This window comes from Dromaius novaehollandiae, chromosome 24 (assembly GCF_036370855.1).
Source record: "Dromaius novaehollandiae isolate bDroNov1 chromosome 24, bDroNov1.hap1, whole genome shotgun sequence".
NCBI lineage: Eukaryota > Metazoa > Chordata > Aves > Casuariiformes > Dromaiidae > Dromaius > Dromaius novaehollandiae.
The window spans coordinates 8,556,493-8,626,701 of record NC_088121.1 but is presented as its reverse complement, the minus strand read 5'-3'; the positions used below and the strand labels follow the sequence as shown (position 1 = coordinate 8,626,701).

The window sequence follows — 70,209 nt, the reverse complement described above, 5'->3', positions numbered from 1 at the left end:
CATGACCTTCCAGTGTTTCAGACACCTTTCTGTTGAGGGATGGATTGCCTCTATCAACTCCATGACACCCCTCCCCCAGTACAAACTTGGGACTGCTTTTTAAAATGTTCTTGTTTCAGAAATACCTGGCTTAATGCTACAGAAATCAACCGGAATGCAGTTCATGACAGGTCTCAGAAGATTATTTCTTCCGTGATTTCTCACAGCCCACGGGAGATCCGAATTTTTGCTATGGATCATCTGCTCCGCGCTGTGCAAAGCCATGGCAAAGCTTTTTTTCTCCCAGCTTGAAACAACTGGTATGTTGCAAGCACAAGAACTTCTTCATGGGAAAAGCTTGTTTATGGGATTAATGACAGCACAGAGTGGTTGCCTGGGATGGGATAAAATCTTATCTCTTATCTGAAGAAAAACACACTCGGACAGTTGGTGGCACAGGAAGAAGTCAAGCTGGAGGGATGAGGAGCGCGCAGGCACGGAAATACAGAAGAATGGGGACACTCGAGTCAACTTTTAGTGATTTCTTAGTATCAGATGTTCAGGTCTCTTGCAGGATGAAAGACCAGTGAAAACAATAGCTCCAGAAAGGGTTTAGTGCCTCAGCCGAAACCCGGAGATCAGAAACTCCCACTGGAAGGCTGTTGCTACAAGGCCAAATATTATCTTGATACTCACAAGCAGGGAATAGCAAGGAGGTGGCATTACTCCTACATGTGATTTTAGTGACATCACCACCAAAATGGCACCTCCAGGTCTAGTGCTTATGCCTCAGAGTGACACTGAAAACTTGGAAAGGACTCAGGAAAGAACTGGAAAATTATCCCAGGGCTAGAAATCATTCTCAGTGAGAGATTAATGGAACATGATCTGTTTAGTTTATCTAGTTTTTAAGAGGTGATTTAATCATGGTCTGTGAGAACTGATGTGGGGGGATAACGTGAGTGCAAAGGGCTCTTTAAGAGGGCAGACAAAGACAGAAAAAGATCCAGGGATTGGAAAGTGAAGCTGGTGGTTGTCGGACTAGAGATAAAGTGACTATTTTTAACAGTGGGAATGACTGACCATTAGAACAACGAGCCTGGAGACCCGGTAAATTCTCCGTCCCATTCAGCCTTGAGATCCAGACCGGCCACCCTTCTGTGAACAGATGAACTGAAACACAAAATATTGGTCTCAGGGAAGAATTCACAGGGTGGAAATTCTGACCTGTCTAAGGCATCAAAGTAGCTAAACTGCATGATCCCTAATTTTCCTGATTGGAGCCGTGGGCCAAAGTATTTCTGTGGTCATGCTTTATGCCGTGATTATCATTTCTCATGCACAGGGAAATGACAGTCTGCCTGGTGGTGTATTTTCTTCCCTGAACCGCAATTTCAGGAGATCTCCTAAGCTTTTGTGGCAGGATCCCGGGTTGCCCATAATGAGGAGGATGTGCTGATGCCATCGCTTTTGATGAGCTTCCCAGAGAGGCTGAAAGGCTTTTAATTTCAGAAAGGCCATGTCTGACTGGAATAAAAGTTAGAAACATAAATTTTCAGCTGAGACGATAGCCTGACGTGACCAGTGGTGGCAAGAGAGAGATATTCCATCTTCAGCATTAGGAAGAGTGTTGCCAACAGGTTGAGGGAGGTGATTCTGTAATTTGTCTAAAAGGCAGACTGAAAACAACAACAGAAACAAATTTTATTCTAGGAAAGCAAAGGGCTAAGTTCTTGAGGACAAAACCGTAAGCAGATTTTCTAGGAGAAAACATAAAACTAGGAAAACACAAGCTTGAACTTTTGGCGGTGTCTGCTCAGGGGTCAGCAAAAGGGATGGTGGGCACCACAGTGGCAAGGGGCAGCTTGGATGTGTCTCACTTCCCAAATGCACCTTGCTTGGAAGCTGCCTCATCCCATTTATACTGGAGGATTAGCAGATAAGCAAATGGACAGACTAATTTTGGGAGTCACACCCTCCCTCCTCTAGGAAGGCTCAATATCATGTCACGTTTTTGATGGCCGTGACGATGAAAACAATGCTGGAGCAGGACAAGAGTCTTTCATGGGCTGCTTTTACACTGGAGAAGTTAAAGGACTTCTCCAGGCACCTTTTGTGGCTCACAAAAACATATGGATTCTGTATCAGGGAGAAGGTCATTTGCGTGACAGGCTGCAGGGGCTCCCCGTGCACTATTAGAGGCCACTTCTAACATACAAATAATCTAGCTGTGCCTGCAGATGTGGGGCCCTCCTCCATGTCTCATCAGCCCAAGAAGGTCACAGCACTGCCAGGGGAAAATGCCTTCTGGTTGGTGAGATGGAGCTTTCTGCCTGTAGCTCTTTGCACCTTAAACTCCCTTGCTCTGATGTAAAAAGGTTCAGGCAAGCGTTGGGGCAGGAGTGTTGCATTCGGCATCGACGTGACTTACACCGCAGGCTCCCCACGTGGCAGCCGAGCTGGCCACCTCTCTGGTCGACTGCCCAGCAGCAAGACTGATGCAAACAGCACTGTGGATGCTGGCATTCACTGGAGCACAGCACAAACATGCATCTGTGCCATTTGCTGGTTGCCGTTCAGCATCCATTTTCCTTCTGTTTATAAAACTTCAGGTCCACCCAATCCATGAGCAGAAGCCGTTGCACGTGGCTGAGCAGTCCAGTCAGACATCATCGTTACGAACGAATGAAAAACAAGTGAAGAACTCTAAAAATAGTTTGAGGCTAAATATTATTTGTCCAAGTTCCTTGACCAAGACTCCTGAATAAGAAAGTCATTGGCAGGAGCTGAGATCAGCCTGGGAAAGATTCAGAAGAGAGCGAAATTCATCAGCTCCTTTGTCTCATGGAACAATCACAGCTTTCATCCTCTATCGCTTGTGTTTCAAAACGCATCTCATGCTTGAAGCCAAAGTGGATGCTTCGGTCAAATGATTTAGCATTCTGAAATCCTGTGCATAAATTGTGTTGTCCAGCTCATTGCTATGGACAAGTGAGAATGGGTTTATCAAAGCATGTTACCACGGCTATGAGGAGTCCTGGATCCTGACACAGGTGTGATTCTAGTACAGCTGCATCCTTATGCATCACTTTTCTGGATCGTAGAAAGGACAGAGACCTTCTAAATGATGTCTGTGAAACTGAGAATATGCTGGGGACAGAGAGAGAGAGCCTTTTTCTTCCTTCCTAACCCAATCCAATCCATTTTAACCATCCTTAGTTTCCTCAGATTAAGCTGCTTCCTATATATCTTTAATGAGCACTTCTCTTGTAATGAGGCACTTGCAGTAAGCTCCGTATTAGTTGGTGAGGAAGTTGGTTAATTATCACGGTGTCCCAGGATATGCCTGAACCTCACACCATGCCTCTCATTTCGGTGGGATTCATTTGTAAAGCAATCTCAAAAATTTAGGGGAAAGATCTTGGAAGAAGCAGCTGGGTTGTTTGTCTCTGCAAAGAGCTTCGGGAGAAAGAGCTAAAATCAAATAAGGGCCTGAAATCTTGGAGGCTGAATGAAGGGAGCACCGTCTGCACTCAACACAGCCCTGAGCCTGCCAGGGTGGGTAGCTGGTACACCACACTCCCTGCACAACAAGTGCGTCCAGGTGCTGTGCGAGGCTGTCTGAGGTGTGAGGCCATGGTAGGTGTTACTTATGGTAGGTCATTGGCTCTGCACACCCCCAGCTGCCTTCTCCTGGGGGCAACCCAGCTGTGGTGGGGCGAAATACCCCACATGCAGGAGGCCCGCATGGGTCTCTGCATGGTACATGGCATCTTCAGAGCCTTCCCTGAGGGATTTATAGGAGTTGTGCAACACAGGCGAGTCCCCCTGGGACCCATGTTGCGACAAGATGTGTCGTCTTGCCAGAAGATCAGGACAGATGTACCCATTGCTAACTCCGCCTGAATTTCCCTTTTGAGGAATTGCTTGGAGAACTGGGTAAAACGCTCTGCAGAAGGAACTTGACGGCGTTCCTCACTCCTGCCTATGGCAGCTCTTGGCCTGCTAATACTCTGCTCTGCCGCCATCTGAGAGCTGGAGCTGTGGCCCATCCCCAGGAGTCACATCCAACACACAGGGGCACAGCAAGACTGAGAGCTCTGGCACAAGCCACACGCACATCAGGGCCTTGCTTGTGTCTTGCGGGTGAGGATCTAGCTGCCAATGCTGTTACACATCTGTAGCCGAGTTTGGACGGTCTCATGGACTTGATGTGGACATGTCTCATGCTTCCCCAGGTACTTCTTATCTGTAAGAGCCTTCCCTTGCCTTGGGGAGACCTTTGCTGAGACTCCCAATTAGCTGAGTGAATCCTGAAGAATGCAAAGGGACAAAATGGGAATGGGAGAGGATTTAGTAATGTGAGAGATGCTTTACTGGGTCACAGCCACAGTCCATCTAGCCTGTGTCTGACAGTGACAGCAGGAGATGCTGTTTAGGGTGAAGCTTTCTGTGGTCTATACACCTCATTCCTTAGCATCCATGGTCACTGGACTAGGAAAAGTAGAGGGCATATCCCTGCCTGTTCCCTCTGATATTCCTTTATAGACCTGCTATCCATGAACTGATCTGAATCCTTTTTGGCCCTGCTGATAGTGTCTGCCTCCAAAGCCTCCTGTGGGAGTAAATTCCTGATATTTTACTCACTGTGCAAGGAAGCTCTTCCTTTTCTCTGTTTTGAAATGATGTACTTCCACTGAGTGCCCCCTAGTTCTTGTCCTTGGGATTTGGTTTCACGTTCACCTTATTCACTGTCTTCGGGATATTGCAAACTTCAGTCGCATCCCTCCTCCTCTCCAAAACAAAGGGGCTTTTTAGTCCCTCTTCACAAGACAGCCGCTCTAGCCCCTTGCTCATTTAAATTGCCCTTCTTGGGACCATCTCAAACCCCACTGTGACCCTAGTGAGAAGTGGAGACCTGAAGTGCACACAGTACAAGAGGACAGAAAGAGGATTAAATCCCTTCCAATGGTGTTTTTTGAAAGAAATCTTCTTACTTCTTGCAGGAAAGACTTCCCACTGAAGTCCTATAAGAAGGTTAAAGCCTCCAGGTTTGTTCTCATCTTCTGGTTCTGGAAGATTGTGTGAGTGATCACTCAGCTGCTAAGAAATGCATTGAATCCCTCCCAGATTCTCCCTTTCTTCCACACTGGTTTCACATGCATTGTTGTTCCTGATGTTGTCTGTGGTCCCTCAGGAATTTCAGTGGCTGAGGAAGGTTTCTTTACAGGGTATTACTGTTATTTCAGAAACCTGTACTGTTAGTGGAAGACACAAGTGCCTTACAGCTAAAGAAAATCCTAGGAACTATCTCAGCTCTGCAGAAAAGGCTGCTGTGGTTTTAACCTCGGGCTGAGGAGCAGCAAAATTGTGAAGACAACCTTAGACTGAGGTCAAAAATCTCACAGGCTGATGTCCCTGGTGGCTTACCATAAACATGCATTTATTTAACTCCGGACAGCATGTGGTCCTAGAGTGCTGCTGGGAGAATGGTCAATCTGTCTCACTCTGCTTCCAGAGCTGTCTGGAGACCCCAAATCTTCACTGTGCAGAAGCACAGATGTGCTTAAGAGTATCTTCTCAAGGCTCACTGCAAAGGGCAAGACATGTCAAAGGAAGTTGTTTTTCCAGAGTTCGGGTTGAAGGACAGAGCTTCAGTATGTCAGCATGCGGTTTGTGTGGTTGCGAAAGTAACACATCAGGTCGTGTCTCTGCCATTAGAAGGACTTTGGGGCAGTGAACACAGCTGATGTGTTTGTAAATTTGCTGTGCTCCTGAAATGCTCACTGGTGAATGAATAAAAACTAACTCTCCACCATGTTTCATCTGCTTCACCTTCTGCAAAAGCACAAATCTAACGCACAACGGAAGGGGTAAGCTCATCTTGAGCAGAGCATCAAGCTGAGCGTCTTCCCACATCATGTACACCTCCTGCTTCTTCCCAGCTGTGTTTGTACGTTGCCATCCCTGGAAGGACCAGGTGGAGGTAGCACTTGGCTACTGAGCTTGGTGCCCACAGTGGCAGCTCTCCCGTGAGGCCCCGGTGGCAGGAGGACAGTCAGCCAGGCATGAGGCTCCTGTCCACTGCAAGCAGCACCGTGGGTGCATGAAGCTGTGGGACAGAAAGGGTCAGCGCCAGCATTCATGCACCCACTCAATCCTTCACAAAAAGCAGAGGAGAGGAGCTACTCCGGAGTGCAGGGCCCATGGCACAGGGCCTTCAGTGAAGGGGCTCAGCTCAGGTGAGCTTCTTCTGCACAGTGAACCACTGCAGGCAAACATGGACACAGGGGAAGGAGGTGTCTTGCTGGCCAGGTCCACGACTCATGCAAAGAAATAGGAAAAGGCCTCCCCTCCCTCTGCCATGGCCACAGCTGCTTGGGAACAGGAGGAGGTGGTAGAGGAGATATCCTTCTGCCCAGAGCTGCTCTGAGCCCTCTGCACCTACATGGGCAGCAGCAGGCATGCCCTTGGCTCCGCAGCTTAGCTGTCTCCTTGCTCATCCTGCAAAGTGTGAGCGGGGCGCTGACCTCTCCCTGCACACATGGCTCACGAAGGCTGGATGCCGCGGTCTGTGCTTTGGGACCTGCTGACTCACGCTTCTGACTCACTTGAAGGCTAAATTTCCACTGCCCCAAGTCACTTGGCTTTGCTAACCTTTAAATCCCCCCCCCGCCCCCCACCCACAGGGATCCTCTCCCTGCGGCAGGGAGGCTCACGGCTCTGCAGCAGGAGAGCAACAGCTCTAGTGAGTGTCAGCAAAACAGCTGAGAAATGACAAATGGGTTTGTGGTTTGGCTGCAGCATGAGCAGAACAGAGCCCTTGTATAAAGCCATTACCTGCACTTATTACCTACTCTCTGGGGCAGTGAAGAGGACCCTGGTAAGACAAGGGTAGGATGTTCCTCCTGCTCCAAGTGGGACTCCTCGTCTTCAGGGACGGGGAGTTTGGATTTTGTGGTTGAATTTGAAACCACTCGTCACTATTGAACCACTTTCTCTTTCTGGAGGTTCCCTGCCCAGGAGATCAGACTAGATCAAAGTCTTTGGTTGCCACCCAGATGCATCCACCAGTGTCCCCTCCACGCAGAGCAGTGTTTCAGCTCAAAGGAACACACAGCATCCTTCATCTTCTGCAGCTAGAATAAAACACTTCCCAAGTGCAGCCCTTCGTGATTCACAAGACAGATTAGCAAAGCTATCTCAGTCACCTAAACCACCCACAAAGTTTCTGGGACTTTGCAAGGCTCTGGAAACCTTTTCCCACCTTATTTCTTAATCTCCTCTGCATTTTCCAGACGGTGCAGATGCTTGGAAGTGCAGACAGGGGAGGTGTGAGGTAGAGGTGTTCTTTTTCCCGGAGGGCGACTGTTGTTGAGTACCACGCATCCGGACAGGGCACGCGATACAGCTGGCAGTGTGACTGCTGCCCTGGGCCAGCTCTGGAGAGTGTGGGTGGGTGGCAGCGCATAATCTGTCCCCAGCGTGTGGGGAGGGGGCCGAAACATGAGTTTCAGTGAGGAGTGAGGCAGAAACACTTCTCTTTCAGACAGACAGATTTTAGACCTTTTCTAGGTCTGTTTTGCCCAGAATAAATACCCACTTAGGCACCAAGCCCTGCTGAAACGGGAGGGGCGTGAGGAGCAGTAGCAGGGAGCAGGACCAGGCGGCTGCGCCCAGCCCTGTGCACAGGGCAGCCACACAGATCCGCACTGTTGACAGAGCCAAAAATAACTCCAACATCTCCATTTAATGCCATTTAGAAAAAAAACCCTCCCTCTCTGAAATGGTGAGATTCCCCAAAGACAGTATCAATATTTATAAATGCCGTGACTTCCGTGACCCGATGATTTATACGGGAACTGGGCTGTCAGGCAGGATTGCTGCAGCCCTATCCGGGTCTCCGGGTATTAATAATGTCAGTCAGGTTAGCTGCATCCCAGGGGAGCAGGATGGGGCTGGGGCAGCTGGAGGAGGACGGCTGGGCTGTGCAGGGAGGCTGGTGGGCAGGGACAGCTCATATGCGGGCCGAGTTTTCCTCCCACATAAAAATGTAACAGATCTTTGAGGAAATTCAGCATCGTTGCCGACCCATTCTGGTTGAAGTTGCCAAATAAAATTTGCCTGGTGGTAAGCTCAGAGGCTCATTCCCCACAGCATCCAGGGCTGGGGGGCTCCTCTGCGATGCCTTTTCCACAGCAGACGCAGAGAGTGGGGCATCGTGGTGATAGGGGAGAGCTGTCTTCCACCCTCCTGTGCTCATAAGGCTTCAGATCAGAGAAGAGTTTTGAGTTCAGCATTTAAGCTTTCATGGAAAAGACCTAAGTTTGAGCCAGTAAGGAAAACTGAAGAGAAATAACCATTCCAGGTCAACAGGAACTACATTTGTTGGGTTGCAACTTTTCCGGCCACCAATCAACCAGCAAATGCAGTGTTTGCCCAGCCCTGACCAGGGCAGCTAGCCAGAACGGCAATCCCCTACCCCCTCTTACCGCAGTGAGGGGGACACAGCATGATTTCTTGGATGACAAAGCTGATTTCAGCAGTTCCTCCCCTTCCACTCCCACCTTGCCATCCCCTCCACCATGCCCATCCAGCTGTCTGCAGACTGTTGTGGAAAGCAGATGGGGGAAATGGGCACAGTTATACTTTTCCCCCCCAAGTCATCTCCACAGATGAATTTTTAGCCCAGATCCACAAATAACTGTGTCAGTGCCATGGCAGGGACAACAGACTGTGGCATGACAATGAGAAGATGGTTACCAGCAACTTTGTAAACTGATTTGCCTCCCTAAGAAAGCCCACCTTGCAACAACATTTTCCAAAATGTCCTGCCTGTCATTCGGGCTGTAACACCCAAGAGATGGTGTGTGGGCTGCTGTTTGCTCGGCCTGCATTTGCTAAGGGTAGGCTCTAACTTGCTAGGTGCCAGCCATCAGGACTTCTCCCATCAGGCCTTCATTTATGCCAGAGGACAGGTCCCAGCCCATGAGGAAGGACCTCTCTGAAGTGTTTGGGACACTGCAGAAGAAACCCTCCTCTGTGCTGGAGGTCTGGAAGCAGGACTCTTCCCAGGCAGGTGTGTGGGGCACAGAATTACCTGTGTGACTGAGTGATGGAGAATATCAAGGCCACCTTCTTTTTGCAGCTTAGCCCTACTGGCTGGAAAGGAGTTTGTGAGCCAAGCTTTGACATTATATCTGCGCTTGGCACCACCAGAGGACTGCAGGACTCTACAGCCTCTGCTCCACCAGTACGTAAAGTAAAATGTGGTGGTGGGCACAGAAGTGCATGGAGGGAGGTATTCCTGCCAATGACTCTTCGTACTTCTGGAAAAGAAGCCCTGTCTCCTGACCAGGAGATCAAGCAGGCCAGAGCTGGGGATGGGACCCAGCGGGAGCAAATGTTGACCCACGTTAGCTGCCCAGGCCACATCTGCTCTGACCTGAAGGCTGAAAGCCAAAGGTGAAAAAGCTCAAGTCGCTGATCGGGCTGAAACTCTGGGGAATTGGTAAAAATACAACAAGACTATGTGAATGACAAACACAAGCCGGGGAAATGGCCAACGGGCCTGCTGGCTGGTCTGGGATCCAGCCTCCGAGCGTGCTTTTATGCCTCCAGCCTAGCACCACGCACCAGCACCCAGCAGTCCACGTGTGCTGAGGGCTGACAAGGGGACGGCAGACGTCTGCCCCAGAAGGAACACGGTCCATGTAGCAACTGGGATGGGACGTGCGGAGAGACATGTGTCGCAGAGGGCGGTTTGGAGGGAGCGCAGCTAAGTCAGCACGCGAGCGCATGGCTGGAGCCCTGCCAGCACCTGCCACCTCTGGAAATAGCTCTTATAAAGAACCGGGTTACAAGCATGGAGTCCCCTTCCCTTGTGTTATTACACAGCGTGTGATACATGAAACATCTTGGCAGCGGTCAGTCTAGGGAGACTTCGCTGCAAGGAAGGGAGTGAGATTAATAGGAAAACAAATCAGCACCTAGAAACGGAGCAAATGGACAACATGGAGGGACCCAGACCACCGGGGATGCTGGATTGCAGACAAAACCCTCGCACAGGCATGGAAGGAAAAGCAGGCTGTGTGCAGAGCTGGCCACCAGGAGTAAAGGCAGGAAAACAAAAGGAAACCCCTTTATTATCTGAATGGGGATACACTTTCTGGAAGAACAGACTCTTCAGCCCAGGAATGGTGTCTGAAGCACTAGAACAGCTGAGAGAGGTGTTAATGGGTGCTGTCACCAGAAAAAATGAGAGGACAGAGATACTGTTTTTTACCTAAAGCCAAGACACAGGAGAAGAAATGGATACTTGATTCTGGAGTGGAGAACTCTGCATCAGCATGGACTTGGAGAAGCAGTAAAGCGAGACAGCAGATTTTGTGGAATGTGTAGGGGAGACGCTGAGGGAAGCAGACCTCACCCAAAGGAAGTGTCACAGGACACCACAGCGGCAGATTAACAGTTACAATTGATAGCGTGGTAGCTGCTGGCCTCCAGGACAGGCTGGCTGGGAGTGCTGCATGGTGGACAGAAGGGAAAACAGGAGACACAAAAATGTGCAGCCTCTGGGCAGCAAGGCTAACGGGAGGAACTGCTTTGTACTCCGTGCCCAGCATGGTCTGCGGCCTTGCGCCCTCCAGCCGTGTGGCTTGCAGACCTAGGAGCAGGGATCCTGCCAAGCAAGCAGCCTACGGCCTTTGCGAGCAGAGCACTGATGGACAGCAAGGAGGTTGGGCTCAGGTAGAAAAGGAGCTGCTGGCTGTGCACTCGGGAAGGCAACGGACCCATCAGCTCACCACAATGCACACACAGAGCAATCTCAGGTCATCGTGAAGAAGTCCCTGCTGAGTGGCTTTGGAGTCCAGCTCTGTGAAAAGAGAGTAGAGAGTCAATGTTTTTGGCAAACACGTTGAGCTGGGCATACCTTGCGTGGTATGGATCTGCAAAGAGTCTTACTGAAGGAGAAGCTGAAGATGCATTTTGGAAAATCTGATGATGTTCCCGAAATGTTCTTCTTAGACAGTCGGCCACCACACTCAGAAACACAGTGGAAGCAGTTCAGCATCCTTTGGGAACTTGGACATGGGACATCTTTCCCCACATGCCACAAAGAAGGGAGCAGTAATGGCAAATGCCAAAGAGATGGTCCCTTTGGAAATCATTGCAATAAATGGCAATGAAGCCAATAGCCCAAGAGGCTGGTGAACCAGAAACTACAAGAGGACAGTAGGAAGTCAATATGGGCACCCACAGCTGTGCCAGTTGCCCACTTCTTAAATGAAAAGTCAGTTTGGCTGTAGAAACACAGCAGGGAAATAATCCAAAGCATTTGCAGTCCCAGCTCCTAAATATGAATGTCCACTTCCCCCAAAGACATCATCACACTCAGTTTAGTGTATGATTTAGCTAGAATAACAGGGCAAATTACAGCCTCTGAGTACAACCTCGGAGCATGCTGGCAAAGGCAAGAGGACAGGGGAAAGAGGGGTGACAGAGACTCCTCTGCCATGACACAACTGCTCCCCTGGGAGAAGGGGGCAGAACAGGGGTGGGAGGAAATCTGGATTTTGGTACAACGAGAGTGCACTTTGCTTGGTAACTCCCAGTGCCTCCTCTGGGATAGCTTGGAGGGGTTGCGCATGGTGTTCCGCTCCATTAGTAATTACTTTATGCCAGCACATGTAAATAATTATTCTGGCACGGCTTCCCAGCAGAGTGCTGCGTGCAATCCCTCTGAGCTGTTGTAGCACTGACCCCAGAGCACAGCCTGCTCTGCTGGCTCCCTCGAAGGCTGATAGCAGGACTGACGAGATTTGCGTTCTCACACAGGCAGGCTACAAGTCCTTGCATGAATAACATTCAGAAAAACTTATAGTATGTGTCCAGAAGAAGCGTATTTCCATGTGATCAAACTCAAATAACCTTTTAAGGTCTGCTCCCCCTGGAGAACTGATTGTGCAACCCACCCCTTCCTTAAAATCAGACCCTCAGATGAGCTTTCAGGCTAGAAAGATGGAAGGGAGAAACATTTACAGCAAAAGGAAGATGGAAGAAGTGTCAATCAGCTGACATTTTCTGAGAGATGCTTTGCCTGAGACTGAGCATTCATGTCAAAGTTTTAAACCTCTGTAAACAGCAAGGTTTTCAGTGGAAGCCAGAGTCCTTGCATGATGATGTGCCCTGCATGGTGTGACATGAAACAAACCCTTCACCCCAGTGATGTGCCTCTTTCCAAACTCCAACAGTGCCCTCAAGTGCTCAGAAGGAGAAGCCGCAAACCAGGGATGGAGTGTGCTGCCATCCACATTGTGCTTCAGAGGAGGGGAGTTTATGCAAAGGTTAAATAGCTGTCAGGGGAAAGATGTGGTTGCATGGACTTGAGCTTGCACTCACATCATCCATCGGCAAAAAAATTTATGTTCTCACTGCTGTCCTTCACTGTGCTAAGCCAAAATGGCTGTGTCATGCTTTCGTTCTCCTGTGTGGGCAGATGCTCTATCTGCGCCATATGTTAACCCAGCCCAGCTGTCACCAAGAGATGCTCCAATAGACCTGACAGAGGCCAAAGCAGATGCACACGTCAAGGGGCAGGAAAACAGCATCGTTTGGATGTGACTGATGGAGTGACCACAGCCAGCTGGAGATCCTGGACCCAGCTCTGCACAGGCTTACAAATGCAGGCACAAGCTCACCTTCAGCCCTTGGAGGAAAGCCTGTCTGGCTTCTCTGAAGGGATATTTGTTGTTCTCTTCTGCCACTTATCATACTACTGCCCTGCCATCTCCATCCACCATGATCCACCACCTCCAAGGCAGGAGACCACAGCTGCTCTGTCTCTAAGAAGGCTGCCATCATCCTCTCAGGCTACTTTGAATCATAGGCACAGTCAGGCAAAAAAAGTGTTTTCAGCTCCAGAGACTCCAGAGCTGGTTTCAGCAGGGAGCCGTGACTTTGTCATCTTTTGCTGCACCACCTTGATCCGGGCAATGATGGGCATTCGGCTTTCTCCTCTCTGTAATCTTGGTGAGAAGCTGCCATCATACCACACCTCCATCACTGCCACCTGCTGCCTGCTCCAGATGTTATCTGGAAGCACTGTAACACAAAACTCACGTCCCACTGGACCCTTTTAGTGCCAGTGCTGCACGTTCCTCCCCCAAGGACCAGTCTCAAGGTGTTAAAGATATCAGGGGCCTTCTGTGTAGCCATAGGCTTTGCAGGAAAGGTTTTGCTGCTCCAGAAAATGCATGTACCACAATGCACATCTACTCTGCTCTGGGTCATCACTACCTCGCACAGTATGAGATTACCCTACCAGCATGCACGGGTCTGGCAGTGGTGAGGATGGTCATTCTAGTGTCCTGGGCAGAAATTGCTGCCCTTCGTCTCACTGATGACCCTTGGAAAGGGCCAGGCTTTCACAGCAGCAGATGGACAGCAGGCTTTTTATCTGACACAGCCTTCTCATCGTCTTTAGGTCAGCTGCTGCCAACAGCCACAGAGCAAAAGCTACCAGTGACTTCTCAGAGCCTCAGCATTAAGGCTCTTTGATGAACACTGGCCTGTGGATAAAAATAACGAGATTTAGGCCCAGTGGTATTTTCACAGGCATCTCTTCAGTACATAAATAGGAGCTGTTGTGAGCAAACTTGTGGAGCTGGAATTGACAGCTGTAACAAAGACAACTTGTTGCATGAGAGGCTGGCAAAGGAGTGGGTGAAAGCATGTGAAGTCTGAGCAGTTCCCCCAGGAATCTCTCCACACCTCCACAAGAAGGTGGCCAAGCCTGCCTTTCTTGCACTTACTAAAACTGACCTTGAAACCTGCTGCTGTAATGCTGTTTGTATTCTAATGGCCAAAATAGCTGGCTGTGCCACTAACAGATGAGGATCCTGGCCAAAAGCAGTGCCCTTGCAGAGTGCAGAAGTCCCACAGCAGAGCAGGCATGATCACGACATTGTGGATGTCTAATTAATACCCATTTGTTTGCAAGCTATCTGTCCAAACACATGCCAGCTCCAGAATTTCATCTGTATCCCTGCAGGGACAGTTTGATAGCAGACAGGACGCACGATCCCAGACCATGCCAGCCTTGCGTTCTCTTTACCAGGTTGCACACAGCTTGGTGTCAAAGTTACATAGTCGAGGATATTGTCTTGCCACTCCCAAATCCTACAGGCATTTAACCAGAAATTAGCACTTGCTGATACAAATGAGTTGGCTCATTAAGCCTCCTCCTAAATCCATCAATAGATGGCAGCAAATAGCCCTGGAAATACAAGTGACAATGCCTCAACTTGCTCCTCCTTGTACTGTCTGGAGATTCCCAAGCGTCCAGTGAGTGGTATCTCGGTATCTTGACCCTGGGTGCAGGCAGAGATCCCTCCAGAAGCTCTTCTATGTTACTTATTTCAGTCCCAGTATGAGCCACCTGCCTGCCAGTATGGCAGGCTAATCCTTTGCTCTTCTGCTTTACACCCTCCCATGACCCATTCTGCAACACTACTCTCTTGCTTGGTGTCTGGCCTCAGTAATGGTAGGTTTTTGCTGCATCTCTATGCTGGTTTGGTCACGTTATACAGACCAATATGCCCATCCTTTCATCAAGTGTGGTGGGGTTTTTTTGGTCATAGGAAACCTGGTGAAAAATCTTTCGGCTTCCACAATGACACAGGTCAGACAAACCTTCCCCAGAGCATTGTCAGAGCTGCGTGCAGGGGAATTCCTCCTTATACATAGATAAAGCCAGTACTGTTTAGGTGTGCAAGTTGGCATGATGCGACAATTTGATTAAGCAAGCAGAAAATTCCCACCCAACATAGCACATGGGAAACGGATCACTTCTTTGCTGACTATACAAATAGGGTATGATCAGTGAGTGGCTGTAATTTAGTGAGGCCAGGAGGGTCACACTCTGGTCTTTCACTGTTTAATATAACTCACTGCTCCCTCTCTTGTTGACAAAGAGATCTGAGGGCACTGCTTACCCAGGGCTTTGGTGGGTTCCCATTTCTTTCCTGAAAGGTTTGTTCTAATTCAAGCGAAAATTAGCTCAGGGCAGTCCCATAGCAGGTGAACTGAAGTATTGCAGCCTTCACTTCTGGCCTGCAAATCTAGGAGGCTCTGTGTGCTCAGTCTCCAGGCTGGGACTCACCCTGACACCTCGGTTATCCTGACCTTTGCTGCTATCTCCATCAAACTATTCTTTCCGAGTGTATGGACACTAGCTGCTTAATGGCAGAGGGCATGCATAACAGACATATAGAAAAGCTTTGCTGTGGTTGCCAGGGGCTCAAGGGTAAATGAACAATACTGCCTTCACACGGAGAAGCTTTGGAAAGGAGTCACCCCACAAAAGCAGCTCCCGTCGTACAGCATGAAGACCGCCTGTGCCACCGAGAGGCACTCTGAGGACAGCATACACCTGCCTGCCAGTGCATCATGCCAGTCTGCAAGCTCAGCAACCGCATATTTGAATGCCAGCCAGCTTCTCTCCCTCACTTAGTGGCTGCTCGGATTAGGCCCAGCCCCATAGCACAACGCTGACAGGTAACCCAGCCCTCCCCTTTCCCTTCCTGCTTACTAAGGCCATCTGGAAACTCTCAGAGACCGTTGAAACTAAATGTGCCCAGAGGCCCTCTTCGGGCTTCGAACTGGGTCAGATTACTGACAGAAAGACAGGGAACATAAACACACACCACGTTCTAGCCTAGCTCTTGAAGAGAAACAGAGTGCCCCGGGTATGCCAATGTAGAAATAAAATTGGGGTCCCATCCCCTCTGCCCGGAGAGCAGGTTGCAAGCCCGAGGGCTCCAGTAAGGACAATCTGTTCCCACAGCTTGTAAAAAGCACAGGTACCCCATATCCCACCCTATGCAGACTGCTATGAATGACTCCAAGGAACACCATGGCCTTTGGTATCTGGTGGCTCCCTGCCAGGCCTTTCCATGCAGCTCCTTTGCCCCTTGTGCTTCCTGAGGCCACCCAAACACCCCTGGTGTGATGTTGTCCGTGACCCCCTCCGGTCCATGCTCTGTGGGCCTGATCACCTGGATGGGGTCCCCAGTGCTGTGGATACGTGACCTTCACAAGCTCAGCTGCGGGCTGGCTTGCGAGGTGGCCCTCAGGGGGGACAGGTGAGGTGTGGAGGAGCACGGCGATGGCAGGATGGCCACTGGCAGGGAGCAGGCAGCCGCAGTCGCCAAACTCATGCCTGGCAGAAAGAGGATCTAGACCCACCGCCAGGACTTCATCCCCCTGTCCCCTTCCCCTTGCACAGGCGGTGCTCCAGAGCACGCCCGTAACACGGGTTATGCTTTGCCCACAACAGTCCAGTGTTCCCAGCTCAAAACTGGGTGATCCAGAAGCAGACTTTGCTACCACCCCTCGGGGCGGCTGCACACCTCAGGATCTGCCCTGCCCGGGCAGTCCCCAGTGAGGGGGCTCCCAGGGAGGCTGGTGCTGAGGCAGCTGACGGCTGGGAGAGGAGCCTGAAGAAGGCCTGACACGGGAGTGAGGGGCAAGGGCACCAGCACAGAAGTAAGTCTGGTGGTGGCGGGGCGCAGCAAGCCATGGCGCCGACGCCGGGGTGGCGAGGAGCAACATGGCGGGCGGGTCCCTCCGGCGCCCTCGGTGCGGGGCAAATGGTGGTGACCACGCGCGAGTCACGTGCGCTTGAGCGGCGGGAAGGAGGGGGAGAACTGCGCATGTCCAGCCTCCGCCGCGCTCCTCCACCCCCCCCACTCCCCCTCCGTCACGTGCCGCGGGAAGGGCCCGCTGCCGCTTCAAAATGGCGGCGCGCAGAGCGCGGCCCAGTGCTGCCGGGGCGGGGGGAGGAGGGGGGGGTGGCTGTTGTTGAAGCTTTATTGTTCCCGCTGCCGCCCCGCGCCGTGTCCGCCGCGCCGCGCCCAATAAAGGTAACCATGGCAACGGCTCCGCGAGGCCTTCGCGGCCCGGTGCCGGCGACGCGGGCTCCGCCGAGGCCGCTGCGAGGTGCGGGCCGGGCCGGGCCGGGCCCGGCCCGGGGGGTGGCGGGGCCCGTCGTGGCGCGGAGGGGGTGGCCGGGCTCGCTCGGCCCCTCCGCGGCGGGGCGCGGGGTCCCGGGCCCTGCCCCACTCAGGGGGAGAGGGCGGGGGGCTGGGAGCCAGGCCTGTCACGGACCCCCCCCCCCCCGGTTTTCCCAGAGCGTTTTGTGGGTCACCAAAAACCTGAAGAACCCCCTTCCCCGTCATTTGAACCATTACCCGTGCCCTTCCTGCTGAAGGGAGCAGGCTGGTTGCATGGCTACTGTGATAAAAATGGGCAGGGCATTTCAAAACATATACTAAAAAGCAAGAATGGTTCCACCAGAATTTCAGCAACCCGGTATCGGTGCCCTCTCAAACCTGTTTCTTGTTATATGCTTGTAGTGGCTCTTAGACCTACATGAGCACTGTGTTACCTTCTTGAGCAGAAGCTGTGGAGCTCCCTGAAAGGTTTTTAAGGGTAGGAATGAGAAGGAATTGTCTCGCTTTTCTATGCCTTTTGCTACAGAGGGCTCCTCTCCTTTGTGTTGGAGCTGTATGGCCACCCCTTGAGCCTACTCACTGAGATGGTCTGATGAAATACTAACCCATCAGAAGATGAATAAGCTTTTCCACTGTGTCAGTGAATCCAGCCTGATCCAGTTCCTTGCATGATCACCAATTTGACACAGGTGCTACAGAGGAGTGAGCATGGGTGTGGAGACTGGGAGGAAGGGGCCAGCAGGGCTGCCCCTTTCAGTAGCAGCCTGTTCTCACATCAGGTTAGATATATTGGGAAAATATGCTGTGGTGAGTCCTGGTCAATCAACCCCATTTCCTCTTTCCCCCTAGTGAGTACCTGCGCCAGGCTATAGGTAAGTCATGGGGGTGATTTCTTTTTCTCCAGTGGAAAGGAAGGCTGCCAAGCCTAATTTATTGGACCATGGATGGCATAAGGCAGCATAATGCTGCAGCCGTTTGGTTAAGGTGCACCAAGTGTCTTGTCTTTGAGGAGAATTGGGGTTTCAAACACAGTCCAAGGATGCTGTAGAAACAGCTGTTAAATCATTGACCAGAATCAAGGTCTTCTCCCAGATGACTGCCCTAGCCTCTGTGCTTCACTCATTCGTGCTTGTTTTATCACTCTTTTCAGTGTATTTTGAGTTAACTGCCAACACATACTGCTTAAGCAAGGGGTAGAAAATGCATGTTTTAGTCTAGACCATAACTTTGTGGTTATAGTATCTTCCAGGAGCTGCAGGAAGTGAGTTGGCTTCCTGGGTAAATGTTATTAGGCTTTTATGTTGCTACACCTCCTCTGATTGTGTTTTAGGGCAGCTGCGCTCCCTTCTTCTAAAGAATGGTTGTAGATCCGTTTGCCCTGAAGGAGTCTCAGGGCTGTGGAGACAGCTGCCTGAAGCCTTGAAACAGGAGGTGGAAAGGGTGGAATTTCAGATGCCTCCTGGCATGTTCTCTGGATAGATTCAGCTCATAGATTAAATCCTCCCAAGTGCTGTCTGTGGAGCCCCTGCACTTAACTTTGAATTTGGTCTCAGTCAGGCATGTGAAAGTTAGGGCTAGATGGAATAAAGGACTGAGATGCTTCAATTTCTGGAATAGTTTCCTTCCCAATTTCCTATCAGCTGTTCCAAGCCCTTCTGAGGGTTAGTCCTTTTGACTGCTCTCTTTTTTTTCATTTTCCTGTTTGGTTTGGTTTCTCTGTCAGCTCAGTATGTCTCCATGGCCAGCCCTGAGGAGGAAGCTGGCTTTTAAATGCTGTCCTGCCAGTAGGGCTGAGAGCTGCTTCTTTTGGTTCAGCATTTGAGAATCCTTTACCCTCTCCTGTTTCCTCCCACCATCTCTTCTTTTGCTGTGCAAGCAGTTTGTGAGAGCAGGATAGCCAGCCTCATTTCAATAGATCAGCAGAGAGGGATTTGCTTTGGAAGAGTATCATTGTGTGAACCTTGCTAACAAATCTCGGGGAATAATAGATCTCTGTTTTGGGCTGACTGTGCTTGAGCAGTGTCATTTTAAAGCTTTTTCTTTTGAGCTTCAAGAAACCTTGAAGATCAGGGCTTTTAACATGTGCATCATGCCTTGTCTGCCCTTGGTTTTAGGTAGGAGTATCTTCTCCTGCACTTTACTCACTGCAGACTGGATCACAGAAGCTTGTCAAAGCAGTGTTTTTGTTGTTGGGTTTTTTTGTTGTTGTTATTTTTAAATAGCCACTAACAAATTACAGCGTGGAATCTTGTTTTGATGTAAACCTACTTGAAAAGCAGGAGTTCAGAGGTCCGACTTTTATTTCCTGAGGATGTTATGGAAAGCAGCAAAACATAATTAGCACTTTCAGTGTTCTCGGGCACAGTGAGACATGGAGGAGCAGAGACTGGAGCAAACTTTGGGTTTGTGTTGGTCTTCCACTGTGTCATTTTATTCTCTGATCACGACTGCCCTGTTCCAAGAAGGGTAGGCAACAATCCTTGCTTTGAATGGTAATGGAAAACTTGCTGTTAAGAATTGGAGCATGCCAATTCCTTTTTTCAGTGTATTTATTTTCATTCAGAGCATCAGTGCAGACTGATAGCCAAAGTGTTGCCTGCTTTCTGTGAGGTATATTCTGCAGCCTTTAAAGACTGAGGAACATGGAATATAGTCAAAGTGTTGCTTGTTTTCCTCTGTTATCTGTCTGCGCTGATGCTTTGAAGTGAAATAAAATAGATTGAAAAACAAATTGGTGTACCCTCGCTCCTCAGACTGAATTTTACATTATCCTCCAACAGTGCTGCTTGCTCTGGCCCTTTGGAGCACCCTAGAAAAAGGTAATGACCCCTCAGCCTCTTTCAACTCTTCAAAGACTGAATTACTTTTCGTGGGAGAGGAAAGAAAATTGAATTGCAGTACATAATTTTCTGGCTTCCCAATAACCCTCTCCATAAGGTCATCATCTCAGTAATGAGAAAACAGGAAACTGGTAAACACCCGCAAAAGTATTTAGATTCTGCATTAAAGCTGTTGCTGTCCTTAACTCCCACATTGTCTCAGAGCTAAAAACAGAAGGTCTCCCATTGCTTGGAGATTGCTGTAACACCCAAGGGACTGCAGGGCCAGGGAATGCAAGGGAATGAGTCTCTACTGTCTGCTCCTCTGTATTTATTGATTTAGATGAGAGCCTTTTGAAAAGAGCCTTTGAGTAAGTGCAAAACGAGCAGTGATGGAGTGAGCTTGTCGCATGGCCATGGGAAACTTTCCCGGGCTGAGACCTGAGCTTGTTCCAATGACCAGTTCAGCTTTTAGTTGCCTTGAGCAGAAGGCAAAGAGGGGGGTGCAGAGGACAAGAGGCTTGATGGAAGTGTCCCCATGAGACCCTCCCAGTCAGCTATAACAAAAGTGATACTTATTTAGGACAGAGGAGTTGGATTCTTCCTCTTTGCTTATCTCTTTCCGTTCACTTTAGTTTTCCTGCCTGCTTTGTTTTAGCTTTTTCGTGCTTGCATACGGAGTGATTTCTCCTTGCACTTTTGCACTGGGGGCTGTAGATTGCTCTTAGGCTTTACTATCTGGCTGCGCATTGCATTTATCACTGGTACTGCACCACGCTGGGAGCAGTGTTTGGGAGCAAGGTGCTGTCAGCAGAGGGAGCACAAGACTGTGGGTTTGGGCATTTAAAAAGCCACGTTATGGTGTTGCTTAGGTTCTTGGCAATGCAGCAGTAATTTTTTTTTTTTTTTTTTTTTTTTTTGGGGAAAGCTAAGAAGAGCCTGCTCCCTGTACATCCTCAGGAAGAATTTCTGGCATGAAATGCACTTTCAGGTTGTTCACTGGGATCCTACTAATCAATGCAGGAAAGTGGGTTTGGGGATTATTTTATTAATGTCAGCAGGTGTGTTGGTCAGCAGCTTGTAATAGCCCTTAATTATGGCAGTGAATGGCACATGAGATCCTTTTGCTAATGCTGTAGTGGCATTAACATTCTTCCTGTGCTTGATGATAACAGCTTTCTAATGGTGTGAGAGTACTGGGGCAACCTTGTAACTACAAGGGAGGCATGGTCTAATCTACTGCATCTTTGGAACATCTATCTCTGCAGTATCTAATTGCTAAAGTGCTCAGTCCTAAATTTCAATTATCTTTTGATGAACCTAGTGACGTGGAAGGCTTTGAATTTGTTGAATGTGGATCAAAGTCATTATACGAATAATGAATAGAAATAATTTAATTTGGAAACTTCTTTTCAGTCATGTAGGTAGTATTGGGGTGTTCTTATTTCTTCCTTTCCACTTTTTTCCCCACAGAAGGAAGAAATAACTGGAACTGGATTATGGAGGGTGACGTTTGCTGCAGGCTTGTCTTGGTCTGCCTGTACTTGGGTTAATCTTTGCTGGAGTGGGAGTTCTCAGAGCAGGCCCAGATGGTAACTGCTGCTTTAGAGTGACAGGAGGATGCTCATCAGTTTATGGTTCAGTGGAGCCTTATGAATTTTAGGTGTGTTTTTTTTTTTTTTTTTGAAAAGTTTGCTCAAATTGATCAACTTTGTGGTCTCACTGAAAGTTGGTGGAACCTAAACTCCTAAACCACACTGGCATCTTCCCTCTAAGCCAGCAAGCTGGCAGGACCAGATGTCAGAGACCCCAGAAGCAACCCACCTAAATCATGTTTTACTGTAAGATTGAAATTCCTAAGCAAACAAAAAAACCCATAGTCCTATCCTTGAGCCTGGCTCCGAAGAGGATGCGGCATTAAAAAAATGTCTGTTCTCTTTGGCAGCACTGGATGTTTGAGACCATGTAATTAAAGAAATATATTTCCTCAAATATATCTGATCTAATTGCTCAGAACACATATGCCAGCGCTCCAAATTGGTGTAATAAAGAAAGGGAGGTACTGCAAGGCTGCTTAGAGCTCGACTGTTTGGGGCTCTGGTGGGCAAATATATCTTCTGTACTCTTGCCAGGAATAGTGAGCAGAAGGCACTGCTGCTTTCAGCATGTCTCTATGGAAGAGACTGGTTTTATGGATAAGGCAATCCATGGCAAAGTGAGCAGACTTCTCCTCTTCCCAGGCATAGATGTTTCCTGCTTGTCCTTTCATAAGAGCCACAGCTATTATTACTTAACTAACAGACCCAATTTCATTCCAGATACTGAAAGTTCTTCAGCTCCAGGGAAGGAGTGGGTGGACTAACGCTGCTATTACATTAAGCCTGGCAAAAGAAATGGCTTTCTTCTCCCACGTACAGCACAACTCTGCTGATGTCAGCTTAATTATTCCTGATTTACAACAATGTGGGAGGACAGTGGAGTGTGGGTGTGTTTAATAGGCTTGAAGCACAGGTGGCCGGTCCTGCGCATGGGTGAGAGGAGGTGGATTTGAGACTTGGAAAGCAGCAGAGGTGAGCCACAGCCAATCAGCTTACTTAGTGATGTGCCTGGAGACCTGAAGTGTGCTCTGACTCCTGGGAAACAGGAGGATGAGATATCAGTAATTGCTCAGGTTTCCCTACCTTCAGGGAAAGGTCTACCCAGCCCTGCACATTCCCTCAGAGGTATTCAGATGGAGAGTGTGACCACCTCTGCTTAGAGGTGGTATAAAGATGGTTAATGACTTTATTCTGGTTTCCTGATGATTGAAAAGCAAGGTGTGTAGTAAGCCACCAACCAGTTGCTCAGCTGTCTGCAGCTTTGTATGAAACGATGGCTCCTGGCTCCTTCTGCCTTACTGCAGATGTGGTAGCTGCTGCTGTGCTGAAGCTTGTCCACAGGCAGCAGATCCTGCCTTCTGCGAAGTCTGAACTCCACAGGGGCTGGTGCCTTGCTGGAGCAAAGCACCAGCTCACCCAGCATCTGCTTCCCCACCTGCAGGAATCTGCTGTGAGTTGGGATTTTCTCCTTGTTATAATCCTGCCTGTCTGCAAAGCAGTACTTTGAAGTGGTGTGTGAGCATCAGCTCATTGAACCTCATGCCCTGATGTTAGGCAATATGACTGCCGTTTCCTATGGGAGAGGAGGAAGCTAGGTGCAGAGATGTTAAGCACTTGAAGGTCATGTATGTCATGTCCATCCTCGAGCTCTTCCTTTAGCGCTCATGCTGATTTGTTGCAGCAGCACCAGTGTTAGGAGTCCTAGTGTGTAGATGAGGCAGTAACATCTTTATCTTGTCTAGCTTAGATACAAAGCCTAGATATCCTGCTGATAAAAATTCTGTTGGTAGATGCCCTATTAGTGTTCTCTCTGCTGCAACAGGAAGAAAAAAGCTAGAGAGGATCTCAGAGATGGGATTAGGACTGCTGCTTCTCACTCCTGTGTATTGTCTGCTCTCCCTTGTTCCCATGAATGCTCTAAAATCAGGCTTAAAGGTCCTTAAGGAAGGGCAGAGCTTGCAAACTGATGTAGCACTTGCTCATCATAGCCATCGCAACAGAAAGTAGCAGCTTGGGCCCAGTGATTGCTCAGTAGGCTGGGGAGTTGCTCCTCTGCTAAGCTTGGAGGCGCAGGGTAATTTTGTTGGCTTTCCGAGCTCTTTCTCCAAATGTCGTATTGTTTTTCAGAAGCCTGGGAGTGATTGGGGGTCCTTACAGGGCACAGCAAGGAAGATGAGAATAACATCTGTTGTGGGTGCTTCCTGACATGTCAAAAATGTGGCTTCTGGGTGACTCAGCCAGTGCTGTCTCTGTCCAATAATTAATCATCGTGCAGCAGCCGAAGTTGAATGTCTGTCATTACAATCTTCCTTGCCTGCTGGTCCTCCTAGGATTTACAGCTTGGGGAAAATATCTGGATCTTACCATGTTGCTTGTAAATCAGTGAATTAGGACTGTGGTGCGCTCAGAAAGGAAGTGCTGAAGACCCCGGAGTTTTTTGCAGCTCTGGTGTCCCCACTGATCTTTAGCTGTGCTGTGGGGAGAAGCTTAACTGGTCCCAAACCATTGAGTGCTTTATAGGTCAAAACCAGCACCTCAAATTCTTTTCTGCATTTGATAGTCTGAACAGATTCTCCTGCACTGGGTGTCCCATCTGCCCTTTTAGAAACTTAGCTGCTGAATTCAGCATTAGCTCCACTTTCTGGATACAAACGAAAGCCTGGCATTATGGTACCTGATCTGAAGAGTATTCGTACCTCTTTGAGCCCAATGTTAGGAGTCATGTCAGGGAGTCTCTTCTTTCCTTTTCACAATTCCTGGGACTTAGTATTCCTTCCCAGGCTTTTTCTCAAATATTTCTGTTTGGACAGTATTTGGACTTTTCAGCTCCGGTGGGATAAATTGCTGAATTTTGAGAATGTGACTTCAGAGTGGGGCTCATTCTTGCTATAACCACCTAATTGCAGCATAGTAAATTTGTAGAAGGTGTAAACTGGAAAGTAATGTTAGCTTACTGTTTATTTCCATCTTTCTACTTGCTGAGCAATGTGGTGGCTAATGGGATTCTTTGTTTTTCCTTCTAGCTGGTTCTTGTGAAAACAGTGTGGACCCCGGAGCAAGAAGAGGCCAACAGACTGTAGGAGCCATGGAGCTTCCCAGTTACAGCAAGCAGTTGCTGCAGCAGCTGTACGCTCTCTGCAAAGAGCAGCAGTTTTGCGATTGCACCATCTTCATTGGGACCGTGCATTTTAGAGCGCACAAGGTTGTTCTGGCTGCTGCCAGTCTGCTTTTTAAATCCTTGTTGGATAGCACAGACACTATCTCCATAGATGCTTCTGTGGTGACCCCGGAGGAGTTTGCGCTCTTGCTGGAGATGATGTACACTGGTAAACTCCCATTGGGGAAACACAACTTCACCAAAGTCATCTCTGTGGCAGATAGTCTGCAGATGTTTGATGTGGCTGTTAGTTGCAAAAACCTCCTCAGAGACCTCATCAGTTGTTCAGCTCAGGATCAGGTAGTGAGAGATGTCTCCAGCCAGGCAGCAGACCCATCTGCAAACAATGTTGAAGCTAATAATCCTCCCCAATCTGAGAAACCTCCTTCTGAAGTAAAAACAGATACCCTGCTCCCTCAGAAAGCTTCCTCTTCTCCTGGCCCCACAGAAGCAGAAATGGAAGCAGATGTTTCTGGCCAGGAACTCACTGTGAATCACACTTTGGTTCATCAGGATGTAATGCCAAGTGACTCCAAATCCTTCAGGGAAGAGTCAAGCTCTCATTCAGATCACCATTCCCATGCAGAGCGGGATGGCTGTGTGGAAGAGGAGGTTGCTGAGCCCCTGGAGAAGAGAGGAAGAATTGGTGATTTAGGTGAGGGATTAAAGGTCTGGACACAGCATTGCCACATAGCAATTCGCAGCTGCGTTGACTCATTTTCCTGTTTTAGGGGCTCTTTTTATGTGTATTTTTTATTTTTAGTCTGTCCTGGTTGTGAGCAGCACTGACATCTCCTTTTCTGTAAGGGCTTCCTTCCCTTGGCACTGTGCAGTACCTGTACCCTCCTTTGGCCTTTGTGGTTGTTTCACTCATACCATTTTACCATACTTTTCTCATCTGTGGATGTGCTTGCATCTGATGTACTGTGGAGTCTGCATTCAGTGCAGAACATGAGGATAAGACTATCTGTATAGCAATAAGTGAACAGAGATGCCTACTAGTGCTACCTTATCCTTTAAACTCCTGTTCAGCATGGGAGGAGAACAGAGGCTGTATTGGGTTTAAAATAAATGTTCCATATATAACTAGTGTTAAAGAAACTGTTGGTTTTCCCTCCAAGCTGCATGGTATCTTTAGAAGGGATTTATGAGTCACAGTTTAGCTATTATAGCCAATATGCTGGTTACAAACTGATGCCTTTCAATCACATGATGCTTTCTGCAAATCCCTTCAATTAGCAGATAACTCATCTTGTTTCTCTCGCACAGCAGCAGAGAGCAAAAGCTGTAAACTGGATTTCTTTCTTCAGTACGAAAGTGTTTTCTCTGAGGCCCTTTCTGATGTCCAAACTGTGCTGAAAAGACTAGAAGAGTACCGAGAAATTGATGCCCCTCAAAGGGAGGTAGGTGTGTTTACTGGATAAATGATGCACCTTTTTTTGGTCCACCCTGCTGAGGGCTAGAATAGTTTGGGCCCTGTTTAGAAAATCTTTTTGGGGAAACAGGCGCTCTGGTGCTGTGTTGTTTGAAGGGCAGCATGTGCTCCCCTGAACAGCACCCCTGAGAGAAACATCTGTAAGAGCAAGCTGCTTGCGCATGTAGGTAAAGAAATACATGCATGTGCGCTGCCCTGGAGACATCTTCATTGTGTCCTAGGGGAGCTTCAGCATTGCTTTCTCTCCTCTTGTTTATGGCAAATACGTTAGGAGCTGTATCAATTTATAAGTGACTGACACATGAGATCCCAAAATAGACTTCCTGAGCCCTCAGCAAAGGCTTGCCGTGGAGCATCTGCTGTTCTGCATAACGCAGGCCTCTCCTAAGGAGCGTTGGAAGGGGTTGCAGGTGCATGGTGTGCTCGCCTGTCATCCCATGGCGCTTCTCGTGGCAACATGCCACTTTAAAAGCAGTCATCGCTGACGAATGCTGCTCAAGTTAATGTTGAAGGATATTCGAGACGGGTGCTTGGTTGTTACTGCAGGATATTCTGGTCTTTGAACAATAATAGCCAGATGCCAGTCGTTGTGCCAGCTCAAAGCCACCAAAAAACCAGAGTTACTTCCACAGCAGCACTACTGTCATTAGTGGACTTGCATAACAACTGTGCAGTAACATGAGGAGCCCGAAAATGATTGTAGCAGTTTGCAGGCAGATGCTCACACTGGCAGCCCTCTGCTTCTTGAACACAGTATCTGGGGAAAGAGCTGTGGCCATTATATGAGTGAATATGGTACCATGATGCAAACATGCACTTATTTATTTAATATATATATATATTTATTTTAACTCACGCAGGCTTTGTTTCTGATGGAGCTGCTCTTAGGCCAGACTGTCCAGTTGCACGAATTGCCCCATTTACCTTCTCTGCATGTACGAAAACAAAAGTGTGACTATTTTGTTACTAACCCTTCAGCAGCTCCACAGTTAGCTGACCTTTCAAGCCCTAGAAATCCTGTTTCTTGGAACGCTGGGCTGAAATGATCTCTGTATCTCAAAAGCTTGTTGGATGGAAAGCTGTGTGGATTTGTCAGCTGGGCACTACAGTACCAGTTTGACTGTGCAGTGTGGGATGTTTTGGTCATGACAGCTTTTGGCTTTTGAAAACCCAAGCCAACATCTTTATTAGGAAAAAATATATTACAGTGACAGCAGGGAGGAGAATTCCCTTAAGTTGGGAAATGCAAATTTCTTTTCTGATGAACCTTTGAACGTTTGTGCGAGAGGAGTCCTTGTTCCCTTAACTACTGTGACCTTCACAAGACTTGTTTGATGGTGCTGAACTTAAAATCCCTGGGGCTCTACGGGGGAGAAGTAGGTCCTAATTCGTGTTTGCAATAGAAAGCCCAAGCCTGGCTGGGCTGACAGGCACCTCTGAGTGTTTTTTTCCTCAGAATCCCCATTTACCTTACAGAAGGATTAGATTTTCATTTGCTCTCTCATCTTTCTAATTAAAAAATAAGTCAGTTTTAAGGTTTTACCTATTCTGCACCTTGGCAGTTGGTCCTGTGACTGGAACAGAGCCTAACGGAGGGTGTTGTGTTTGTGTGATGTGTGTGGACACCACGCCAGGAGGGATCTGGCAGCTCTACCACACCATGCTGTATACATAACCCGTGTGGGCACGCTCTCCTCGCTTGCTTATGTTGCCTCCCACTGTTGTAGGACAGAACGACATGTTCAAAATGACAGGCTGTATGTACCAGGGAGATGCACTGGCTTCCTTCTGCTGTGGCTTAATAGCTCCATTTTCTTTAATTCTGTAGTAACAGTTATGTTTCTTGTTTCTTCAACACCACCAAAGCACTGATCCTGCAGATGAGGTCCGTGGGCCATGCCCTGCCCTTCTGGCACCCGAATGAGTTGCAGTGGCAGGATCCAAATGGGAAGTTTTAGAGCTCAAAGATAGTTTGGGTATCTGACCGCGGAATGGCACCTGGACAATTTTTCTGTAGCTATAAATAAGTGCTGAATAAATGAGAAATGGATTTTCTTTAAGCCTTCCTGAAAAATCACTTCTCAGCTGCGACAAGCATGAAAAGTGTCAGCCCCAAAGGTAATGGGGAGAGGAGGGGGGACTGCAGCCTATTGTAAGTAAGGGCTTAGATGAAAACTCTCAGCTCAGCCAGATCTATCACTTTTCGAGCTCCCCGCTGGGATAAGCAGGGTCTGTAGGCACCAACACCAAATCCAGGCTCCGTTTCCAGCAGAGGGAGTAGCTTTTTCCCACAGAGGCCTGGAGTTTTCGTTGGGGAAACAGTGGTGCATTTTAGAGTCACGCTTAAAGTGCAAGTTCAGCTCGAAAGCCCTCAGCTCGAGATCTGTAATTAAGGCTGAGATGTTATCAGTGGAAGGAGTCAATGAATTCCTCCCCCTTCCCCTTTTTTTTCCTCCTGTTGTATTATTTTACCAGTCATTTGCTTGAAGTCTCTCAGCTGCCTAAGGGCTAGTAAAAGCCAGTTTTGAAGCCAGTGAGATGGCAGTAATGAAGCCACATGATGAGCGGAGCTGCTTTTGTTTCGGAGTAAGTAGCTTGGCTGGTAGCGCTTGCCTTGTGGCTGAGGAGAGAGTTCCCATCCCTCGCGCACATCCTCCTCCTGCTCACGAGGCTTTGGTGGGTAGATTTTCTCTCCAGGCAAGCAGTACTGTATTTTTGACAACAAAGCCTGGGCAAGGCACGGGACCACGGCTTGTGGGTGTTTGGGGGATTTTGCAAGGCTGCCTGTTAAAGCAGAGGCTGTTCTGGCTTTTGGCCTCCTTGGATTTCAGCAGGAGTTTGCCTTGGACGTAACCCTCCTCTATTCCTGTTTCTTGGCTCATTAGCTTTTTGTGACTTTTCCCATCTGTGAATGGGTGCCTTGTTCCTTAGCGTGGGCACGTGGCCTTGCCGAGGAAGGGCTTGTGCTATGCTCCTGTTTTCTCCCCTCGGGCAGCGCTTCCCTATTTCCTGGTACATCCAGCTGAGATTTGTTAGGTCACGGATTTTTCCCCCGAGAAAATTCACAGTCCAGGGCTGGCTTTTCTGAGAACCCTTACTTTTCTCTAGGTTTGCTCCTGCTTTCTGTTCCCTGGGCTGAAAAATGCAGACGTACCCTTGATCAGTTGGTTTTCTATTTAGAGAGAGGTGATTTTTGGAGAGGGGGGGCTGGTTTTTGTTTAGAATCTTTCTGTGCCTCTCGCATAAACTATTTCTATCTAATTTGGTTCTGGCCTGGATGAAACCTACTTGGAAATGAGAACGAGCCTGAAATTGCAGTAATTTGGAGAAGCATAGAAGAGCTTTGCCGGTGTCAAGTCTTATCTTCCTATGCTCTCTTAAGAGAAACTCAATTCAAATTATTGCACAGCTCATTTGTTCCCTCTACTGCTGGGTTCCGATGAAGTGGGGGAGTGTTGATTCTCCTCTGTAAAATAGATGTCACTGTGCTTGTGGATCATTTCCATTGTATACAGGCCTGTCCAATTATTGTCATCCTTTGTTTGCAGCTGCAGGAATTTCGGGATGCAGCATAAGAATTGAGCCTCCTGTATCTTCTGCATCCTGATTAGGAGTGATGGCTTGCAGGTTTGCTCTCTTTTGTTGTGGCAAAGCTTGAGAGCTTTTCTTCCCCTGTTCTAGTGTACTTGCGTGGAAGTTTTGATTGGGCTTTTTGTTCTTGCTGTGCAGAGCAGACTCAGGGGTTTGCCACGTTGCCTTCCTGGTACTGGAGGCTCCTATCACTCATGTACAAATGCAAGTTTGAAAAATGAAAAGGGCTTCAGGTGTCTGGAAAATGGGAGCATAGTTTTTTCTGTGATTACTGTGTGCACAGTGATGCTTTATTAACTTCGTGGTTTGGTTACAGCCTAGCAGTTTTTCTGTTGAACCAGTCCCTGTGCTGTCTGGGCCATGTGAGTAGTGCCTCTGCCTGTGCTGGGATGCAAGGCTGTGATGGCTCTTCTACGTTTGCTTCATCTTGTGCACTTCAAAAGTTACTCAAAGAAAAAAAATCCATTCACAGCAAACCAATCATTATGTCTCTGAAATTTTCCCGATGGAGTCCTCCCCTTTACAAACCGCAGGCCTCGTGTTAGGAGACTGCAGCTCACAGAATGGCATGTGCAGCTTTCCTCTGAGAGCATGTAAATAAGGCTGAATTATTGAAACAGAATTTACCTTGTTCGAGGGTGATTTTTCTTTTTTTTTTGTTAACAGAACATGCCTTGGCTTGCAAGAGTGAGGGAGGGGATCTAGCTTCTGCTTTGACCCTAAATCTTGTGGCTTTCCAGCCTGTACTTTGAAGATCTCTCCCACCATCCTTTAGGAGTTTGCATGAGCTCTGAAGTTGCTCTTTAAGGGAGATCACTCAACAGTAGTTATAAAAGTGGCTTTTTGCTGAGATTTGCTTCTGAGCCAGCAGCTCTCGGACTTAAACCTGCTCCCACTGTGCGACAATGTCTCATCAGTGAGACGTGAAGTGCCCCCAGATAACTGTGCTCATCCGCATACAGGGCAGATGCAGTGGCTGTTTAGACTAGCAACCGCACAGACCCAGCTCTTCCCTCCCCTCTCTCCCCTCGTCTCTGGAGAAGCTTGTAAATGAATGTGAGATTCAGATCCATGGGAATTCGGTGGCTCGGTGCAACACGGTGGGATAATGCAAGTCATCTCTGAAGAGTGCAAGTTGCAGGATCATATTCTGGTTGCAGGTTGACCTTGCATGAAAAATGCGTGTGACATTTGATCACGGCACTTGGTCTAAATTTGAAGAACTGCATTAACAGCGACACATGCTGCTCCAGTAATGCTTTCAGGAGAGTTTTTACAAACACTGGCATTTCTTGCAGAAATTCCTGTTGAGAGCGTGCCTCAAGGCTGCAGTGGAAATAGGGACGTTTGAGATGGACTGGTGCTGAGAGGGCTTTCTTATGGGTGTGATCATTGTGATACTGAGCGTGTTTGTGAGTTGTTAGGAGCATCACAGACACCAGAACTGACACCCTCAGTCAGGGCTAGATTTCCACTTGTGTGGATTTGTCCATGAAGGATTTTGCAAGTGTCCCAGCCAGCAAAAGCCAAATGGATCAGGCTGTAATGCTTGGGTGATGTAGGCCTTATCTCTTCAAGCCTTTTGCATTGAGAAGGATTCACAACCTTAATTCCAACTGAAAGGACGCTGAGATTCCAGCTAATGCCAGTCTTTCTCCCGGTCTTCCAGGATCTTGGGGAATTGTCAGTGCTTCAAAGCAACTCTCAAATGCACTATGCGCTCTTTCAAAACAATGCTAAAAGGCTGCTTTTCCCATTGAGCAATGTTTCTGAGGAAAGGTCTTCCAGAAAGACTATAAATAGCAGAGCCTTTCAGCTTCTGAAGACTCATTTCCATTAACCAAAAGCATGCACTGAGGAAGGGCTGTTATCTGGAGTTCTGGGTAGCAATGCTGTTTTATTTTAATTAAAAAAAAAATGCAAAAGTGTAAGTTGTTTCATCCATATTGGGGGGGAGGAACCCCTATATTTGTTTGGCAAGGTGCAGAACACCTTTGAGAAGTTGAGAGTCAAAGCATTTTGCCTTTTACAGGATCAATCCCATCCAGAAGGGGCCAGGCATGCAAACCTTGAACAAACATGGTCTGGTTATCAAGTCTCATTACAAACTGATGTTTGCATAAAAAAAAAAACCCTGAAAGTTTGTTCTTTGGCACGTCTGCTGCATCTCTTTTAGTCCTTTATAACAGAGACCTTCATGTCCATGTCTCTGTTCAGCAGGAAAAATGCCATTAGCAGGTAAAAGCTGGGACTCTTGCAGCTCTCCCTCTGTGGATACCCTTTGCAATAGCTCATTGCGCTGTCACGCAGCCCTAATATATGAGTGTTTACACCAGCTAGGAAGAGCAAGTCCACCATCCCCCTGGTGCGGCCTCAAGCAGTTACATTCAGCCTTTTTATCATAGAAATAAAAATGACAATGACAGCAGAAAATGGCCGTTCTCTCTGGAGCTGGGCTAAGCTCTCTACTTCAAAGGTACTGTTATAGCATCCCTGGAGTTTCTAATAAAGGACGCCTGCTCTGAAAGGCTGGCTTCTCTCCTTGAGAGCTAGGGAGCATGTGTCTTAAGGGGCAGTATTTACAGCATTAAAGGGCTCCAGGGAAATGGGAGTAAGAGTTCCAGCTTATTTCTTTTCCTTTTATTTCCTGAGCTGTGCAGGCATGTTTACCTCTGGTTGCCATTTTGGGTCACAGGAGTGGATTTTAGAGCTCTGGGCTTGATTGCCAGGCGTGCCAAGAATGCATGACACCCGGCATTTGTGTACATCATCTCCAAAGCTTGAGCCAAAAGCTTTTGCTGGGAGTCATGACCCTATTGTGACTTAAGGACAGAGTTTCCTAGATGGCACCTACTTAAAATGCTCCACTTCCTATGCATGTGATCTCCTTTTTTTGGCAGTATAATCTAATATTCCTTGCCCTAGCTTTGGACTTCCAAAATAGCAGTGTTTTAAACATGTTTTATTAGGTCCCTTAAAATTATTGGTGTTTGGCTCTTAAAGAAGGTCCTGTCTGAAGAGATCTGTTTGATGCTGGAATAGGGCCATTCACCAGCTGCAGTTTCTCCGACTCACTGTAAAGATAAAAGCTGGCAGATGGGACTCGCTACCCTCTTTCCTGGGATGGATGGCTGCAAACTGGAGAATTTCCTGTGGCTGAGTTCAATGCAAGGTGCCTTGTCTGCCAGCGAGCTCAGTTTCCACACCCCCTGCCCCTGAACTGAAAACCTGAGATCCTGCTTTTTGTGTAAATCTGTACAGTTGACTTTGTTATTAAACTTCCCTGCATTTACCTGTTCTCCTGCAGGCACTGGTGGCCTGTTTGGAAGAGATGGAAGAAGAGTCTGTTTTCAAGAAACTGCTAGGCAAAGTGAAGGACGAGCAGAGCCTGGATGCTCAAACCCTTGTGTCTTTCTTGAAGCTGTTTCAAGACACGAATCCCAGGCTAAAAGCAGTGCTCTTGGAGAGGGACCTGGATGGTGGAGAAGCCCCGCAGCAAACAGGTAGAGAAGTGGGTACAGCCTCTGGCAAAGTGGGTGTGTAAATGTGTAGGCGAAGCAGATCTTCCAAAAGCTGTTCTCGTCCCACTGGCAAGCTGCAGTGCTTCAGCGTTTTGTTCAGGTCCCGTATCCTGGTGATATGTAGTAGGTTTATTTTGTGCTTGCCAAGATCCTGGAGCATTTCCATCCCACAGCACTGGGGTTGCGGGAAGCACAGGGCTCCCTGGAGCATTCTCTAGCCATCGCCACTGGATCGATGGCTGTGCAGCCCGCGTGGGTCAGAGCACAGCTGTGCCTCAGGATTGAAAGCTCCTTTCTTGCTCGAGTCTGACACAAAGCAGTGGCCTTGCAAACCTGATGTTAACCTCCAGCTTGCTTTATGGCTTTGTGCTCTGTTAGATAAATGAGATGTTTTCCTTTCATAGAGTTTAAAGAGAATAGTAAAGTGGTTTCCCTGTGCTGCTTGTGCTTGGGATGAGCTTTGCTATTCACTTAGATCTTTCACAAAGTCTCACTCACTTCAGGAGCCTGTCAGTTCCTTCAAACTGACTTGTTTCTTCTTGTGTTTCTGAATCTTTTTTCCCCCCCAGAGAGCACAGAAGAGGGAAAGACCCTGGCTGCTCTTTTACTGGATTGCAGGGAAGAGCTTATCCAGAGCGTGACACAGCTGAGCCCCATCGTAGAGTTCCTGGAAACAGCAGAAGAGGGATTCCTGACTGCCTCGGAGAAGCGGGTAACAAATCTGAAATAAGGAAAGCTCTGCGTGTGTGAGGGGTCTGTGTGTCTGCAAGGCACATTCTCACCGCATGGTTTGCCAAGCGATGTGCTAGCCTCGCTTGGCAATTGCCTTCTGCCCTTTGCACAGCTCGGACTGCACGTGTTAGTTGTCTCAGGTCCTTCTCTGTTGGACTGTGGGAATATTGAAAGCTGAACTGCAAAGGTAACCTCGAGATCAGGATGAGCGCTGCCTAGCATTGTGCCAAATGCTCCTGCTAGTGAGCCTGGGGCAGAGGAGACACCTAGCATTCCTTGTAGAATCTGAAAACTGTATTTTTGAGAGTGTGGAGAAGGCGTGGGGCTCTGCGGTAGAGCTTGGTTTCCACAGAACCGTTAAAACCTCTGTGCTGCCTGCCTGCCTGTTAGATAGTATGCACTCAGTCATCATCTTACCTTTCAGCTAACTCTCCCAGGATTTCTTTTCTTTAACTCTGGGCACACAGTTGTCTGTAAGCATACCACATCCACTGACTGACTTTTTTTTTTTTTGATGTGTTGAATGCAGCACTTGGCAGCAGGAACTAATGCCTTCCTATAAGCAATTGTGTTATGTATGCTGATTTTTTTCAGAAGGCATAGAGGACAAAATGTTGTGTATCAACTGTTTTCTTTTGTGTTCTGGAGGAGCTGCCTATGCTGCTGATACTTGCAAGGTGCCCTGGCACGCTGCTTTTGGTACACAGCTTGCAGACCTTCTGTCTTAGTTTGTCACATCACTCCCCCCCCAACCCCAGCACAAGATTATAGCAAGTGGAAAGTACTGTTGTGCTTAGTAGCATGAATGATGTCTGCTTTCTGTCTGAGTGAGTGTGACTGGAGGCTGCGATAGGAGGGCTGAAAACCTCTGCCCTTCTTATGGCCCTCCTGCAATGACAAAACTTCCAACGTGGAGCAGCTCCGAGTCTGAACACAGCTCTTTGTAGGACTAGAGAAGGTGCCACCAGCAGAAGCATCCAGTTTGTCCTTAGGGGCTGAAGGTGTGACTAGTGTTCGATAAATTTTTCCCCCCCGAAAGAAGAGTGACTGAGCCTGGAATGGGAATGTGAGAGGAAAGAGAAGTGTGAATGCAGCAAAGGATTTTCAGCATCTGCTGGGTATATTGTGGCCATCAGCACAGATCCATTAGGGGGGTGCCTGGAGCTGAGCTCTTAGCCATGAAAATTGCATCAGCAGTGGAAAGATTAAAATTTTGCATATATGCTTGTTTATGTCACCGTATGGCCTTTGCTTTTAAAAGCTGAACACTTTCCCTGAACTGTCTTTTTTGTCTTTGTGAAATTAGATACTTAAAATACAGGCCTTTTCTGTCTCCCTTTCTTTTGAAAAAAGGAAAAAAAAAAAAAACAAACAAAACCCTTCTGCCATCATAATTCTGCCTCTTGGGCATAGGATCCAGCCTTTAATTACATGATCATACACTGCTGTGTTCATGGGACTCCTGCCTTGTTTGGTAAAGGGGTAGTTTTCAGTATTTCTTTTTATCCTTGTCAGTCAGCGTACGCTGCTGAACTGCGGTTGCTGCAGAGCCTCCGAACCCTGCTCTGAATACAAAATCCTTCTGCTCTCTATGGATTCCCCTCGTGCTCTTGTCTTAGCACACAGGTACTGGACAAATGAATGAATGTATCTTGGGAACGCTCAGATGAGGCTGGGTGCATAGCTCTTCCACTGCTGTGCACAGGGAGGTGACGCACAGGAAATTAAGGCTGAAATTGCCAACTGTAGACTGACCTTGAGCTTCTTTTTTTAAGGTTTGGCATGTTTCCCTCCCTGATAAGTGGAAAAGTGCTTAATTATTTCAAAGGAGTTAAGTTGATTGAAATGGTGGGCCTGTGGCATATGTGCCGTTGAGATCTCAGTGTCTCAGATGGAGTGCTGGGAAAAGGTACATGGAATTAGCAGCCACCTCTGAAGGTTTCATCTTACCTCATTCATCCAGCATAGCACAAGAATGCTGGGCCAGCAGAGATACCATCTAGTTCTCCAAGGTTTCACAAATATGAGACTCCTTTTTCTTGTATTTACAGCCTCATTAGCTACATATTTATTCAGCAAGAGAAGCGTGAGTCTTGCCTAGAAAAAAGGCTGTTACATGCAACTAGAATCTTTCCTGTGCCTGGTCCAAGCTGTGCACGGAGCAAATCTGTTTTTCTGTGGGTGAAAAACAGCATGCGGTGTGTTGTGAAGCCCCTTTGTAAATCTGTGGCTTTGTGGGGAACTCTAATACCTGGAATTTGTACATTTTGAATGCTCAGCTTTGAGGCTTTACTAGGGTTTTTTTTTAATGTAGGGAGATAATGTAGAGAACTTGGAGGGTGGCTTGGATGCAAGTTCTTACTCAAGGGGGAGGAGGGGGAATCTTGCATAAAATAGAAGCGCATTTAACCCCTCATGCAGGGTGACCCATGACTTAGGCCATTGGCAGAGTTTGGAGCTACCCGTCCATGGTATGTCCCTGGACCCGGAGCTGACAGAGTAGCTGATAACAACTGCTGACCTTTTCTTCTGTTCAGACCCTCTTCCCGAGGGGGCTTTCTGCCTGACCGCTGGCTGAGCTATATGCTGACATCTCGGGGCTTTAGAGCATTGGGACTCAGTGATGAACACTGTTTGAAGTAAGGCAGTGCTCTTAAGTGACTACAGACCTCTCCACTCTGATTTCCCAGCCTGTCTCACCCCACCTTGCTATTCTTACTTTGCAAGGGTAGTTCCTACTTCCCTCTTGTGCCCATCCCTCCATCTCCGTGCTTCTGTCCAGCTCACGTTCCCCAACTCCTGTTATCTTTCCCTCTTTGCTTTTGTTTCTTTGTCTCCTTCTCCTGGGCTGCCCTCCCCATATTTTGGTTCCAGTGCCTAGGTGGTTTGAGGCTCACATTAAACTGCCCCGGAGGTAGGAAACAGGTTAATGACAGCATGAGCAACACTACTTGCTGTTGCAGGAGGAGCCTGAACTGTACGTGCCGGCGGGATGGAGAAGCCCTGCTGCATGCAGAAGGGGAGATTTTTCCTGATTGTCTCTCCTGGGTGTTGTCAAAATGGTAGTGCTGTATTCCCCCACTGCCTCGCTGCCAGGGCCATCATTTCTGTGCTTGTCAAAGTGTAGTGCAGAAACTTGCCTGGGAACATTAATAGGTTATACTATAAATTCTCCAAGAGGATGTGGTTCTTGTTGCCCTTTTGTGTTATCTTGAAAGGTGACTTCAAATGGAGTGATCAAGAGTCAGTTCAGTGTGAATTAAATGGAAGGGTATGCAAACAAGTTCCCTAACACAGTTTTGCCTATAAAAGGAGAGAGTTCTAGAAATGAGAGAAACTAATTAATGAGATCAGCTGCTCTAAAGAGCTCAGGAAGAGCTGCTGTTGGATTTTTCTCTTTTATGTTAAAGGTAGGAGAGCTATCTGAAGTTTGCATCCTCAACAAGAGGGGAGAATTTGTAGGAAAGGGTTACCAACTGGAGTGAATGAATAGCTCAGAGGAGTATTAGGAACCTATTAGAGAACCTGCAAGGAAAGGATGAAGCAGCTGACGGACAAAGAAACATATTTCAGAGGTTCAAAAATGTAGGGATGAAGCGAGACTTGCTGCAGGTCAAGCTGTTAGGCAGCACAAAATGTATTAAGACATGTAACAAACACTTCTTTGATCAGGTAAAGAAAAAGGGTAATGAAAGGAGAGGACCTACAAACTCAACCAGGGCCTTTTGAGAAGGGCTGTTGTACAGAGCCCAGGGACAAATCTAGGAGAGCTCTGGCACTGTGACAAGGAAATGGAAATTTGCTGCAGTTGAAGTGAAACCACAGCTCAAAAGTGCAAAGGGGGCACTGGCTCATCTCCACCCAGCAAACTGGAAGAGCTGACACACGTACTTATGAGACCAATGGCAAGGTTTATTACTGTATTTTTTCAAATTGGGAGTATCCCCTGCAGCTGGTGAGCAGGACACATACAGGAAAGGGGAAGCAGTGGTCCAGGCAACTAGGGCTATGGGTGCACTAGAATATGCCTTGGAACAAGGTGGAAGGTGCGTATTTTTGAAGCACTGCATGTAAACAAGAAATGGGATAAAATGTAATAAGGGTGTTCAAGTAAATTGTTTCTGCCTGACCTGGTATCTCTATTTGATGAGATAAAAATGGGATTTACTGCCTCAATCTAGACTTGAGCGAAGCATTTGAATTTCATGTGGGGAAATTGTTAAACTAGAGGAAGTGGTGGTATTAAAAAAAGGATGTAGCTAATGGGGTGATAACGACAGGTTGTGTTGAAGGCAGATCTATCAAGTTGGAGCAAGGTTGGTAGGGGGATTCACAGTTCTTTGCACTTGTTTAATGTTATCATTAATGTTATTGTCACAGATATCAAAACATGCTAGCAAAATTTGCTGGGGAGCAGAACAGGGAGCTATTGTCCGCATGGAGAAGGATCTGCTAATGGGAGAAGAATTATATAACTGGACAACTAAAAGAGTGAGAACTGAATGATATGATAGTATAAAGTGAAGGGCATGCATTTAGGTACAGTGACAGGAACTAACAATAAGACTTCATCTGAAATACTGTGTGCAGTCTAGCCTTGTTCAAAAAAGATGAATTCATATTGAAGTAGAGACAGATTTGCAATAGTAAGATCGGGGAATGGAGAAGCTATTTTACAAGAGAAGCTGCCTTATTTAGACAAGTAAAATGAAGACTGAGAGGGAATATGATCACTCTCTTATAAAGAAATTGGAGAGGAAGGGTGGGATAAACACCTCAGAGAGTTTAGAAGAGCTTTTTAAGCTGAAAGATAATGTTGGCATAAGAACAAATGGGTATACGCTGGCCATGAATAAATTTAAGCTGGAAATCAGAAGAATCAACAGGGGAATGAGACTGTGGAAGAGCTTGCCAATCAGAGGACAGGGAGCAAAAATGTAACTAGGTTTAGGACAGATCTTAATAATTTTATTAATGGGATTGTATAGTGTAGTGCTTGTGACAGCAGGGAACTGCACCAGTGACCTACAGAGTTTCTGCCAGCCCTACATTTTAAAAGCTTGGGAGCACAGTTTTTGCAGAGAGCAGGTCAAGCCTTTTTTGTGAACTCATTTTCCCTTGTAGGAACCTTCTATTTATGCAAGTTTGTTGTTTCATTTTGTTTTTTTTAAATGCACTTCAGTGTCTTCTTCTGGGACACCCCCTTCTTAGTCCCCACAAAGCCTGGATCTCTTTACTGACTGTGCTGGGGAGGCTTTAAACTGGCATACTAGAGCTTTTCCAACTACAGTGATTGCATCTCACATATGAAATGTCTTGTATGGCCAAGTCAGAAATAATCACTCAATAGGGTGCTCATTTAAATAATGAGATACTTGTTTTTTCTTTCCATTCCTCTCTTTCACAGACAAGCAGAAAAATGAGAGAGGAAAGGAAGAGAGACTGCCAATTGAAAGGAGTTTGCTAAAAATATTGAATGAGAAATTGTTTTGAATCTTGTCTTTAAGTCTTTTTTGCTTCCTTTGGGGAAAAAAAATGCTTTCTGTTTGTCAGCTAAGAGCTTGGCTTGATGGAAGAACTCACCAGGGTAGTTTTCAGGGTGACTGATGTCAGATGTATGTGGGACATGTTTAGATGTTCCAGTAACTAGCACCCCTTAACACCTCCCAGTTAAATTAATGGAAGCAGTGGATATGGGTTTACTGCAGTATTGTGTAACATGATACTGTTCCTGTTTCTCTGGGATTATTCAGATCTAGGAGTTTGTAGGAAGCTCTCACAGACAGTTTCTTGGCTGTTTCTCTGTGCTGTAGGTAGTTCTGGATTGCTGTGAAGGCAGCTCTCACAGGGAAGCCATGGAGAATTTGCTCAAGAAGGTGGATGAAGAGAAAACCCTGAAAGCTGAAAGTTTGATCAAACTCCTTGGGGCTGTGAAAGGATCATTTCCTGGTCTCCACCTTCTGCTAGACAACTTGGTGGCAACAGCAGCTGTCTCTGATGGCAAAGGTATCTGTACACTAAACTTTGGAGATCTAGGGGACTCGGCTCAGAGAATCGCCAGGAAGTTTGGACGCTTGTCCAGATTTCAGTGTGCTCTTGCAATCTTGCTCCCATATATGGGAATGGGACAGCCATTTTATGCAAACAAAAATGATCTGAGCAATGGGATAAGAGGATGTGCCAGCAAGAAGGTCCCTGCTTTGTAATGAAATGTGTGGTGTTAGATGGAAGCCTGTTGGACTCCTTAATTGAGCTGAAACTGATAGTATAGAAACTAGATGTCACATGTGGAGAAGAGAACTGTTCCCTCCCATGTCAAACTGCAAGTAGCTGTTCAGTTTTGAGTCCCTTACAAACTCATATACTGCTGTGTTTGATAAATAGAGCAGATTTTGCATAATAAACTCTTTACAGCTGAAAGCATCTTTCCAAACTTCATTTGATGTGTTGGTGACGTTAACTCAGTAGAGATGCTTCCTGGCTTAGGAAATGAATACCTAAAACTTCCCCAAACTCTCAAATGTCTTGACATTGAATACTGGCAGTGCCATGCCTCGCTGCTGTCCTTGTGAGTTCCTTTCTGTGACTAAGGGAGATAGCTAAGCTCTGGAGGGACTTCACTATATCTTATGAAGATGATTTCTGAGGGCACTTCATTGCCATTTTGGCCTCCTAGGGGAATTACTAGTGAGGTGAAGGAACTCCTTTTCTTCCATTAGCCCCTTGCACTGTAGTTTCCGTTAATATTAGGTGGTGGGATGTTACCCAGGTAGCTCGGTGGCTTTAATCTGTTCAGTGCCAAGGAGATGTTGTCTGGGCTGTGCTCTTCTCTTGGATCCAGGCAGCATTTCTCTGCATTGTGATCTTTTGAGACTCTTGGTCTCCCTTGTGGACCAGAGGGGACACTTAGTGTGCCCGTTAGACATCCTTATCTTGGGCAGGTAGTTCACCCTTTATTCTGGTGGGGTTTTATTGTTTGTTTCCTGCCTCTGATGGCTTGGGGACTCTGAGTCCCCACCTCTCAGTTACAGGACAGCATTGCAAGCTTGGGTGGGCTTAGGCGTGCCTCTGAGCAATTTAAGTAGTGGCAACTTTCACTGGCTCTGAAGTTGCTTAAAAATTAAAAACTGGATTAATGTGCAGCGAAATGTAAATCAGTGTTTAATAGAAAGCGAAACTGTGCTCATAATGCCGATAATTTCCTCTGTAGCAAACATTCCCGACAGGCAGTTTGCTTTGTCATTTGTTAAGCACGATTGCTTTCTTGAAACACCAAGCTCCCAACATGGTTAATTATCTAGTGGTAATACCCATTCCAAGGAGGAGCATTCCTTAATTACACAGAATTGAATCTACTTGAATTGAAGCTTGAGTAAACAGAAGCACAAATATTTCTTATCATGGAAATGAAGAGGGAGGGTAAGATTTGAGCCTCTGACAGCAGCCTGTGCCGGCTGAAGGGCTCTGCCTGTGCCGTAGTGCTAACGGAGAGGAGCTCATCTTGTGTAGCGGTGGAGGGATGTGCTGTGGTTGCCAAGCTCACCTTGGTAGGACAGTCAAGATAAGAGTGCCTTTGTAACAACTGAAATTTGTGTAATGAAATTGGAAATGTTCAAATGGGAAAAATATATTCATTTGTAAACTGTCCCCCTGATCTCTGTAGGGCTCATCCAAGTCCTAGCCTAAACCCTACTGAGCTAAACTGCTTAATGGGGCTCTCTTAGCTTCTCCCAGGGACTAGACCCATGTGTCCCCATGAAGTATTTGTCCAGGGAGTTTTTCATATTTGCTGAAAATCTTCCTCTGATTATTTCATGGACTGCTATTTACCTCCTTCACCACCTTGGAGAGCTTTCTCTTATTTGGCACTGTATGTGTTCCAGGTCCCAGGGACTTTATTTTCCTTTAACCAAGCTGTGTGTTTAGCTGCTTTCCTCCTAAGTAGTGCTGTGTGAATATTTGATCTTTCTGTTTGGTACTGAACCAAAATGATTCAAAGACCTAAGTACACAAACAAAAATTGCACGCAGATGTCTTAGATGAACAACAGTTTTATATTTTGGTTTCTTCTACCAAAGCAAAAAATACAACCTCCCATCTTCTCCTCCAATTTTGTAACTCCAACCCTGGAAAAAAAACATTTTCAGATTTATGTTTGGCAATTTCCAGTTTTATTTATCAACTAATTTGAGGATAAGCAAAATCATACATATTTCTGCTACACAGCGTATTTTTCCAAGTCTCTTCAACACCCTGCATAACGCTATTGCTCCTTCTTGGATTAGTCACACTTTTCATTGTGTTCTGACACTGTGGTGTCTACAAAGGATTGTGGTGTGACTTTGGATTCATTCTTTCTCAGTTCCATTAGGGCAGACCCAGCTTAGAATTAAATTTGGGAGGAAGGAGTAATGAGGTTAGAGTTGCATCTCTTTTGTGTGTGTGGGAAAGAAGAAGATGTTAGTGCCACTTTGCAATCAGAAGTCTGGTTTGTATAACATTTTCACCAAAGACAGCTCAGCCCCCTCGATTCTTGATTATCTTGGACCATCTGGGTGTTTGTCAAATGTTAGTGTGTTTGATAGATACAGTTGCGGAAGAGCGTGTTGCAGAGCTCCTTCGTAGCAGAGTGTATCAAAGACTCTACCTTATTGACCACGGTCTCTTTTGATGAAGCTGCAATTCATAGTCAGTAACAGGGTTTCTTTGCCAGGACATCAAAAGAGACTGAAGAACCTCTCAAGGTGCTGTCTTCACAGACAAGACCACACGTTTACCTGCTGTCCTTGGCTAAAACCTTAAGCCTTTCTCCTTCTGGGCTCAGACTTGAACTGAGACTTTGAAGATACTTGGATTCTCTGAAGGAAGCAAGAGATGTATTTCTGTGGACACAGAGGATACTCTGTATTCTCTTTATTTGATTAGAATAAGTTTTGAATGAGTGATAGCCCTTGGCTCAAGGAGTCTGAAGTGCCTGTGGCACTGTTCTGACTTTGTCACACAGGTGACCCAGTGCAATACCCACTGTTTCATTCTCCAGGCTCTGCCAGCAAAATGCCTTGCCTGACTCTCTACTCCAACACAACATTAGTGAGACATCTCAGACTTGGCCTGCAGCCTCCTCCTCTGGGGAAGCTCTTGTTTGCCTCAGTCTGCAGGAGTTTAATGGTGCAGACCAGTGCTGACAAGAATTGGAAAGTGTTTGTTGTGCTTATTCTGTGCTTGAATGTGAAACCAAGTGTCCTGAGTGTGAGGCTGCTTTAGTGACCCAGTGAGAACTGGCTGTCATGGCGTTTTCAGTTCCCCCATAGCTCTGAGCAGCAGGAACCTTTTGGGAAGATATTGCATATTGAGTTCTTATTTTGATTTGCTTTCATTAAGCCACATGGAGCCCGGAGGATTATGGGGGCAAACTGTTGAGACAATATCGAGAAAACTTTGCGGAGCTTCTCACAGATACCCAGACACTGCTGCAAGGGATCTCTGCTGCACAGAACCTAGCACCTGGTGAGAGAGAGGTAAGCGGTTTTGTGCATGTGTGTTAAAATACTGAGCTTTTATCCCTGATCTGTGCGCATGGTGTCCTAGGGACTTGATTTACTAGCTGTTGTGGCAGGGTTTTGGGGCAGTTCTCTCCTGCGGGACTCAAGTTAATGATTCCTTAGCATCCTGCAGCAGGAGCAAAGCAAAATAAAATAACACACATGAAGCTGAAAATCAGCAAGTAAGAATGTCTGGTTTCAGGACAGAGAGAGATCTTCACGTTCTGGAGTGAGCCAAAGAGGTGGCTGATGCATCTCTACAAAGGGCTAGATTTTGAAGCAGTCATTGCTTGAATCATATTGTGGGCCAGGAGGTAGAGGTTGGGTCTGAGGTGAGCCAAGGGGTCTTGGCTGGCGTGTGGCTGGGCAGATGGATGGAGGTCCCTCATTAGCGCCTCGCTGCTGGTCTTTTGAAGGTAATGGAACAGATTGTGAAGCGCGAGACTGGCTCAGGTGGTTTCGTCTCGCTGGTGTCTGCAGCGCTTGACGAACAGTCTCTGTCAGTGTCTGCCATTTGGCAGCTGCTCTTGGCTGTGCGAGAGGCCGAATTTCCACTGAACGTGCTCATGGAGGAGATCCAGAAAGAACCGGGCGCAGACTTTTTCTTCCAAGCAGGTAACGATCTCAGCCTCTGGGCCAGACTATTTGTCCTTGACGATCCCCCTTCCTGAGCCATCTCTGTTCTCCAAATGCTGTCAAAAGGGTGCTCGTTCATACCTCTTCCTTTCTTCAGCTGTAGATCTTGCAGATTCTTTCACACTCTCCTCTTTGGCTGCTGAAAATACTTTCCCCACAGACCCCACCTGGCACTCTTGTTTCATACCTTTCCTTTTTTTCCTTCCTCCCCAGTGTATGTCAAAACCTGCATCCCCTGTGAAATGAACAGTTGGATCAGACACTGGATAAGCACCCTCATTCACAAATGTGGCTGCTTTTTTTTGAGAGCTCTTCCTGGGGCTCTGTGTTTTACAGGGGTCCCTAAGGTTTTATAATGAGCAAATCTTTTGAGAGCTGGGAGGACACCTGGCTGCTCCTGAACTTTTTTCCTGTGTAGCTGCCATCCTGTTTTTTTCTGTGCTAAAATCCAACTTGAGAGAGTTCTTGAGGCTGAAGGTCCATCAGACTGAAAACATGGCTTAAATGGGAGGTCTGTGTGTGCAGCTTTTACCCTGCTGTCCCCAGAGCCTTGACCTGTGGCTGTGAGTTTCCCTGCCAGCTTTGAGCATCTATAATCACATTTTCCTGTTTTAAAATCTAAACTGTCCTTTTCCCTCCCATAATTGTAGAAATCTCACAAAAGCAAGAGGGATGCTTGCATTGATGGACACTATAGTAAAGGGGATGGAGGCTGTGCAGAATCCTGTTGTACATGTGCTAACCCTGTTGTCTCTGCTGCATGCTGGGATGCAAAGCTGGGATTCACCCGATTATGTTCAAATACCTGTGGCATAGTTGTCTCTATGCAGATTCTTCTTCTCCATCCTCTCTCTGGTCAATGCAGGAAAATCAGCACTTCTAGCAAACAGTTCATGTGACTTTTTTTATATGGCTGTTGCAGGATGAGGAATTGTGCCTAGAAATGCTTGTTTCTCTGCACATGACTAAGTTAAAATGGCATGTCTGAAGTTGGGGGAGAGAAGAAATCCTGCCCCAGAGGAGCGGGATGGGTCCTGGGAGAATCACGCCTGCTTTCTGAAGTTGTTAGTGTCTCTTTCAGTAATGTCCTCTGGCAAACCTGATCTTCCCACCCGAAGCTGGACAAATATTGCAGAGAGGTCTGTTAGATTTTTACCTGATTTCATGCTGGATGATGTCAGCGTTGCGATTAGTGTAACCAAAGCTTGCCCTCAGTTGTCCACCTTTTCCTGCTGCCCAAAGAAGGCACTTCTGTTCAGCTTCAGGAGTGGGTAGACAGAGCTTAACAAAACTAAGGCCTTTGGGCTTTCCTTGGCTTTTGTGTTTTGAAATGCCTTTTCTTTTTTCTCCCCTCGTTAGTGGCCACCAGTGAAAGCACAGCCATTGAGATCATACTGCGTCACAGCAAGCTGATCTCGGAGGCCATCAAGCAGCGAGCAGACCTGGAAGGCTTGGCTCCAGGGGAAGCGGGACTGACAGAAGCAGTAAAAGAGGTATGAGGGGATGACGCAGTGCATATCCTCAGCTGCCCTCAGGTCTGATGTGGCTCAGCGTGCAGACATAGCAGCATAGAGTACTCTGCCTGAAATCAAGTGACATTACTTAAGCCAGGGAAGACATCCAAGATTGGAGGTGCCCCTCTACTGAAGTGAGAGCATATCAGGTGTTTTATATAAACTGTGCAGGAATTGCTGGGTGTAAGAGGTTGCCAATGAGAGGCTGTTGTTTTTTTTTAAAAAACAAGTGGGTTGTCTGATGTAGAAAATACAGTCTGGCCCTGCAGGGGCACTGAAGTCTTTGCAGGGAGTTGGTTTTTCCTTTGAGTCGGTTGTCTTAAGACTTTTCTGATATGAGAATGAACCATTCCTAGAAAATGCAGCGAGGATGCCACTGCTGTGAGAGCTTGTCCTGTGATGTTGGAGTCTGCAGCAGTGTTTGCTCCTCGACAGTGGGCCATATTGGCTAGTAACTATTTGGTGAGCCTCTTCCTCCAAGCAGTTGCTCCTTCCTGCTCTGATTAGCTGCTGTTGTAGATGGGCATGCACAGATTCTCACCTCGGATTTCTTTGCAGTGACTGGCTCAGGGAGGGTTGGATTTGGAAGGGAGAGGAGAGACCGAAGGGAGTCATGTATGAAAGACAGGTTTACAAGTTAGCTAGAAGATCTTTACTGTAGGGCATTGAAAAAACTTTCCATGGAGAGGTGGTTGTAGGTGAGTCAATACCAATACAGAAAGTCCGAGAACTTCCTTTGTTGCAACTTTTTAAATCCTGAAATACTCTGACTTCATGCAGTTATAAACTATGGCATATGTGAATGGAAGGTCATGGACCTGTATAGAATGGGATTTCTTTTCTGGTTTCTCAAAGGAGTTTCCCAGCAGTATAGATGAAACAGAGGAAGCACGACCACCCCCAGACCTTCCCTACCCATCAGAGCCCAAGTTTTCTATCATATGACACTTTCTTCTTTTTACTTCTCTAGCTGCTAAGTATTTCTGCTCAAAAAGAGAGCTCAGAGGCCTCCTTGAAAGCAGCTCTGAGTACAGCACAAGAGAAGTCCGTCCCAGCCATCAAGATCTGTCAGCTGCTATGCAATGTTCATGAGTCTTTCCCAGACCTACAGCCAGTGATGCAGGAGCTAGGGCATGTGGGTAAGAAATGCACAGACTTTGATCCTTGCATAAGCTTTTAAATTCATTTATGGGAGTTTTGGGCAATTTGAGTTGTAGAGGAACTCAGTGTCCTTGAGGTCTGAGACAGTCTCACAGAACTGCTCCCTTGTCAGGTGTCTGGGTGGTACTTAAAAGAGGATTCACAAGGGCGATCTCTGGGTCCAAGCTGTGGATGCTTTTTCCTGCTGCTATAGTGCCCCAGATAAGTTTGTTTGTTAGGTCATGGAGACCAAAAAAGACCACATACTGGTATTCTTTAACTGTTTGCACGATTCTCCAGCCCAGACTTTGCTCTAGATATATTTTAACAGCTTAATCACATAATTTGTATGTATGTTGGCTTATTTTTCAGCCTTTAGATCCTTAATATGTGGGGTTTCTTTGTCTCCTCCTGTCTGCATCCTTTTGGATCTGCATCAATTTGTACTCATATTATAATCTGTTGACCATATCTGTGTGTGCATGGATACTTCACAGGCTGATTGCAGAAAGCTTACATCTGAGCGTGCTTCTCTTGTGGAAAGGTGACAGTCCTGTAACACAGTGACAGTGCTGTTTGAAGTTCTGTGTTCTGAGCTAATTTTCTCACGGTGCCTTAATTTGGCCTTGCTATATATACACTTTGCAGGGCAAATGGTCCCCTGGGAGGGTCCCATAGCAGTGGGGGAGTGTTGCATACTGTACCAGTTTGGCAAAGGTATGAGCAAAACAAATGCAGATAGCGATTTGGTGAAATCTAGAAACAAATGCACAGCAATAACAGTGTGAGACACTGCCCTGAGCTGTGGGATGCTTCCAGCTGAGCTAAATTGTAGCTCTGCCTTCATCATTTGAAGGAAGGATGCTTAATAGAATTTGGTACTTTAATGAAAAAGGTAACAGCCAGGAAACTAATGGAGGGTTTCTGTCCTTTTAAAAAGGATGTCCACATACATGTTCATGGCATCCTGTTTCCCAGCACATCCAGGTACAGATTCTTTGGACTGCAGAGTTCACTGGGATGTGTGTGGTCTTGTTCTTTTCATCAAAGAACAGATACCGGTTCAGCTCAATCCATCCCTATTTGCTTATGGTGCCAGAGCTGCTTAGCTCATGGTGGTGTGTGGAAATATTAGCAGATGTTTAGGTAGTCTGAGTAAGCAGCTTGTTGTTAATGTCTTGTCTTTTTTGAGGGGGTAGGAAGTTTACGTGTTTTGTCAGAAAATTTGGGCCTGGACCATGATCAATTTTCGTGAATGAACATAAGCCCTTCTGGCTTTGAAACTTGCTGTCATTTCATGTCCTTCAGTTGACAAGCTGAGGAAATATTTGCTGTGTCCTGGGAAGGGGCAGAGAGAGAGCTGCCATTCATTAGTTTGCCTTCATCCTTGAGCAACTGGGAAACTGAGGTTGGTAGAAGGGATCAGGTTATTCAAAACAGTGCATGTACAGAAGAAACTAAGGATTGCGCTTGGTACTCTAGCTGTAGAGCTTCGAGGGAATAGCACATGCTCTGCTCACCTTCCTTCGACTTCTTTATGTATATTATATGGCCTTAACAGTCTCCCTGAGAGATCTGCTGTGCTGTAGAGCCAGTATTTGCACCCAGTTCAGATCTAGATCCTCTCCAACTGGAGAAGAGGTGTCACCCGTCCAAATGGCTCCTTTGGCTGGCCATGGCTCTAACGAGGGTATTCAGACAAAAGGTGGTTTCTTTCTTTCTACCATTTCTTCTATCCCCTGATGAAGCTGCAGTTGCCTGCATCTCTTCCCTTGACCCTGTCTGACTGTGTGATGTGAACACAGAACGGCTGATGCCCTGGGACTTCAGTGGAAGTAAGGCAGCAAAAATTGTATGTGCTCATGAATGTGTTGCACATCCTAGTTCCTGGACACCTTGCAAGGCTTACCAGCGAGGGACCTGGGGAGTCGGCTAAATTGCTCTGGCAGATGCCTGCTTCTCTGGCACCAATATCAAAGAGCAGACTGCTGTTACTAAGCGTCTTTGCAGGGCTTCAAGCCAAAGAGGTGTTGAGACAAAATCAAGCAAGAAACAACATCAAAACCAAGAGTTCTGGAAAACTGTTTACCTGGCCAAAACATATATTTTGTAGGACGTGTCCAGAGGAGGGTTGCCAATGACCAGCCTTTTGGCATCCTACAGATCTTTAAATTGAGCTTCCATATCTTAATTTCTAGGCTAGCCTCAGCTCTGAATTCACTGCTTACCAGCCCTGAATGTTGCAGGTCGCTTCATGGATCAACAGTCATGTGGCTCTTGGTGTGAGTTATGAATGATGGCTGAGGGTCTTTTGAGGAACGTGAGCTTCCCCTTTAAACAGATGAGCCCTTATATTTCTGAAAGATGTATGTGCAACATGGAGATTCATACTGTTTACACTTCCAGCATTTTACATCTCTACAGCAGCAAAAAAAAAAAAAAAAAAAAAAAAAAAATTCCGATACCTAATGTAGGTGACCTGAATCATCCACAAAGCACCAGAACTCCTCATGGAGGAAACTATCTGCATCTACCCCCATCCATGGTCAGCATCATCGAAGTGATGGGTTGGCTTCTTTGGGGAGTATGAAAGCAAGTTGATTGGCTCTTCCTCATGTCACTTCTGTAGTTGGAGCACTTTCATTGTTGGCAATGATGAGATTTAGTGATTTCCACCATTTTCACAGCCTCCTCACTAACCAGCTGCTTTCAAAGTCTCTGTAAGGTCTAAGCACACATGCCATGGCTAGTTAGGTTCATGAGTCCCTGAAACTGTTAAATTGAAGGGCCTGAAAGCAAAATGCCATCCTTCCCTGTAAAGGAGTCTAGTCACAGATGCCTCCACACAGGTTGGCAACCATTTGAATGACCTTCAACACAAGGTAGATGCAAAGGGGTAGCTGGTTCCTAGACTTTTAAGCCATGACTTGGATGCACACACATACTTGGGACCTATGCATCCTTGCCCCTGACAAATAGCACTGCAGAAACATCCCCATGTGATCTTTTGGGGCACGTATCCATCAAAGATGGAAGATACTTTGAAGATCCATTTGACACTAAAGTCACTTTTCTTGTAGTGCTTCTAACAGCTTTATCCAGCTGTATATTGTTTGTGTTCCCGAACAGTGCTATCACAGGTGTAAGAGCACAAGGATTGTGTGAACTCTTGGCCCATTGGAGTCCATGGCAAAACTCCTTTTCACTTCAGCATGACTCAGATGCTACCAATGTTGCCATGGCAGTTCTGGGCATTTCCTTTCCCAGTTTCCTTGCTGTTCATATCTTCATCCACATTCATCCTTCCAAGCAAGATGAGTCTCTTCAAAGTTCAGCATTTCTGGGAGGTGGTCTTTGTTTAGATCAGAAAAACTTGCAGTGTCAGTTATAGGGATGTGGAGATGAAAGATGTGAATTATCTTGACAGAGAGTAAACAGGAAAGTAGTCTTCATTACGGTCTGTTTTTCTTCCTTGACATATTCCACGGTTGGTGTGCTACCACTTGATATCCTAAGGTTTCAGAGTCAGCAGTCTGTTTAAAACATGTCAACTGGTTTCTAGTCGTTTGGAAACTCAGGCCAATATCACTCTGCAGGAGGGAGGGCACTTTACTGAGTTCTTCCCAGAACTAAGAAGGGAGAAATGAAGTTTTGCAAGCACAGGCTGAATTTCCTGTGCCTTGGCAAAATGAGAAGTCTGCACTGGTTTCCATGGCCACACAATTGCATGGTTCTCATTATAGCGAAGAAGCCAAATATATCTGTTTGTATTTTGATTTCTTCCATACGTGCATTCCCTGTGGGTCTCTTCTGTAGACTGAGCTCCTAGGTGAATTTTCCAGCTTGTGTTTTGAGATGGCGTTACAGGGACTCAGAAGAGCATTAGACTTTGTAAGAAGTGAATGTAATGAGCGATTTAAAATACCTCAGGGCCCTAACCAGAAGACTCAAAAGGGTTGTAGCAAGATTATGGCTTCTCTTTGAAAGAGTTTGCGTTTGAAAAGTGTTTCTGAGATTTCTTGTAATTAGCGGATGGATATCCACTCTCAATGGCAGGCTGAGTGAGACTATCATACCTGAGGCCCAGATCTTCAAACATTTAAGCACAGCCATAGCTTCATGTGTTTGAGCAGGAGGCAGGCACTTGAAAGCAACAGTTGTGTAGGAGCTTTCAGGAGAGAGGAGACCGGGGAGGCAGGTGACCAGTATTCCTGATCAGCACTGAAAAAGGAGGTCCTTTTTGCACAGGGCTCCTGACTGAGGGAAGCGGGGAGAAACCTGGGATCAGGAAGTGGAAGGTGAACAGTGAATCCCAAGTGGAAGCTCTGGACAAAGAGGAGGACAAGGCGGGAGGTGCCGGGGCCAAGGAGGCGAAGGAACCCCGAGAGAAAGCCGCTTCCAAGAAGAGTTTTGTCTGCAAAGCCTGTGATAAGAGCTTCCACTTTTACTGCCGCCTAAAGGTGCACATGAAACGTTGTCGGGTGGCCAGAGGAAAGCAAATCCAGTGTAAGGAGTGCAATGAGGTCAAAACAACAAAGAAGGAACTAGAGAAGCATCAGCTGGAAGCCCATGGGGCAGTGGGGACAGCCAAGAAGAAGAAGAAGCGGCTCCCTGTGACGTGTGACATCTGTGGCCGAGAGTTTGCTCATGCCTCAGGTAGGGTTAGCAGGGATGTTTGCTGTAGGACCCTATGGACTTGGGTGGTGGGGAGGCGGCCAGGGCAGTATAGTAACATGATAGTCTGAAATCTTGCTGCCCTCCTCCCCCCAGCTCTGCGTGGGAGAAACGCAGCTCAGCTCATTTCTCCTGCCCCACTGAGCACAACCGCTTTCTGATTAGTTCTTCCATAATTGGTTTTCCACATGGCTCATCAAGGAAAAGTTGGGCTACTGGCAAACTTAAAAGCCTCCAAAAATAATCATGCTGTTCCAGTTCTTCGGCTGATTTAGCAGGACCAGTAACAAGAGTCCAGGCCTTTCACCCATCCTATGGCTGGCTCACAGTGCTGTAGTGCAGCACTGCCCGGGGGTCTGTGGGCTTTCCCTGCTGGGTAAATCTGTCCCCCTCAACAGGAGATGCTTCTCTAGCAGGGTCAGGTAGGGCCGGAACTGTGTCCCTGTGTGAGGCATTAATGCCGCATTGGTGTCCTGCCCGCTCCTCCTCCAGGAATGCAGTACCACAAGCTGACGGAGCACTTTGACGAGAAGCCTTTCTCCTGTGAAGAGTGCGGGGCCAAGTTTGCAGCCAACTCCACGCTGAAGAACCACCTGCGGCTCCACACCGGGGACCGTCCCTTCATGTGCAAGCACTGTCTCATGACCTTCATGCAAGCCTCGGCCCTAGCCTACCACACCAAGAAGAAGCACTCTGAGGGTGAGCCTTGCCTGTGGGCCGGTGGAACCTGGTGCCGTGGCTAGACTACAGAGCATGGCTTGCTCCATCCACGCCTTCCTACCCTGCTTTTCTCATCTCTCTCTGACAGCTGACTGCTTTATCAGCCTCTCCCCATCCTTTGTGGAAACCCTTGGCAGCAGTGTGCTCACAGATTGTCTTAACCTGTATGTTTTCGGCTGCTGTCCCAGCTCATTCCCTGCTCTGCATCTCCCCCATCCCATCTTTCCAGGTTTTCCCATTAGCCACCCAGTTAGTGTTTTGCTCTCAGTTAAGTGGATCTGCCCCTTTCTCTGCCTTGTTTGCCTCTTGACTAGCTCCACTCTGTCCCCTCACCTCTAAACTCTTGCTCTGTGAACAAAGTGCTGCTCCTTCCTTTGGTCAACCTGCTTTCTCTGGTCTCTCCCTCTTGTGGAAACTCTTCTCCCTGCCTGGCTGCCCCTTTGCCTACCGCAGTGCTGCTAAGCAGTTTTCACACCAGCCTGCTATTCCCCTGCTCAGGCGCACTGGAGAGCCTGCCTTCTGCTTCCTCAGGAGAAACGCCAAGCGCTTGTCTGTGTGACAGTGCTCTGCGGCCTGTTCCTGCGTTTCCCTATTGCTCTCTGCCCTTCTCCATCCCCGTATTGCCTCTTCTCTGCCATCAGCCCTGTCCCATCAAATGTGCTGCCTCTCACGCCTGGAATCACCCTTGCTCATCCGATGCTTATTCTGCCCTAACTCGCTGAAATGAGTCTTGATTTAAATGTTGGGGACAATGAAGTGAACTTTTTTATGCCTTTTTCTTTTATTTGAAACCAGTTGTCAGAATTCAGTGTATTTTGCAAAATATGAAATGTGATTGATGTACTTAAGGGCATCTGAATTGCATGTAGCTTTTCATGTCAGTGCTTCTCTTCATGTCTCTGCAGCCCAGTCTGTCCACACCCAGGTCATAGGCATGTTTCTTCTGGCTCATGGGAGCAGAGGATGCATCACTATGTTTATAATAAATACACTGAGGCATTACGGCATTGCGCAGGTGTGATACAGTAGGAAAATGTCTTGACCAGCACTGTAGTACCTCCATGTATTTGAGCTTTATAATATACTCCCTGTGCTGGCGAGGTTTTCCCCATCACCTTTAAGACCTCTTTGACCCTGTGTTGACATGATTAGCTACCCCAGGGAAGCCTGTGCAGTTTGCAGTCTCTACCCTCTCTCCCCAAAATTGGGCTTAGTCCAGCCAGAGCTCCTGTCCCCTGTGTTTGGCGCAGGCTCTCACCTTGGGTGTTGCTGCAGGGAAGATGTACGCCTGTCAGTACTGCGACGCCGTGTTCGCCCAGTCCATCGAGCTGTCACGCCATGTCCGAACGCACACGGGGGACAAGCCGTACGTCTGCAGGGAGTGTGGAAAAGGCTTTCGCCAGGCCAATGGGCTCTCCATCCACCTCCGAACCTTTCACAGTGAGTGTGACCAGCTGCCTACCCTCACCCAGCCCGCAAAGCATGGCTTCTGCAGGGTCATGGCAGCTCTGCCCATGCCAGAGGAGGCCTGTGCAAGAGTCACTGGTGCCCACAGACTGGGTGTTTCGTGGTGGAATCTTTCCCTCCACCCAAAAATGAGACCTGTTTCGTGGGCTGGTCCTGTGGGTGGGATTATTCTAAAGATGCAGCCCGAGTTGCTTCCAGATGGAGTGTGGGCTGCTGGGAATCCACCACTAGAAGCTATCAGCAAGCAGGAATAGGAACAGCTGTATGCAAAGCTGGAACTTAAATGCTAGTTTTTGCCTGAAAAGTAACACTTTTCTCCCCCTTTATTTCCTCCCTCTGTGAAGTGTCCTCTCAATTCTCTTTTTCCTTCTTGATTTGTCTCCTGTTCTTATTACGTCTCTGGGGGTCAGATATCGAAGATCCCTATGACTGCAAGAAGTGTCGGATGAGCTTTGCCACGCTGCAGGAGCACCGCAAGCACGTCCACGAAGCCCATTCCCGGGAGTACCACCCCTGCCCGACCTGTGCTAAAGTCTTCAGTGCCCCATCACTCCTGGAGCGTCACATGGTGACCCATGTTGGAGGAAAGCCCTTTAGCTGTGAGATCTGTGACAAAGCTTACCAGGTGAGCAGGTGCAGCAAGGAATTGCTCCCATGTGCCAGAGACTGCTGTTGCCTGCTAATATGCCAGGACATCTGCTCCTGGCCATGCGCGCTGTGCACAGCAGCATGGTAGTTTGGGACTGGCAGAGGGAAAAACTGCACAGAGGAGGCAGAGTTCTGGGGCCCGTAAGGAAAAGGCAGCTCCACTGAGAGAAATGGACCCTGAGTGCAAAGGGTTACACTACCTGCCTTTCTGGACCCCCAGGGATCTCTTTCACATAACTTTCTAGCTGCCAAGAACTACAGAAATAAAAATATTCACATTGCAAATGACACTCCTCAGTGGGAGTGTGTTTGGGAACAAATTCCCCAAGGGAACAGAAAGTAAGGCTGAAAGGGGACTAGTGGTGAGTGAGATAAGGATGAGGGACTTAGCAGTGTTGAACTCTTCAGGGGTAATAGAATAAACTTCTTTTGCATCTCTGCAGACCTCATTTAAAGTGCTGGGTTTCTGATATAAATGAATTATAGAAACATGTCCTGTGGGAGGATGAGCTGGTCTGGCTGGGGTTGGCTGGTGTCTCATGCCTGTGGAGCACAGCCCCTCCATTCCTGTTGTTTTCCGCACACAGCTTCTTGCTGCCATCACGCCTCTGGAATAGCTTTGGATTGTAACCGTGCTTTGATCTTTATCATTACAGCAGTTGTCAGGGTTATGGTATCACAACCGGACCCACCATCCTGATGTCTTTGCAGCTCAGAATCACCGCTCCTCCAAGTTCTCCTCCCTGCAATGCAGCTCCTGTGACAAAACCTTCTCTAGCACTACTGCTCACCGAAAACATGTCAAGGAAGAGCACACAGGTAACTGCATTTGTTAACAATGAAAACACATGGCAAGTTCTGGGAGAGACATAGTAGTGACTCTGACAGGACTAGGCTGTGCATCCTGTTTACTTGTGAGCAGAGTAAATTCCTTGTATTCTTGTCAAACGGTCTCTTTTGGCAAGTCTTATCTCAGTGTCTTGCAGCTGCCTCATTGGTGGCCTCTTCTTTTGAAAAAACTTCCTCACCTTTAGGGGTGCTCCCAGTGTCTGTAGGCGGAGGTGGTGGTGCTGAATTACTGGCAGAGCTGATCCAGAAGTGCTGTCCCTTGTGAAGGGCCTTGGGTGCACACCTTTCTCTGGTGTCGTTTGCAGATGTGAAGTTCCACGAGTGTGAGACGTGCAAGGAGCTCTTCCCCACGGTGGCACTCCTGCAGGTCCACGTGAAGTGCAGGCACTCAGGTTTGTTTAATTTGCTGTTATTCATTTTGCCCCATGGCCTGGGAGTACCCAGCTATTCTCTGCACTGTACAGAGCAAAGCCTGCTCCTATCAATGAGCAGATGTCCAAGCTGAAAGCAGTACAGCAAAGGTGGATGCAGCAAGGAGGAGACATCAGCCCAGAGGAACTATAGGAACTCCTTGCTGGGAAGATGAGAGAGGGCAGCCAACAGCAGCCTGGAGAGTGAGGGGAGAGAAGACCCTGGGATGGGAAATGGGTTGTCAGTGCCTGAAGTAGGGCGGCAGAAGCCAGACCAGCAAGGAGTGGCAATGGAGGGAGTGAGCGAGCAGGGGAAAGTCTGCAAGTAGGGTCAGCTTTAGCTAGGTTCAGATGCACAAACCTGGTCTCTGAACACCTGAGCTGGAAGGACTTAAAGCTGATATGGGTCTGAAGAGCCATGAACTGTCTAGTGTGTTTGGCAGAGAATGGTGTAGCAGGGAGAAGGGAGATCATCACACATCTGGCCCTGAGTCCTTGGCAGGCTTCAGCCTTGCACATGGTGCACCTCTTTGTCCTTCCTTACCTTCTCTCAGCCCTCATGGGTTGCTCTTGGGCTGCCCTGGCTCTTTCCCAGCCTTGGCCTTTTGTGGCCCAGGCTCAGAGCAGCGCTGTCTCCCTCAGGCTCTCAGCCATTTCGCTGCTTGTACTGCTCAGCCTCCTTCCCCTTCCCAGGGGCCCTGCAGCAGCATGTCACTGCGGAGCACTTCAAGCAGACGGAGAGCACCTTCACCTGCGGGCTCTGCGGGGAGCTCTTCACCTCTCAGACTGAGCTGGAGGGTCACTACAGTGCCGAGCATCCCAAGGTGGTTTTCACGGAAGCCCAAGCCACCACAGCCCAGATCGTGCAGGTGAGGACTGCTCCAGCTGGCACTGCTCACAGAGCTGGGCTGCAGCCCCCAGACTGCTGGAGGAAGGCCCTGGCACTTGGATATTCATCCATCCTCCCCCTTCCAACCCTCTTGTTCTTCCCCAGATGCACCCTGTGGCTCCTACAATCACTTCTACACCCTGACCCTTCCTCTTTAGGCCCCTTGAACCTGAAGTGCTTTGGGTTTTTTGTGCTCTCTGTGCAAGTGAGATTAGCTTGCAGGAGGAGAAGCAACTCAATGCAAATGCTGTAGCACTCAAAGTCTGGGTGGGGTAAGGCAGAAACTCCAACCCAACTGAATCGACTTGACTAGCATCCCTTCCTTTACCTCTGTACTTTCTTCTTTGCGGACTGTGATTCCCATTCACAAACTGATTGCCAGTCCCTCTCCTTCAGCTCCTGAAAATGTTTGCAGAGGTGCCTGCTTATTCAGAAGCTATTAAGACCCCGATGACTTTCCCCACAAGATGATAACTATTTTGTCAGAGGCCAAAAGCTAGGCCTGAAGCCCCAGAATTTCGCTTTAATTTCTCAGCCATCAGTGGAGAATAGCTTTCTGGATAAGCCAAGACTCCCTGGGCTGGCATTCCACTAGTGTGTAATCATAGTCTTTATTGTCTACGACTGCTTATGGAGCTAAATTATAGCAATTTTGTGGAGAGAAATATTTAAATTGCTCTTCTGTCTTCTCTTTTGCATCATCAGTGTGTGTGTGTCGGGGGGGGCTTGGAGTTTCCCACTAGGCTCACACCTATTGTAATTGCTGGCCTCCAGGGTGAAGCTAAATGTTATTATTGGAGCTTGGGCAAGGAAAGATGTGTACAGCAAAGTGATTGTGGGGAAAGCAATGCTGTAAGCCTCTGTTTCATTCTCAGGTTGTCTTCCATGCAGGTGATTCAGACGTCAGAGCAAGGAGCAGCAGAGCACATCATCTCCTTCGACGAGGCCCAACTTGCTGGCTCCCAAGTCTTTGTGACGTTGCCTGATTCACAAGTAAGCCAAGCTGGCTCGGAGCTGGTGGCAGTGACTATGGAAGACTTGCTTGATGACAAGGTCACTCTAATTTGTGAAGAAACCAAATGAGTGAGGAGTAGGCGCCCATGCATGGCCTCAGGAATCCGTTGGACTGGTACAGGATCCATGCCTGGCCATGCTGCTTTGGCAGTGAGATTCAGGGTTTCCTTGGAAAAGCAATCCCAGATGTGTGACACTGGCAAAAGAAGTGATATGCAGCAAACAGCATGGCCAAGGACGAAGGGTTTGTAAGCATTCACATGGGCCTGGAAAATCTTCCTTCCCCTGCAGTCAGCAGCTGCTGGCTCTGGTGAGCTGGACCACTCAGCCCTCCCAGCTCAGGAAAAATAAAGGAGGAGGAAAGACAGAAGATGAAGTGTGTTGTTGCGTGGCACTGCTGCCGTGAGCAGAGTGGAAGGGGAGGAAACTAATGCAAAGTTGGGGTGGTGTGGGGTGAGCAGACAAAATAGCCTTTGAAACCAAAGAAAATGTTGTCCTGAGAGTTTGGGGTGAATGAGGGGGGTAGAGATTTTTATGGCTGAACCAACAATGTTCTCCTGGGTATCTGCTACTCTGCAGTTTGTCAGGACTGCTTTGTTGCTCCTCTTGCTCTCCCTTGTACTGCAGTGCTGCTTGTTGGTCCAGCTAGAAAAGTCTCCCTGAGCAGAGCCATCATTTGGACCTGTACTGAAGCAGAGACTTTTTGGGAGTTGTGTTAAATGGCTCTGCCAGCCTTACAAAAGGAAACAGCAAGGTTTAGCAGAGGCATAGCAATGAGGTGGTGGGCTGCTGGCATCTATAAACCAGGCAGGTAGAACCAATCCTTGTTTGTGGTGACAGGATATTGAATCATCTCTTCTGGCAGATGTATGCTGGCTGTCTTGGGTGTTCAGGAAAATGCCTGCTATGCCATCCTTCTGTCAGGATTGATACAAGCTCTACTTTAGTCTCTTTTGCCTCCCATCTGTGCTGTACCCAGATCAGTGATCGGAAGTTTAATCAAGTTGCCAATTATCGACCAGCCCCTTGCGTGCGCAGCTGCCTGTTACCTGTCTCCTGGGAAGCCTGGCAATACATTGTGAAGCGCGGGTTTGATACCATCAGCGTTTGTGCTGTGGCTGTTGGCATGACTGTCTGTTGAGGAGAAGGGTCAGAGCCAAGGCTGGACAACCATGTCCTCTTTGTGAGCAGACAACAGCTCTGAGACCTCCTGGCCCTTCATCTGGTTCACCTAGATGCTGAAGCTCCTGCATCTGAGGAGAAACGGCTATTTCTGCATGCCAGGGTCCCTCGTTACTCGTGTGTTTAATACTGTTATCGACGGATTGGCACTAATGAAGGTATTTCTGTCTGCGCACATAATGACTGCCATGATTGCATGTAGCCATTCGCTATGACAAACAATACATTGCTTTGTAAAGCACATTCAGATACCTAGTGTAAAGCTTGTTTCCCTGGTGCCAGCACAATGCAACAACTTCATTGCAGCACAATGGCCCCTTTAAGACTAAATTTCATAAAGCATTTTTATCTGCGGTTTCCTAAAATATAATCTGATAATTAATGGTTTGCTGAATCCATTATGAAGTGCAATTAGATAGATGCAGGGTTCCTGTGGCTCAGAGGGGACTGGTAGCATTTATCTTCTTTTCCCTCGTGCCAAAAGGTTGAACTCTGCCACTGCAATATTTACATACTAAGCAGTGATCCTCACCGTATCTCACAGACTGAGACCCTGTGGTTAGCAGTGCCTGTTTTATCATGCTGCCCAGAGCCACAGGAGTGCAGAAGATGAACAGATTGGAGTTTTGCAGCAGCATCTTCTCCTGACTGCTCACAACCACAAGACAGAGATGGCTGCATATAAATGGGCCAAGGTTTTTGTGCCAGTGAAATAGTTTGTCACTCCTATTACAACTTGGAGAATAGAAACAAACAGTCAAGAGTGCTGCTGCAGTGGGGACAGAGGCTTGGTGGATCTAATATTCTGCATGGCATGAATTTTTAGGTGGTGGTGAGCGTATGGCCCTATTGAGAGGTTGCACAGGTAGCAAAGTGCTCCCACCTTTCTCTCCCTCAGTTGTACTTGCAGTTTGTCCCCAGGGCTTTATAGCCACAGTGAAATGGAGGAAGTTTGAGGTTAAATTGCCACTGAATCTAGGAATGACCAGGAGATGGTGCTCAAGGTCTTGAGGATTAGTGTTAATGGCCAGGTGCCTCTGCAACTTTGCTGAAGCTCTTAGCCTTCTTTCCTAGCTCTTGGACTGGCAGGTGTGGAGAGCTCTTGAGCTATTGCGAAGCTGAACCAGAAATCCAAGCCTTGGATGCCGCTGCTTAAAGAAGAGCCAGAAACTGGGCTGTGCCCACCTCTAGAGAGGGTAAAAATACAGCTGTTACTGTGAAGCAGTGCAAAAGCCCAGGACGCCCCTCAGCCAGGAGAAGAGCAGAGAGGGAAGTGTTGGAAACAGTGTATTATGCCTTCCTGGATGCAGGGAGGTGGGAAAAGCTGTGCACAGCGCTCAGACTGGAGGTAGGGATAATGACTGAACAAATAAACATGTTTTAATGGTCTGAAAGTATAGGTGTGTGGGGAGGTAAGCCTTGGATCTCATCCCATGGTACAGACTGGGAGAGGTGAAAGGCTATCTGATCTTTTCTACAGTAACTCCCAGCCTCTATGGATGCAGAAGTCCCACAAAGGCTCTGTGGAGCAGGGGGTGAATTCTCCAGGCTATAACTTGTAGCACTGAGCCCCAGTGTCCAGTCCTTCACGCTTTTCTCATCTGCCTCCCTTTGCCCATGGTCTCATACAGCTGAGGGTCTCTTGCCAGGCCACCCCACCCAGCAGAGACCCCTTCCACTTTAGTGTTTGCTGTCTTGCTCACTGCAGGGCCCTACTTTCCCTTGAGCCTTTGCTCATGCTTAGCATATTTGGTGTGACAATTTTGATGCTGAATCCTCAGAACTGTAACATACTTCATTCCTTCCCAGATGTTGGAAAAGCCCCAGGGGTGAGAACCTGACCCTGGTGCTGCTGGAGGGTATAAACTTCGTAGATGTCCTGGCCATTGTTTGGGAGCCAACATTTTCATGGAGCATTAGGAGAAGCTGATATCCTTTCGTGGCTGAAAAGCTCTGGAGGAAGAGTAAAGGTTTAACAGGGTTTGGTGAGAACAGTTACCTTATTTATAGCCCTCTTGTAAAGCAGAAGAAGCTTTGCTTGGGGAGAACACCTGAGTGATGCACTCTGGTTTTGATCTGTTCAGTCCCTGTTGACCAAGCATTGTCACAGTGAAATGGGACAGTGTAAATCATGCATGAGGCATAGTTCAGGCCTCATGTCTCCTGTTTATGGCTGTTTCTCCTGCCTTGTGCCCCAGACTTGAGGACTTCTGTGACCTGATCCCTGGGAACCGGCTACCTGCAGATGACCTGGTGTTAAATGCAAACAGAAGGTGAGGTGCAATACAGCTCTGATGACCCCACAGGGTTTCCAGTCAACTCTGAATACTGGCATAATGTATGTGTATCTCCCTGTAAGAGCCAGGTTGGATGTATCCTCAGCAGAGTCATACCAGCTGTGCATGCTGAGTGCTCTGCAACTGTAAAGAGATCATCAGCATCTCCTGTACCATTTTTAGGAGATAACAACTGGGATCCCTGTTCATGTTCCTTTTTGGCTGATGAAATACGCATGTCAGAGCAGATTGCTGCATTAACAACACCTATGTCCTACCCAGAAGGAAGATGTGTTTTCCAGGGCACATGCTGGTGTGGTTACACAGCATGGAAGATGCTGCTTACTAGCAATTTCTTATTGTGTTGCATACATTTTTTTCTCTATGAAGTAAAACATGGAGAATGGGATATATTGCTACACAGCACTATGTGAAGCAGTTGGTTGAAAGGAAAATCTGTATTTCTCAAAATGTGATTTTTGAAGGTTTTCCCCCTGGTATTGGGTTACCCATTGGCTTATGGATTCTGGGGTCCTGTGCATCTCTCGCGTGTGGTGCCATTTCGTGTAAGTAAGCGGAGAAGCTATTGCCAGGTCAGACTGGAGCATGAGAACATCTTGCCCTTTGCTGTGTCCTCCTGTTGCAGGTGCCAGATGCTTTTGAGGAAAAAAAAAAAAGGACAAAATGTCTGTAACAGAAACCTGCAGAGTAACTTGTCCATAGAAGAAGCTTGATCTTCAATGTGATCAGTTAATGATTGGTGTATGCTTGAAACAGGTGGGTTTGTAGCCTTTCATACATTAATTTGTGCATTTAGGGTGCAGTGTTAAGCTTGTGACTATTAGGAAGTGTCCACTATCTGTACAATTTCCATTCTCACCTGGCATCTCTCCTGTTCACTGAAGGATCCTTGGAAAATACAGTGTGCTACTGTACTGTAACCTGTGTGAGCAACCCTCTCCTGGCATTTCCCATTGTGAAGTGCAATTTTGCAGCCTCAGGGTGTTTCAACCGTATATGTAAATTTTGTCTTCTGGAATTTTGTTTTAAATCCAACCCGTCTGTGGTTAGGTGCAAAGGTATCACTGCCCCACTTCGGAGTGTGGGATAGAGGGGGTGTAGGACTGCGGAGCAGGTCCTGTGCTTGCAGGGAGCCTGCTCTGACACTGCTGACACATCTCCATCCTCGGGCACTGTCCCTGGGGGAGAGGAGAAGGGAACGGGCACCAGCGGTTTGAAAAGCCTCGCTGGGACTCGCCTCTCTTGTGGCTGCCCCTGCTTGGCTGCCAGGCCCTGGCAGTCCCTGCGCAGCAGCAGAAGCTGATGTTTTGGCAGATTTCATTATCAGTCTGGCAGGCTGCCAGCGCATCCCTGACGAATTCAGATCTGAAAAGGGAAACAGCGTTTGTAACGGCTTCCAGCTCAGCAAATGCTGAGCAGCATTTCGCAGGGCAAAGACAAGACACTTCAATAGCCACAGGGAATTCCCTCTCCCGAATATCAGTGGTTTGCTGCAAACAATAAGGGCTGAAGAGCTTCCCCTGAGATGGGCTCAGTAACCTTTTATAATGGAAGGGGTTAGACTGGCTAATACAGAGGGCTCTGCTGCCTCTCTCATCAGCACGGATGTCTCCAGCATCCAGTTAATGCCTCTAATCCCCCAGTGCAGTCAGCTGCGTGGTGCCTTCTTGCAGTAAGTTGTAACGACTCCCAATTTCCTGTGCTAAAACAGCAATTCCTTTTATCAGTTCTCGTAGCCAATCTTTAACGTGTGATGAGGAAGTGCAAATAGAAGTGTTCACTTTGCCTTCTCCACACTGTTTATGATTACACAGAGCAGGAAGCCTGTCCAGATTTCTAATCATTTTTAAACAAACCTGATTAAAAGTGAGCTAGCTCTTAATCCATTTAATATGAGCTGCATAGATGTTCTGTAGTGCCTGCTGTTAAGTGGCTAAATATAACTCATCTATGAATGGGAGTGGAGCTGGGAAACACCCCCGAGTCGGATCTTAGCACCCGCTTCTGTCTGTGACCTGCAAGAAAATATAAAGTCCTTGCCAACAAAGTGCACAGATGACACAGAGGTTGGACGAGCAATAAAGAGCAGTGGGGGTCCAAATTGCCTAGCACGCGGGCACAGTTGAGCTATGTGCATCTTGACATAGCTAAATGTCAGGCTGTGCATCTTGGAAGAGAAGATGCCTGCCATGTGGAGAGGGCAGGAGATTGCAGTCAGGAAAGAGATGTCTGAAAGCATCCTGAGGACTGTGGTGGTAACTGGATGACGGTGGAGCTGTGACAGACATTTGGGGACTTTAGCAGCTGCTTTTGGCAGAAGTCGGGAGGTTTTTACTACTGCCCCCTGCTCTGATCGTTGCTGCAACTAGAGGTCATTCCTATATCCAGCCACTTGCCCACCGCAACATGTGACAAGTAGATGACAAACTGGAGACAGTGCAGATGATAATTATCAGCACAAATCAAGGGCTGGAAAATGTCTTATTGCATGAAGGAGCTCTAATTGCTCAGCATGGCTAAGGGGCAGTATGGTAGCAACCTTCACTCTGCTACGCTGGGGGAATGTGTCTGTAACCTAGTGGAGGCAAAAGCTCTAAAAGGCACCAGCAGTAGCAAGGATTTGTCTGTTCAGAGCACGAGTGCTTCGATATGTGTGATTTCCCTTCTCTTGAGCATCCTTGAGATGCCCAACATTGAGGGCAGTCCAGATAGTGACCTTCTCATTTCTGATGCCAACAGTTGGTCCCTATCTTGTCCTTGGGGACCTTGGGTCGAATTTGCTGGGTTGTTTCCTTCATGCCTTAAATCAAGGGTACCTAGAGCCCTGCAACACATGGCCAGACATGCGGCCGCTCACCATCTGGGCAGGCGTCTGCTTGTGTCATTCTCTTTGCTTCCTACCTCTCTCACCGATCCCCGGCCCTCTTGCAGGTGGGGAGGGCTGACTAAGATGTGTCTGTTTGGTGCATCCTCACTCAGAGCACAGTATCTGCCAACAAATTGATTTGTCCAAATTACTAGATTTAGCTTGGTGCTGTGCAAAATCCCTCTCAGCCCACAGGTTTTCCAGCCACCGGAGGTTTCCTGTTGGAGGTGAAGCTGGGTGTCCTCTTGGCTGTCATAAGGTGGGCAGAGCCCTGTCTCAGTTCCTGAACTGCCAATGGAATCAATCCATGTCCTCTCCAGCAGTGTTGAACTTGCCAGTGGGCCTGACGGTGGCTTTTTCTGATATATGAGCCTGGCTTTCTCTGTCCAAAGAGGCAAAGCCCATATTCCAGCTATTCTGTGGTGTTGGCCTTGGCCAGCATTTTGGTGGGGAAGGGTTGTGCTCCAGACCCTTCCAGCCAGCTGCCCTCACCCCTCTGCTCCACTCTTTTTTCTGGACAGTCTCCCAACAGGTTCACTCCAGCCCTCCACCCAGTTTCACCTGAGCCGCTCTTGTCACTGGACCATGAACTTTGGGGAAGATCAACTTTCAGAGACGGTGCATCTCGATGCACACTTGCCGTGAGCTGAGCCCCAGGCAGGTCTTTGCTGTCTGTAGAGACTACAGAAAGATGCACACCTGGAAGATCTCCAGTAGCTGGTAAATAACTTCCATTCTGGCTTTCTGCAGGAGTCATGGGGAAAGCTCTGGTCTGTGCTGGGTGGAAGCTGGATAGGGTAGCTGGAAGGACCCCTTGGCGGTTACAAACCTGTTGGCACTTCCATGTATCCCACTCATACTGTTTTCTCTTTTTCAAGCCCAGTGGCCACAATCAAGACAGTATTTAGAGCACAGATGCAACAGCAGTTGATGCTTAATACCATAATAATATTACGTTTGTTTAGCCCATTGCATATCAAAACTAATGCTGTTTCCTTGCGCTGATTGTCTCTGGGCATTTAATAGCTGTTGTTGCTGAGCTGTCCACAGGGACACGGAGGACTGTTTCTGGCTTGGTTACAGATTATAGTGAATATTTGGCAATATGCAGGAGTAGGTCAAATGATCCCTATGGCGTGCATGAACTTGCATTTATCAGCACCACATTTCCCTTGCAGTGACACTGGTCTCTGTTAGCAGTGAAATCCCTCTGCAACTCCTCCCAGCCTATCTCATTGACTAACCCAGATAATCTTCTGCTATCTGCCACATCTTAGTAGATCTATTAAACATACACAAGTTCTGGTGTCCTTGTTCCTAACCAAGGTAGGCTGCAAGCTTTTCTTAAATCCTCCCAGTGCAAGACACTGTCAGAGATTTCTTGAAAAGTCCAGATAAATGAAATAAAGCAGTTTTACTCATCCAACTCTCACTTGTAGGAGAGGCCTTTTCTTTTTTAGAAGTGAGGCAGTGCTGTTCATGTGATATGCTAGTTTGGATTATTGTATCACCCAGCTGACATGGCTTTTGCTTGGCAGAGCTGATGAATACTAGATATAGCTGGCCAGGAACTGGTGCAGCTGATGGGACCCTGAGGTAGGTGATGGGATCTAGGATGCTAGGAGCTTTGTGCGATTGGGGTTGGGTCAGCTTCAGCCCTAGAAAAGGGTGAGGATGGGTAGGACTTGTTTGGGTTTGCACTGACTTACCTTTCATGCTGAAGACACCAAACTCTCTTTACCTGTATATTCCTGGGATATGCGTGAGCAGTTGCTTGCCCACACTGAGCCCAGCAGCCTAGGAGGAAAGGAGAGGAATGTGATAGCTGAAAATGCAGGCAGACGCAGGATCTAGAGGATAACAGGGCTCAGGTATCTGCCTCCGGCTGATAGTGAGGTGTCTTCTCTGAGCCTGCAGCTTGTCTTCCTCTCTCTAGGGCATCATCCAAGTGCTGCCTCCCTGGGGACCTACCAAAATGGCCAAACCCCCCTTTTGCTGACACCCAGGCTGGTGTTCAGATCCAGCCTGCCTGGTGCTTGCAGCCGGTTACTCCTTGTGCAGAGGAGCCAGGGAGCAGCAGGAACTGCAGGGCAGGAGAAGGGGACATGTTAGGCACTGCCAGTATTTCTCATTTCTTGCGTGCCTGTACCTGCCCCCCCCCCCCCCCAGCCGCCTGTTTCTTGCTGCAAAAGGCTCTACTGCTCCTGCATGCCTAATGCAAACACTGCAGAAGGATGATTCAGCACTTGGCAGAGAAATGCAAACCCCTGAGAAATTATTTTGAGCTTCTTGGAGCCGCTCTGGGAAGCGCCAGGGAGATTGGGGTCCCTGTGCTGCTCCATGTGTCGGTTGGGTCCCCGCACAGCCGCACGCCTGAGCGGAGGCCGTACGTGGCCCTGGGATGGCTCAGCTCCCCGCCGCACTGCCGAATGCCGCTTCTCTGCGTTTGCAGCTAGTTTGGCTCCACGGCGAGCGTGCGAGGCTCGGCGGCTCCAAGCAGAGACGAGAGCCTCCCCTTTCACCTCCGGGGAGCTGGGAGCTCACCTTGCCAGAGCGATCGAATGCAATTTCCTCTTCTGTGTAACAAGCCTCTTCCTGTGGGTCTGTTCACACCGGGTGCTTGCAGGTAGGGGCTGGTAGAGCCTCATTAGACCTATCAGGTCAATCTAGCACCAGGGAGCAATCACTTCCCCAGGGCAGAGGGGGATTGCTCAGACCTGTAACTCGGAAGGGCGAAGTGGCAGTGGTTTAGATGCAAAAGCAGCCTTGCTCTTGCCTTGGTGGGAAGCAGAAAGAATCTGAAAGCAGCAGGGAGCAAAGGTTGCTGGTCATAGGGATAAATGCAGCCCTTTGCCTCTTCCTAGCCTCTTTGGGCTTCAGCAGGGGCTGTAGGACCTGCCTGGTCCCTTAGGGCTTGGACATCAGCCTCTCCAGCACACCCCAGTCTCTGGGAGCCTCCACGCTTCATCCAGAGCCTGTGTGTTGACTTGGCACTTGCTGAGCACGTCCCAGTACTGACGAACCTTTTCTTTACAGCAGCCCAGGGGTCTCGGGAGAAGCAGCACTGTTGGTGCTCTGATGACCTCACACGAGCCTTTTTGGGGGCTGGAGCCTGCAGCTTAACGCGCAGGAGCTGTTTTGCTTGGGAGCAGCATGTTCAGGCCCGTTGGATTTCCCTCCCCGTGCTGGAGACGCGTTGCAGGTAGTCCTCCCCATCCTGGAGGCTGGAAAGCAAGATGGGGGAAAAGCAGGGTCTGCCACGCGCCTGCCTGGGGAATGGTCTGGAAGGGCTTCTCGTGGGCACGCGTGAGTGTCTTGATCCAGCTGTCTGGTGCTCCGCTCTGGATGGCTCCAGTGGGAAGGGAGAGGGCATGGAGGTGCTCAGACAAGGCTGCATCAGCTCCTGGGCTCCCTGGTCTCGCAGGAGAGCAGTGGCGGTGTGGAGCAGCTGTTGCTGGGCAGGATGATGGGAGAAGAGGATTATGACATTATTTTTTCTTTTTTTAAGCTCAGATAATGCAGAACACATCTGCAGAGATTTTGTCTCAATTTTCCCCCAAAAGCCTTTGGTCTGTGGTGAAGCCTGAGACACCTCCACCACAAAGAATTACTATTTTTTTTTAAAGTTGTTAATGCCTGGAAAGAGCAGTTTAGGAGTGAATGACCTTTAGTGTCAGTTATAATCTCACTGCACGAGTCTCTAATATCGCTTGCTCACATGAATTCATACACTGAGCTTCATCCAGAGCATCCCTTCAAGAAAATCAATGAGGAAACAGGATTTGCTATGCCCGATCAAACCACCGGTCCAGTTCACTCAGGGTCCTCTCTTCTGCAATGACTGAAGTCTTGTGCTCTGGAGGTGAAAATCCTCTGCCACCCACACAAATACTTCTGCAATAGCCCAACTGGGAAAGAATTCCCTCCTGGGCACTGCAGGTCCTCCGGCTTTTAAGTGCTTTGGTTATCCCTGTTGTGGGGCCAAAGCCTGATCCTGTTACACTGTGAGTGTTCTCCAGACTGAAATGAATTTAGCTTCTGGTTGGCAGAACTGGTTTGTCTGAAGTCCTAAGAGATTGCAAGGTTGCCCTGGGTTGAGGGCAGGCCATGTCAATGGAAAGAAGTCCATCCTCGGGGGCAATGTGGGGTGGTGTTGAGGGACGCAGTCCTTCAGCCCTGCCCAGGGATCAGTTAAACCTGAGCTACTGAGCAGCAATTCTAAGAAAATGAGATGGGATGGTCAGCTTGTGACGACTTCTATTTCGCATAGGTCTCACCAACTAAACCTTAATGTAAATGTGATTCAGACCCAGCTCTGGAGGTACCAAAATGACTGCTCCCTCTGTCCTGATGCTCCCTCATCCTGACGATGCTGGTCTGACTTTGCAGTTCCCATGAATACCTGCACATCTGGCTGGAGGGCAGCCTCATCCTGCCGGTATTATGGTTTTGGGGTGTTGGGCTTACCATCGTGGTGCAAGACATTGCAAGGTAGCTCCTGCAAGCATGGAGGCCGTGCACCACAGGTGACCGGCCTAACTTGGGGTGGGGGGTCTGCAGCATACAGCTATATCGGTACCTCTTGTTGTGTCCGGTCTCCATGCTGGCTGTGATTGTTTGCCAACCTGATGCTGCCCTTCCCGGGTTTCCTTTCCTTGAGGAGCTGTTTTTATTCTGCAATGCTTGCTGTCTGTTCCCCTGCCCCTGGCAGGGCTGACCCTCCTCCCCTCCGCGTTGTTGTGCAGCTCCAAGCCACATGCTCAATCTGTGCCGGGGACACGGCGTCTCTTGCTGCCTGCAGGCACATCCCAGCGTTTGCAAAGTTGTTTTAACTTTGCCCTTCTGCCTTCTGTTCACCATCTTCCAGATCTGCCCTTTCAGATTTCCTCCTCGCCATTGTCTCCGGGGCATCTCCATCTCCAATATGTTATCTGGCCTTGTTGTGCACAGGCTGTTTCCGCTCTGGGTTAGCTCCAGCCTGTCATCGGTGGGGATGGAGAAAGCTCTTCTATTCTCTTCTTGGTGCCAAGGCAAGCAGCCTAGAAACGCTGATGTTCACTTTGAAAACCTCTCGCTGGTGCAAACTGTGATGCACTCAGGTCACCCCACCATCGTTTCTACCCTAGGAATACACCTGGAAACCATACAGCGGGTCAGCTTGACTCTATTTTGGTTAACAGTCAGTGCTTAAAGAAAAGAAATCACAGAGGAAGCCAGTCCACTGCCTGTTGCAAAAAGGGTCTGCAAAAAACAGCCCCTCAGGTGCCACTACTGCTGTGCCTCCTGCATCGGTGAGTAAATCCACTCCATTTGCAGGATTTCCTTTCCAGCCAGGGGCACAGAGGCATGCAGGTACTTTAATGACAGCTGAGATTTGTGAGTATTGGCTTCATTATTCAGTGATTAAAATATTCCAGCTTCATTGCGATGCGGGAGTGCATTAATGATTTATAGTATTACATTTTGATTCAACACCTTAGCAAACTTTCAAAGCAGCTTATGCTATAGATTTTGCAGAAATTAAATCGCAAAAATCAGTGGCTCATTGGCTTGAAAATGGGAAATGGGCTGGATTCGCTGTTGAAAAATTCTTAAGTCTTTTGAAAGTGATTGTAACCTGGAGTGGCACACGAGCACGCTTGCTGCCCTACGAGGCAGGGCTGGGGTTTGGGGCAGGTAGTATCTGTCTCCGCACATGACAGGAGGCTGGAGCTTGGCTTGTCTGCTCTGACCCTCTGTCACTACTCTTGAAGCAGCTTTTGCAGTCTTAAATCTCTTGTAATGTGATGGGACCTTTATCCTTGCTCATAGCTGAGGGTTTCTTAGGTTAGAGAAGCATTTCTGTGCCGTAGGGGCTCCTAACCCAACACGTCCCTCCCCTTCCCTATCCCATCTCCTCTGTGGGATGTGCCAGCTCCCCTGTGGCTGTCTAACCCCCGGTAACCTGTCCTAACCCCTTTTCTTGCTCCTCTGTTGTAAGAAGGAGAAAACGAGATGGGCTGGGCAGGTTTTGCTGGCTGAGCAGCTCCGTGCTCGTTTGCCGAGAGGCTTTGCTGTCGCTGCAGGTAATTCAGCGGCATTGAGCGGCCGTCTCCATCCTTCACCTCACCTGCTATTATCGGCAAACACTTTGAGGCCTGTTTGTGTGAATCTCTTGTACACAGTGGGGTTCCCCATCGATTGCTTTATTTCTTACCTCTGCTCTTAGGAGACCCCTGAGGCTGTGTCTTTTACTCTTGCCTGTGTCTTGAGAAAAGTGGAAAGGACAGCGAGGCGGGGAGAGTGCGGTCTGCTCTTGATGTGTCCTACGCAGGGCTTTTAAGAGGTACAAAGGAGGCAAGTTTCACTCCAGCACTGCCTGTGCCTGTCGCAGGATCTGCCCTTGAGCTGATGGTTGGGGCAATCTCAGCCCTTTGCTCCCCGAGGTGCCTGGACCCCCGTTGGACACAGTCATCCCCATCCGACTCTTCCCCACTCCGCTTCCAGTGCCTCCCCACTCCGCTCCTTCCCCAGC

At 48.0% G+C, this 70,209-nt stretch overlaps 1 protein-coding gene across 8 annotated transcripts; it reads left to right on the top strand.

Annotated features, from left to right (window-relative positions):
* The first annotated feature begins 16,735 nt into the window (after positions 1 to 16,735).
* ZBTB40 (zinc finger and BTB domain containing 40) lies at positions 16,736 to 58,783 on the top strand. 8 transcript variants are annotated; one of them, XM_064497071.1, is made up of 19 exons: positions 16,736 to 16,904; positions 21,287 to 21,476; positions 24,435 to 25,223; positions 25,838 to 25,971; positions 32,902 to 33,097; positions 33,685 to 33,827; positions 39,661 to 39,853; positions 43,229 to 43,365; positions 43,806 to 44,004; positions 45,385 to 45,518; positions 46,510 to 46,678; positions 50,928 to 51,335; positions 51,846 to 52,052; positions 53,349 to 53,513; positions 53,951 to 54,165; positions 54,845 to 55,007; positions 55,343 to 55,429; positions 56,090 to 56,316; positions 57,228 to 57,720. In XM_064497071.1, exons 3-19 carry the CDS (start codon positions 24,497 to 24,499, stop codon positions 57,417 to 57,419), a joined length of 3,696 nt encoding a protein of 1,231 aa, XP_064353141.1. In that variant the 5' UTR covers positions 16,736 to 16,904; positions 21,287 to 21,476; positions 24,435 to 24,496; the 3' UTR covers positions 57,420 to 57,720. The 8 variants fall into 8 exon arrangements, 6 of the variants coding, with proteins under 6 accessions (XP_064353141.1, XP_025964814.2, XP_025964812.2 ...); XM_026109029.2 differs by lacking the exon at positions 21,287 to 21,476 and having other exon boundaries at positions 16,736 to 16,980; positions 57,228 to 58,783; XM_026109027.2 differs by lacking the exon at positions 21,287 to 21,476.
* Positions 58,784 to 70,209: the final 11,426 nt, after the last annotated feature.

What these genes read in the sequence shown, in the direction of transcription:
- ZBTB40 (XM_026109029.2), top strand. Translation starts at nt 16,911, where the DNA reads ATGGCAACGGCTCCGCGAGGCCTTCGCGGCCCGGTGCCGGCGACGCGG. An exon ending in CAAGAAGAAGCACTCTGAGG is followed by an intron (nt 52,053 to 53,348) that starts GTGAGCCTTGCC and finishes GTGTTGCTGCAG; the next exon opens with GGAAGATGTACGCCTGTCAG. An exon ending in CCACAGCCCAGATCGTGCAG is followed by an intron (nt 56,317 to 57,227) that starts GTGAGGACTGCT and finishes TCTTCCATGCAG; the next exon opens with GTGATTCAGACGTCAGAGCA.